The following is a 72,089-nucleotide window of genomic DNA, read 5'->3' as shown; positions in this document are numbered from 1 at the left end:
GTTAATAATTGAACTTGCATTGAAGCGAGGGTACGCTTCAGTGAATTATTTATTTAAGGTAACCTACACATATAGCTCCCTCAATAAGGGACTGTCCAATCGACGTTTCCCAAACACACGATAAATGGCGTTGTTCACTTTTAACGTGAAAATTACCTATTTTTTTCATTGTTGGGGTACATAATTAGAATAGAATAGAATAGAATAGAATCATCATCATCACCAGCCCATTAACGTCCCCACTGCTGGGGCACGGGCCTTCCCTATGGATGGATAGGGAGATCGGGCCTTAAACCACCACGCGGGCCCAGTGCGGATTGGTGGTTATTAACGACTGCTAATGCAGCCGGGACCAACGGCTTAACGGCCTTCCGAAGCACGGAGGAGTTCGAGATGAAAACTTTTTTTTTGTGGTCACCCATCCTATGACCGGCCTTTGCGAAAGTTGCTTAACTTCAACAATCGCAGACCGAGCGCGTTAACCGCTGCGCCACCGAGCTCCTCGTAGGAATAGAATATAATAACTTTATTCCCAAAACAGTGCAGTACAATAGTAGAGAAGATAAAGATAAGTATACAAATCAAAAATACACTGCCAGGGAAAAGGGACTGACTCAGCATGTTGTTGCGAAGGATAGTAGAAATACCACTCTTAGCAACACTGATATTCTGCCAGTACCTAAGTTACGCTTATAAATACTTTGAACTATCGTGCCAACAAAAAGTGTCGGGATTTACTTACAATAAATAAGAAAATAAGCAAATTTAATTATGAAGAAAATATATAAATTAAGGGGTTACGAAAAATATGAAAGTATTAGTCAAAGGTAGATAGTATGCCAAGGGGTTAAAGTATACATAATAGATACGACAAATAAACAGATGTGTAAAATAAAAGCCACAGATAAACAGATAACGAGAGAGATTCATAAACAATATATGACAAGTAGATGTATATAACATAATTATGAAATAAGTATAAAGTTCAGTTACCGACGTTTTTCTGAATATTAAGAAGATATTCCTTATATTTCACCTTAAAATTTTGGAAGTAAGCTTCCGAAGGGGCGGTGGAATATCGTTCCAACATTTATTAGATCGGTAACTGAAACCTCCACGAAAAGCGGCAGTCCTATGTCGCGGCAGATGCATCACTATTGAGCAAGACCTCGCAGATTTGCGCCACAAGAGTTTTTTAAAGAGGTATTGAGGTTCTTGAAACTTAATAATATCGTGCAGTTGACAAGCAAAATATAAACTTAAACGATGATGCATATTTAGCAAATTAGAATTGTTGAGAAAAGGCGTTATATGAGTACGAGGAGGAATCGGAAAACAGAAACGTGCACAGGCATTCTGAACACGCTGAATGATTTTTTCAGATTTTCCATATAAACAAGGCCCGTATACAGTGAAACCGAAGTTCAATTTTGACAAAATCAGTGTTTCACAGAGCATAATTCTTATATCCGTGTTGACAAATGGTCTGATTTGGTACAGAACTTTTAGCCTATAAAAACAATTTCGTGCCACTTCGACCACATGACTATGAAATCTCAACTGTGAATCGAAATTTAAACCGAGATTGCGTGCCTCGGATATGTGATCAAGAGATGTACCCTTTATTGATACATTAGGCTTTGCAGCTTCTATAATACTAGTTTGTTGCTTTGTACCTATAATCATAAATTTGGACTTGGTGGCATTTAAAACCAGGCAGTTTTTTTGGCTCCAACTAAATATTCTGTCCAGATCCTGATTAAGAGATTCAATGGCTCCATCAACGTTATCACTTCCAACCGGGATGTAAACTTGTAGATCATCCGCGTAAATGTGGTATTTACTATTTTTAATACAATCTGTAATGTCAGAACTATAAATAATAAAGAGTAACGGGCCCAAAATAGATCCCTGCGGAACTCCACGTTTAACGATTTGAGAGACAGACGTTAACGAGTTACCATCGGGCTTTCGTACCACAACTTTTTGATAACGTTCGTCTAAATAGCTGCTAAACCACCTGAGTGATGTGGACTCGAAACCATAGTAAGCCAGTTTCGATATCAATAACGACGTGTTAATTGAATCAAACGCCCTCGAAAAATCGAGGAGTACCAAGATCGAACTTTTTCATGAGTCCAGGTGATGCAACAGGTTATCGACTACATCAAGGAGGGCTGTCGTGGTACTACGTTTTGATCGAAACCCAGACTGAAGCTCTGGAAGAATTTTGGAAGAAATACAGTATTTATAGACTTGATCGTAGACTATTCTTTCTATAATTTTGGACAAAAATGGCAAAATACTGATAGGGCGCAAATCTTTGATATCTGTCACATTCGATTTTTTGGGTAATGGATGAACTATTGCATTTTTCCATTGATTAGGGAAAATGCCTCTCAAGATTGATTTATTGATGATAGCTGTAATTGCACCGAGCGAATGTGGTAAAGTTAAAATAAACATATCTTTGGAGATGCCATCTTGTCCAGTAGCGTTAGACTTAATTTTAAAAATCGCTTTAGCCACCACATTTTCATGCACTGGACTAAGGTTAAAAGTGGAATTACTGTGCTTATGAAACTCATAATATGTCATATTAGATATATCAGTCCTATCATTACCTGGTACGTTAAGAAAATGTCTATTAATGGCATCTGGGTTATCAAAACAAGCCGGCAGATCAGCTGTATTTTTAAAATTTGGTAAAACAGATGATTTCAAGTTTTTCCAGAGAGTTTTTCCATTTTTAACGTTCCTATTAACCAACTCATTAAAAAATGCAGATTTTTCGGCAAATGTGTTGGTGATAACTAAATGTCTTAAAGATTTATAATATTCTTTATCGTTTTCATTGCCTGTTGATTTCGCTTTGGTATGAGCTTCGTCTCGCAGTTTCCTGAGGTACCTTATATTACTAGTAAACCATGGCAACTTTTTCCCCGAGATACTCATACGCCTCTCCGGTGCAAAGACATCAAATAATTGTAGGATACAGTTATGGAATTTGCTTACCATGTCATTCACGTCCTCCAGACGAGATATGCTTGACCAATCTACCTGACTACAAGCAGACTCAAACAAAGCCATATTCATAGATTTAAGTGGACGTTGTACGTACAATCATTTGAGGTTTCAATTTCTTTCTCTTAATTTTAAATTCAGTAAAAACTGTAGCATGGGCTCTAAGTTCCGGTATATGATTAACCTTCGTATCCAAAGTAACAGCGTCAGTTAGAATTAAATCTATGAGTGTCGCGCTATGATCAGTAAAATGTGTAGCGTGTTTTACGTAGTTTTTTATTAAATGTAATGTAATGGCAGAAGCTATATTACTGTTTAGCAATGAGATCGCCTATTGTGCTTATTTTTTTATTCGTATGTTTAAGTCCTGTATATATGTCGTTGTGCAATAAAGTATTATTGATTGATTGATTGAAGCTTAATAAGTATATAAAACTAATTGTTGCTTGACATTTAGATCACATTGTGTATAGAACTATGAATAAATACTTATTATTTATTTGTAGAGGCTCGGGTCGCTCAGCGGGCAATGGAGAGAGCTATGCTTGGTATTTCCCTGCTCGATCGAATCAGAAATGAGGAGATCCGCAGGAGAACTAAAGTCACCTACATAGCTCGGAGAATTGCAAAGCTGAAGTGGCAGTGGGCAGGACACATAGCGAGGAGAACTGATGGCTGCTGGGGCGGAAAGGTTCTAGAATGGCGACCACGTGTCGGACGACGCTCAGTGGGGAGGCCCGCTACAAGGTAAACCGACGATCTGGTGAAGGTCGCGGGAAGCCGCTGGATGCGGGCAGCGCAGGACCGATCGTCGTGGAGATCCTTGGGGGAGGCCTATGCCCAGCAGTGGGCGTCGTACGGCTGATAATGATGATATAGTGGTTCGTTTGCAGGTGGTGAAAGGGCGACGTGTGACGATCGCGGAACATCCCTACGTGGTGAGCATCCGACGGAACATGGCGCACTATCTCACCGGCACGTTGCTCAAGTGGAACACTGTCCTCAGCGTGGCGCATCCAATTTTCAAGTAGGTCCTCAGGTGTCTCCCGCAATCTGATGACGTAGTTGACGATGTAGGTAGAAAAATTCGCATGGACAAGAGGATCGTCCCGGATTGACCAGAGCTGCGGGTTCAAGTGTCGTCCGACTCAGACTTTTTCGATTTAACTTTCTCTTTCTCAGGAGACACCTGGAAGAACTTGAATGCAAGATTCTTTCTCCAATCTATGACATCTCCAAGTACCTACTCAGTATATTTTTACATTGGCTGTTATTTTCGGCAACAAAAATCATAATCCATCAATGGTCTATTTATGGATTATACCTATATATTTATTCCTTATTCCCGTTTAGCTATTTTTTCTCTGTGTACATCGCTTATATACCTAAGAAGTCAATGAACGTAATATGGAGTGAATTTGAAACAAATGTCATTTTTTCTTTTTGTTGGCATTCACTTCTTGGCCGGACTAATGGGGAGCGCTGAGGGCACTCATCTAGTATAAAATTGTGGGATATAGAAATAATACGGGATATTTTAAATATCTTTACTCCTTATTTTTTTACAAAATCCTCTAACCCGACCGACATCGTACCATCGACTCGCCTTTCTTACTTTTAAAAACTGCCTTACGTCCTATCCATTAACCATCCTCCATTCATACCATAAACAATCAAATTCCTATTCTTTATCCTTCCATCAACAGCTTACAGCTATGACAATGGACCTAAGGGTGCCTAGTTGAGCGCGAACCTTGGTTCAGGGGCGCCCGGCAGGGGCAGGACGACGCCCGGTGACTTTTAAAAGAATGACTTTTTCTGTGCATCCCAGAGTGCCATTGACGGAGCTGGCTGTGGTGGCTGGCGAGAACTACAGCGACCGCGGCTCCAGACTCAACACCGTCATCTGCGTCATCTTCAACGAAAACTTCAACCCTTCCACCCTCGAGGCAGACTTGGCGCTCTTAAATTATTACAGTCCTATTCCCCTAAAGTAAGTCATTATTACAATAAGTGTGATTTGAGTAGAATAAAAAGTACTTAATACTCAATTGAAACCAGACTAGAAAAAAAAATTGTTCCTACTCAAGAGTGGGAGCACAAAAACTATCAAACGCGTTTAGCTGCTCACCTACCCGGACATGACGATAGACCGATAGTAGGAATTTGTCCTATCTAACATTATGGACCATTATATGAATGCTGACCATATGTCAGCATTACCATACCTACAGTTCATTATATTCATCTTAGGTTGAGTCTCCACTATGTGTCAGGAGGGAATATAAATAAATACTTACCTTACCTTAATGAGGAGCTCGGTGGTCGGTCTCCGATTGTTGAAGTTAAGCAACTTTCGCAAAGGCGGGTCATAGGATGGGTGACCACAAAAAAGAAAGTTTTCATCTCGAGCTCCTCCGTGCTTCGGAAGGCACGTTAAGCCGTTGGTCCCGGCTGCATTAGCAGTCGTTAATAACCACCAATCTGCACTGGGCCCGCGTGGTGGTTTAAGGCCCGATCTCCCTATCCATCCATAGGGAAGGCCCGTGCCCCAGCAGTGGGGACGTTAATGGGCTGGTGATGATGACTTACCTTAATAATAAATATAATATTTTATTAATGGTGCTGATTCCAGTACACACCATCTAATTTTATTTGAAGTTATACTACTATACTATACTTATCCACCAAAAAACAGAGGGATGATTGCATAAAATTTATGGAACACTCGTCAATTTTAGGCAGCAATTTAAAAAACCCTCCCAAAATATTATATACCCGACAGAATTAATCTGACAGCACACGTCAAACGGGGCATATCAGCGAGATACCTATTTAATTCGCACTGATTTTATTCATTCCCTCATTCATTTTTAACAGTTGTCAATCATCCGTAACATCTATCATCCATCCCTTTCCTTTTCGGCGGATAAGAAAATGACGATTAAGTATTTAATAATTTAAAGTAAAATTTGGACGTGTCTGCTGGAAGCGAGGCCAATATACCTTGCCATGTTTCCCTACAAAGATACAATCATGCCGAAACTATGAGCTCTTAACTTAGACTAAATGTCTTATCAGATTCATCATCATCATCATCAGCCCATTAACGTCCCCACTGCTGGGGCACGGGCCTTCCCTATGGATGGATAGAGTGATCGGGCCATAAACCACCACGCGGGCCCAGTGCGGATTGGTGGTTATTAACGACTGCTCATGCAGCCGGGACCAACGGCTTAACGTGCCTTCCGAAGCACGGAGGAGCTCGAGATGAAATCTTTTTTTTTTGTGGTCAACCATCCTTTGACCGGCCTTTGCGAAAGTTGCTTAACTTCAACAATCGCAGACCGAGCGCGTTTACCGCTGCGCCACCGAACTCCTCATTATAAGTATACCTAAATAATTATTGGTTTATCCAGGAGCGTGAAACCTATTGAAATAATCAAAATGAATGTCGGACATGGCAACGCCTTTGTGACAGGTTGGGGGCGTTGCGACGTTACAGTAAGACTACTTGTTACTTACATTTTACCCATTGTTTTCATATGGCCTCACCATTGATGTACAATATGTTACTATAGTAGCCGTAATATCATATTCACAAAGGTAAGCGCCGATGCAACCCACGGAGTAGAAGAAATAGGTTGGAAGGGCCAAGTGAATGCCATAGAAGTATGAGCAACTATGCACTCCACTCGTCCGCAAATTTTACGACCCACGGAGCTCCACGATAGTATATTAAAAGATCATCTTGTGCATTATAACCTGCAGGGCAAATAATCAAATATCATGCATGGAAATCCTTCTTTATCACGGGAAAGCTAACCTTAGTATGATCTGTTATTTATAAAAAAAATAGCTTTGTATGCAGTATCTTAAGAAAAGTAATTATGAAATGTCAGCCTATCACATACCTACAATATACATTGCCGGTAAAGTGGCTATAGAATTTGGTAAGCAGTAGAGCCACAGAGTAGAGCTAACGTGGTTATATGTTTGCAGGTGTAGTAGTAAAATTGTGTTTCAACCGGCACCAGCGGTTCTCATACAAAAAGCTCCGTTAGGGCCTTTCTAACCTCTTTCTTTTATTCTGTGATGTGGCCTAAAGAGGACATCAGTGACTTTTTATATCTTCTTTGGCATGCGGGTTCTTTCCCTAGCGATGCTTGAATTAGGTTCTGAATTCATTTATTTTTCACGCATAAGAGTATTGGTAGAAGAATTAAGTTTAATGTAATATTCTGAAGGAAACACATGAACAGGAAACCAAGTGAATACCCAGCCCTGCTAATTGTCTTATCAAACAACACCAGTTTATTTTTATCTAAACGTTCCAACTATTAGCTTTAAATTAAATAACATACTTATAAAAGAATCCATAACCTCAGCTTACCGTAGTGGGAAATGACATACTTACATAAGTTTAAGTAAGAGAGGAATCTATAAAAGATGTAACGACGCAAATAGAAATTGAAAAATACTTAATTTTGAAATACCGTTGACAACTTCGTGGTAATAGGTCCAATTAACTAGCTTACTTTCTACTAACAAGTCAAAGTTAGAAAGTCGCAAATTGTGACATCATTTATGTAGAAATAAATCTTTTGCATTTCCTCTGCTCCTCGCGCGTAATATGGAAGGTCCAAGTATTTCTCGCTGAGTGAATTTCAGCTCATTATTTGTTAACAAGTTCTATCGGTGTAAATAGCAATTTCCTCGTCCTCTCAACCTGAAGATACAACTTCATGTGATTCCGTTAACTGATAGCACTGGGAAAGCAAAAGTAAGCAGAGAGTCTGATTTATACTTAGTGCCTGGCAAACTCTTGTTAATACCTAATTGGTATTGATTACGCCAAACATTTTCTACAATGTTGTTTACTACTGCTTAAATAAAAATAAGTACTTCAGTATTTTCATTTGAATAGGTAGGTACGTAAAGTGTTGACGTAAAATATTAGATTAGATGTGTCTAGATTCTATAATGCTGACACTTCACCTATAAAATATTGTCGAGAATTAGCAATCTACTAACAATCTTTTCATAGTGTTGGTAGAAAATAATGAGCGCTAAAGGTTTTCTACTGAAAATTTCGACAGTAAGCCTCGAAACCCACGCATAGAGAAGCATGCCGATAGGAGGGAAAAATTAGATAGGGTACCAAATCAGATATTCTCTACTATAGGTAAGTATTATACTTCTCCAGTTCGGTTGATTCTCACGAGAGAATTATTTACTCCGATATTATTCGTAAAATCAGTAACACTTCGAAGAGCTTAATTACATTATTGCATTTATTTGTAAAGTTTACCTGATTATTATATATATAACGTTATGTATTTTAAGTTTCGTTAAATGTTTTATACCTAGGGTAAAGAGTTCTGTCTACCTCGGTCGTCTACTTACCACCGTGACGAGATCCACGACATCATGCTTAAAACGATTCAGATCAAGCTAGAAATGTCACAATATTGTGACGCTTACATTCGTGTGAGTACTAAAAGCCTTTCATATCTAAGTACATTGTATAAGCAGTTTAGCTTCTGTAGGTTAGTTCCAGTTAGTCCGGCCGAAGTTTAAGCCGATTAATCGGCTATCGCCGGCTTGGTCGAGGCTGAAACAGATTCAAACCTAAGAAATGCAGTTCATAATTGGTTACAAACTACAATTAATAATATGATTTTAATATTTCGAAATTTATGGTTATTATATTGACTTTTAAATATAGAAAAAATATGTTTATCATCTCATGTGTAAGAGTTCGTTCAATTTCGGCGATTTCTTCATCTAAAACTTGAGCTTCGGTCGGATACTACATCTTAATAACAAAGCACATTAATCTTTAACTTATTCATACTCGTAACAGCGGACTTTAAATTGTATTTGACAGCTCCAAGAATAGTACCGTCCTTTAAGGTAGAGCTGTCAAATTGGGATAAAATTAACTTTTGTGTTTCCTAGAATCGGCCGGGCAGGGCAGCTTCTTTTATTAGTTCAGAGAAGTAGTAATTAAAACCACTGAACGGTCAACCATCCATCACCAGTCTTGGGGTTGGTTACCTTTGTTGATGAAGTTGTATCAACCTCGTTTTATGTCTTATCTTTCTGCCTTTTGTGTACCAATTTTAACATGTTTGGTCAGACGCGTTACGCGCTAAAAGACCTAAGTATTTATGACTGTCCGTCCGTCATACTCGCTACCTGCAAGAGCAAACAAGTGACAAACTCTACTGAGTTTAGATTTTTTTTAAGTAAGTTTCTACCTCATAGAAAATATAAGTTTAAAAACTAAAACCCGACTACGGAAATACCACGCTCTAAAAAGTATGAAACAAGAAAATAAGTACATTTCTCTGAAATTCGTCCGAATTCAGGGTTTTAGGTTTTAAACCTCTCTTTTTATTTAAGATTTATATTTATTTGTTATGATAACATGATACCAATCTATTTCCTTTATTATTTTATTAGTTGTGTACTTAGTACTTAATTTCTAGATAGATATCGGATATTGACGACGCTGATGTTTATTACAATGGCCCCGATTCCTGTAGACACATCCTAATTTTATTTTAAGTTATACCTGTCATTTACTTATCCGCCGAAAAGGAAAGGGACGGGTGATTGACAACTGTTAATTTTAAAATGAATGAATAACCCGGGCGAATAAAATCGGCATCTCGCTCATATGGAACCCGTTTGACGCGTGCTGTCAACTTAATTCCGTCGGGTTATTGGCCAATATAAAATTTTAAGAGGGTTTTTCAAATGGCTGCCTAAAATAATGACGTGTGTTCCATAAATTTTGTGCCTGTCGATTACCTGTCCCTTTCCTTTTCGGTGGGTAAGAAAATGACAGTATAACTTAAAATAAAATTAGATGGTGTGTACGGGAATCAGCACCGTTATCGAATTAACCATTATATTGTGTTTATTCAGCACGGGATGACCATGATGCCCGGTATGTTGTGCGTCGGCACGGCAAGGATGGAGAATTTAGGCGAGCCGTGCATGGCGGTGCCCGGGGCTCCGCTCGTCTACGACGGCGAGCTGATCGGCGTCCAGTCCTGGGGCTTTGGCTGCGGCTACCCCACCGACCTGCCCATCATCTACACCGACGTTCACTACTTCAGCCAGTTAGTTTGTCACTAGTATACATTTGCAATAAAAATCGTTGCACCATATCACCTTAGGGATGACGACCTCAGTGGCCCAGTGGTTCAGCTTTGGGCTCACGATCCGGAGGTCCCGGGTTCGATTCGGGGACATATCACAAAAATTACTTTGTGGTCCCTAGTTTGGTTAGGACATTACTGGCTGATCACCAGATTGTTCGAAAGTAAGATGATCCGTGCTTCGGAAGGCACGTTAAGCCGTTAGTCCCGGTTACTACTTACTGATGTGTAGTCGTTACACTCATGTCAGGGGCCTTTGGCGACTCAATAGTAAGCCTGACACCAGTGTTGACGAGGTTGGTACTCCACCTCACAACTCACACGATAGAAGAAGAGACCTTAGGGATATGGGGTGGGACAGATACTAGTGATTAACGTACTTCCTCAGCATTAGCTAACCTGCCATGATGATTTGCAAGTATCACACGTACATATCGTAACAAAAAACCTGTTATTGACAAAAATTCACATACTTATTAGGTAGGTACTAAGCACGATCAGGTCTTGTTCAGCCAAATTTCATTGATGTTGTTTTGAAGAGCCAGGAAATATGAACGAATATGAAACGTTAGCCTCAAATATACTACCTATAGAAATATTTTCTGTTATGGTTTCATCATAAAGCAACCTCCATGCTACTTTTTAGGGAAAAATAGAGCAGTGGTTTCACTCTTGCCTTCTGCTCCGCAGTGCTCTGTCTGACGCGAGTGGGATGGCGCCCAGAGTTGTCTATTTCAAAACCGTACTAGGACTCCTGTCCTCCGCCTCTGAATAGTACTGATAGTTACTGCTGCCCTCTGACAGTTTCCAGGATACAGTCCCTGTGACTCGCCTCTTCAGTCCTGCATTGCCGTACCGATGATGGCTGTTACGGGTTTGAAAGACCTAACTACTTACTAATCGTGTTTCCAGGTGGATTACCGCTACTAGCAATGTCCTGGCAGCCATAACATCAGATGATTTTAGACTTTTGTTCGATGCGACCAAGGCTGCCATATTGTATGAGTCGTTGTACAATTCGAGGCCGATGAAGTTGACCAATGTCCAAGCTAGTGAGCTAAAGACGTGGCCTATCGACAGCTACTTTAAACACGTGAAAGGGTCCGTCTGGGACATACGTGATTTCATTGAAAATGGCAAATACCGCAGGTATAAGTTATTGGCCTACGAATCAGTTAAAGAGAAGGACGCCAAGTATTTTACGCCACCCACTACTGGTAGTACAGATATAGATATTGTATATAGAGAGGAAGATATCGACGGCATCTCTGACGCCGACTACCACATACAGGAGAAGCTCAAGCAGCACAACAAGAAGGGCCTCCACAAGCACGCACCTGGCGAGCCTCACGATGACTTCTGTACTGATTATCCAGAGCCGGTGACTATACCAATTGATTTCGATGAACTCGTTGACGAACTGAATACACATACCGCTTCTACTAAATCACAGTTTGTGGATCAAACAAAGGAACCTTTGTTATTTGCGCTGCCCATATTTATGAGTACAAACACCAATGTTGTATATAAAAATGAAAAAGATGATGTCATGTCAGTAGTTGGTTACGGTGATGAGAACAAGCCGGACAACGAACTGATTGCCAGCAACATTACTATGCAATCAACTGATTGATTTTTTTTATAAAATTATAGTAATGGCCAAGTATGTTGGCTCTATCTTTATCATCAGGTATGCCTGATGAGACGCCCTAATTGAAGAATCAGTTGCGACTACCATACTGGCCTACTAGGTGCTTCTTTACACTTCAGCTACAACGCTACATGTTTCAGTTTAGATTTTATTACCTACAGCACCAGTAGCATTGTACCCTTTAGCACGCCGCGGGAGACCAGGGACCTTAGCCAAAGTTGCAAACGATTATGACAATTGACATTAATGAAAATGTCGGGATATGCGTGCATGCTACTGGCAATGAAGTTATTGAATAAGTATTTTAATAAAAGTTTTATTTAGAAGAAAATGTTTGTTTAATTAATGTTAAGTACATAACACATTATATGCCCGTAACCTAAAATGTACCTACGTCGCCGTTCATACCATAGGTACAATATTATGTTGTGTTGGCAATCTCGCTATAATGAAACCCAAATGTGTTTTAAACATTTATTTGGTAATCATTGGTACATTGTCAATAAACTTACTTAATAACTAAACTGGAATACACCTATTGATATAAATCATGATAACGGAGAGATCACAAAAGAAACTGTAGTAAAACTATAATAATAATAAAAGGAAATCATAGTTGTTGACATACTAATTGTTTGTATAAAATGTACCTACTTGTGTTTTAAAAGTTAATGTTGACAATGCATTGACCGCCTCTTGAAGAGGAGATAGATGTTTATAAATACGATATTTCATAGTTACATTTGTTTTAGAATTCTCGATATAAGGGCAAATTATTGTTTCAATCAGCGCCTTTCAAATGTTTATACTCGTTTAAATATGTTTGCTTTACAATTTAAAAGTGTTAACCCAGTAGATGTACCTAAGCGTCTCTATTTAATGTTTGAATTTGAATTTACTCACATTAGGTATGTATTATTAAATCTCTCAGATATATTACTTCCAGTCTCTCCCGATTACCTTTTCCTATTATGTTAACCTACTTGTCCTTCGATAACACTTGGCGCGAACAGTCTTTTATATTTTGTTTTTCTAATTATAATTTTAATAAGAAATTATATCTACGTAGTGGTTTATACCACGATAAAGTTAATATTATATGTACAGAACTTACAAAATAAAATAGTTAGGTATGCCGTAAAGGCAGTTCTGTGAACTGGAATGTAGTTTTTCATTCTTTCAAATTTTACAAATTATGGAACACAGGAGTTCCGTTTAATACGCATTTACAATGCTTTACAAAATACGTTCGTTACTAATACATTTTGTTATTATGTATCCTTTGACTACTTACGCTGATGTGAAATAATTGTAATAACAAAAGAAACATACTTACCTACATAAATAATTATAATACAAAAAATAGAAAAGTAGAAGTAGTAATAATCAAGAGTGAAATTAGTAAACTGCAGTAGTACCTATTGTCACCAAAAATACATACATACTTACGACTAAACTACGATCGACTGCGTACTTGCTGTCGATCCACTAAACAATTATAAATACTATCACCTACTAGTGAATTCTTTGGTATGATTAAATCATGTTAAGGATTAATTCGCTACAGGATGGGCAATCAATGTGACGACTAATTCCATTGATACATGAATGCGGGACAGCGCGGGGAGCGCGGGTTGGGGCGGGAGGCGCAAGGTGGCGCGCAGTGGCATGTGAAGACGCGAGAAGGCGCGAGGTGGCGCGGGATGACGTGGGAGATGCAGGCTGTTGGGAAGTTCGCTGCTTAGGTGCAGTCGGCACGGCGGAACACACGCATCTCGCTGTTCTCCACGGCGATCCATTCGTTGCGGTCGGAGTCGAACCAGGTGAGACCCAGCGTGTACTTGCCGTTGATATTCACGTGCTGGCAGTGCGAGAACCACCACCCACCCTCGTAGTTGCCCGCGCAGTGCGTGTTCGAGATGTCGCGGTCGCGGTCGATGGCCGAGAACTCCATGTGATTTTGATACTCGAAAGCGTCACTGGCGTTTCCTTTGAAACCGCTCACTTCCAAAATGTAACCGTAATCAGCGCTGCCCACCGAGAAATGTTCGTACTCAGCGAACCATTTGCCACCGTAGATGTCGGTCATATCGATCCTCATGGAAGAGCAGTTGTCTGAGGTGATGCGGTGCATGGCCTCGAGGCCAAGCCAGTATTCGGAGGTGGGATCGCCAAATCCGCGAACGTACTCGTTGAACTTGCGATTAAACTCTATAGAGCCGTTGAATCGTCGTTGGAGGAGGGTGGTGCGGTTGGCGCACCAGGTGTCGAGGGGGTTGTGTCCGGGGTGAATAAGGTAGACGCCGGGCGGGCCGGGGATGGCAGAGCAGTCGTGAGGCAGTTGGCTGACCAGATCCTCGTACTCGCGCTCCACTGGCTGCAGCTCCTTCACCTCGCCCATCAGCTCCGGCAGCGGGATCGACTCCGTCAGGTTCGCGTCGCGGTTGGCCTCGCTCTACAACAACACATTGTAAATTAAACAATAATTCTTAAATAACAAAAATGGGGACGTTCATAGAAATACGAGACACAAAAAGGCTAATAAATATAGGCTAATAATAAATATAAATTACCATCGTACCTACGTTAGATTAACGACTTCCTCTTTTTATGAAAAATCGTCTAAAATTACTGCGAAGCGTCGAGTCGATAGGATACACATAGAAGTTTGCAGACAGGTTGTTCAATGTTTTAGGGAAGGATGCTGTACGTGAGAGTGTCTCTTAAGCGCCGACGATTCACTACTTACTCACAAAGTTACAAGATATGGCGCTTCGTTCGTGAAAACTCCCTAGTCATATCATATCTATGAAAATTTATAGTAAAAAGTTGCATGTAGGTATTTCAAACATAAGGTCTGTCGTAACCGAAACCGAAAAGGTCTTGTGTCCTTAACACAATGGAATTATATGAAAATGGATGGATGGTTGGTTCCGAAATTATATTCTTTGATTTTTATATTAAATTGACTGACCTTGAGGATATGATCATTAAGCCGGTAATAGTGCTGCTTGGAGCGTGACTCCAGGTCGAAGAGTGAGTCGTTGAGGCGGTGCAGGTCAACGCGGTCCATCTCGGCGCGGTCGATCGCATTGCTGACGCTCACTGCGATTGCCTTCACCGACTGACGCAAGTTCTCCTGGTCCTCTTTCAGGTACGAGGATTGAGCGTTCAGCTGCAACAAAACCCTAGAGTGAACACTTGCGGAATAGAACATCAGTAGCCATCAATAACCACCACACCACAGTGGCCACCAATACCTAATCATTCTCAGTTGTTATAGTTGTCTTACGGTATTTTGCTGTGGGGTCGAGCCGCTGATGTAGAACCTATTTTCATCATTCAAAAAAGAGCAGTTCGCGCTATTTATAAGCTGCGTTGTCGGGACTCTTTGAGGGAGCTGTTTAAAGAAATAAATATACTGACGGTCGCAAGTCAATATATATATGAAAACATTATGTATGTACGTAAAAACTTATCTCTCCTTCCGAGAAACTGTGAAAGGCATACTTACAATACAAGAAATAAACATAAAATTGCTATTCAAAATTCTAGATTAAGTAAATTAAATTCATCTTTTTTGGGATTATGTATACGTTTTTACAATAAAATACCAGATAATATTTTAAATTTGTCAGAAAATAAATTTAAAGCTCACGTGAAGCTTACTTTATGTAAAAAAGCTTATTATAAGATTAATGACTACCTAAATGATAAAAATGTCTGGTATTGAATGTGTTCCTCTAGTTATTAAATAACTTGTAATGTATATCCTCATTGGTTTTTAAAAGATGTGTTGCTGTTGCAGTTTCTTGTCATTTCTTCTCCTCAGCCATAACACCTTGCGAAATGACGTAAATTCAAAAATGTTACATTGACCTTCAACAAGTTTATCCATGATAATTACGTTGAATAAATGATTCTGATTTCTGATTTCTGATTATATTAGTAAGACATTCCAGAGAGACTACAAAAAATCGGAGGCTAAGATGCTTTTTCTTTTTGGTAAAGCTAACAAAAAAAAGTATGCATGGCATCAATTGTCCTAACTCACAAGCCAATTACGAGACGTTTTATTGGTGTACAATTCATATCAATCCCGTAAATACTTACCTAATCTTTCAAAAGCGTTAAGTATTTTGGGTAAAGTGTTTCAACCAGTGGAAACTACGGTTACGTTTACCGGTAGATACGGTATGCACTGAATACATAATAATATGCACAAAATAAAGTTTCCAAAATTTTAATTTGCTGAAACCAGAGGCGAAAACCTACAGACAAAATATACCAGCCCTAATTTAATTAGGTACTTACTTAATTACTTTTTCGAAGGAAGCCATTTTTATGTTTTATTTATTAGGGGTTTATTTTGCAATATTGTTTTCACATATTAAGTAGTGTAGTTTATAATTATTTACATAAACATACATAAACATATACATCCCACTGCTGGGCACAGGCGTCCCCTCAATCAACCAGAGGGGGTATATTATTTACATCGACTATATTATTAAGTTTGCTTGACAGCTAAGTCGCTTTACCAGAGTCAGTTCTGTTGGAAGTAAAATCGATTAAAGTTATTGGAATCTGTTAACTCCACTCGTACCTGTGCAAATGCACTGCTAGCCGACATCATCGTGGTACCTAACATAAATACGATGTATTAACTTTACTCATTTTAAATAAATAATAAACTCACCTGCGCAAAACTGATGTCTAACTTGGATATCTCCTTCCTGAATTCAGGGATAGTCTTGTCAGCTTTGTTCTCAATGTTTTCAATTTCTTCGCGAAGTTCCAGGATGGAAGAGTGGACCTTATCAAAGTCGGACATCTTTTGCGTGTTGTTTTTGACTTCTTTGCGGATTACGCTCGCTTCTAGTTCTATAAGATCGACTTTGGCGGAGAGAAGGTTCCAATTGGGTTGTTGGTAGGAGTCGAGGCGGTGTTGGAGGTCTGTGAGTTGCGCTTGTAGATTCTGCTGTTGTTCCTCGAGCCGGGCGTGAGAGTGCGTCAGGTGGGACAGTTGCGAGTGCATCATGCGGTTATGACGTAGTTTGTGCATCTGCGGGTGCTCGTTTGGCCGGTGCTCCTCGATCTCATTGGATCTCTCCGGGCTCCACTCCTCGCCTTCTCGTTTCGTCTTTACCTGTTTGACAAAAAGTACTATAATTAAAAAATCTGTCAATTAAATGAAATTACGATTAGGTATTACGAACGTATGGTGTCTATGTTCGTAACAAAAAAGTGTTAAAATTAATAATGTAAGATGAAATGACGACTAAGTTTGTAATATCCCTTCTTTAAATTAAAGTTTTCATTTAAAACGCGCGCATTTTTCGGATACTCTGCGCTTTGATCTCCAAATGAATATGTAAAATGTAAGCTGCTGAGATCGTGTTAAAAGTACAGCATCTGAAAATACCTACATTGAATATCTGTATGTGAATAAGGAAATCCTTTTAGGTATCATCAACTATTCAGTGCTGTAACCGAAGTAGCTCGAAGCAGATTTTGCATGTTATTTTCCCGCGACGGGCTATTTAGCTGCTTTATACGGCGTGTTTTTAAAGAGCACAACACAAAGGTTTGCACAGGAAGCGACTGGCGGTCGACAGGCATTCTGTGCTTGAATAATACAGCCACTGGAGCCAGACCAACGACACAGGTCACCACTCATGCCATACTTCATCCAGAATACTCGTTTACTTCAAAGGAAACCGAATTCAAAACGCGTTGGCATTGTTTACCTGCATGACGACAGGTGCACACATTTGCCATTCGAAACAAAAGTACTTACTTAATTTGCAAGTTCGTTTAATTGTAGACAAATCAAAAACGTTTAAAAAGTTTTGTTCCTTCCGTAAATACAGGGCATGAAGTAAATTGCGGTTTCTTTTTACACAAAAAATAGGCGGTAATCACCGGGTAGTGTAAGTACATATGCCATGTAGGTGCGTTAGTAACAATGGTGAAGACAGAAACGGATGCTAATGAAGATCGTGACGGCGGCTGTGATTACGAGGGTCGTCAGGGAATATTCAGCGATGAGACGGCACAGGTCGCCGCGGTGCAAGCCGCAACAAGGGAATAATCAGGGACTCTCTGCGCCCACCTGTTTCGCATGCAACGTCTACTCCTTTGACATGTTCACCTGTGATTGTTTACACGTGTACAGTCGTGAGCAATATAATGTATCCACTTTAGGACTCTGTCGCACTAACATATTTAACATTTAGTGAGACAGTGCAATTTGTCAAAAAAAACATGTGACATGGTATCAAAATGTATGCATATTGATGGTCGTGACCGTACCCACAGGACAATAAGGTTTGTTTATCTTTGCGTACTGCTAAATAAAGCCAAACTTACAGCTGGCTAACCATACATTCATAAATATGTTAAAAAACAAGCTTGTGGTCATGTTTATAGTTTAAACATCATTATCAAGTTAAACCGAATTTCATTTTGAAATGATCAAAATTGCGGAATACGATTTTACTCGGACATTTTGTTTTAATTGCCAATATTAATTGGGTTGCCGCGAGCCAAGCAATCGTTTTGCTTTTATAAGCCATCTGCAAATCGGCCTGTTGAATACGGGTTTACGACCAGCTGCCTCGATCGATCTATATTCACTCATCCGTGTATAAAGTATGTTTAATATCACGATACGTAAACTTTTAGATGACTGTAGTGGTTCGAAAACTGCCTACAAGATAATTGTATTAAGCAAAAATAAATCGTACAATATTTGACATAAATTCGTAATCCAGTTTGCTTCAACGTTTCTCATAATAGTTTGTTACATACCCAGGCTAAAGAATTAAATAAAATAATAAAAAAGAACGTTTTAAATTTAGAACTAGTGAAAATAAATAATGGCGGCAAAACGTGTTCGTACAATGACTATAAAGACCCTTCCTTGTGTGTAACATACTGCGCCACAAGTAATTGTAGGTCATTACGTCTGTGTAAATGGCCCTTCATACATGTTAATCCATCCGCGTATATTCCGAGGCAAAAAATAAAACTTGAAGACGTGTAGTATAAGAATAACAGGGGATCGTCTTGCGCTCTATCTATCTACTCAGCCTGTATCCACCCAGCAGCACACATCAGCTACAGCAGCAGCAGCAGTTGCAGCTTGTGCTCAGTAATTAATAAATAATAATAGGTAATAGAGTTCTTAAAAGCTATCACCGTTTTAAAGAACTAAAAAAAACTAAATGAGTACCAAGTGAAAAGTGCCTACACAATTAAAATAATAATCATGAGAGAAGTCTATTAATGACAGCAATAGATCAGACCCATATTAAACAGAAACATGTACGCTTAACCTGAAATTCAGTAGGTAGTTCTGATAATTATTCCGTGTACTTATTCGAGGAGATTATGAAATAATGGAAATAAACATCAAATTAATGAAGTAAAAAAAATCGGTGAAATGAATTACTGTAAATATATAAAATAAATACCAAATCTAAAGTCATTATACTTACTTAAATAAAAAATGATATATACCAATGGGTAACGTGTTCACCAAGCCAGACTTAACCATACTTTGCAATTACAGTTCGTTCTAAATAAATCGGGTAACAAGTTCCGTTAGTCGATACCCGAAAGTAGGATCAAAATAATTAATTTCACTTTTTTTATTACTTATTTTGTTGTAATTTTTTATGCTTGTGGTTTGTAGAGTTGTAACAGGCCAGGCATTGAAAATAGTGATGTACCTACCTACTAAACTCGCAGAATGAATGAAACTAATTTATGAACATGGTGCAGCGCTGGCTTCGGTCGCTATATTCGTAAGATGCTTTCGTTTAAAGTCAAGGCAGCAACAGCATTACGAATTCCAAAGTTCAAATACATAACATAACATAGCACCACGTCTGCGTCCCTGAAGGGGCAGGCAGAGGTGTATAGTATACACACCCACTCCTCGTCAGTTATACGACTTCAAATACAGCTGTGGCAATATCCGGCACTCTCACTCAATTTTCGCCGTTGATTTTATAAAACTTTATAAAACGTCGCTATGCTATGTTATGTTCTTGAACATAAGTTCCTCCAGGTAGTAACTTATGCACTGAAGTTGTTATTCGTCGAAATCGCCTCCAAAAGAACTCATGTAAGTAACATCATTGGATCCTGTTGTACCGTATGGCTATATGACACTTTGTAAATAATTTAAGATTTAACATATTTATCAGGTTGTCCTGGTAAAGATTACATGATCCTTATCAAGCTACGTACGTGTAGTTACTTAACATTGACTTAACATTTTCAATAGGTAGGTAATACCTAATATTATTGTAACTCGAAGTAGGTACAAGGTGGTACGTCCACGTAGGTATATATTGTCTTATTCACTGCATCTGTCAACAAAGCAAGTTAAAAAAATGCGTATTTAAATAAAATACTTGACGTATTGTAAAAAGTTGTTTGTCCACTTGTGAGGGCCAGGTGTACAAGGGATGCGAGGCCGCAGGGAGATACAGCCTCCGAAGCAATTTGCATCTCGGCTTGTAAGTATAAGTAATTTTGCATCGTTTACGATCAAGGAGAGTCATAAATATAGCCAGGTGTGGATTGTGCGAGGAATTTATAATATACCTCTGGTGTTGGAATTTGAAAACGCGGTAGTACCGGGAGCGAAAGCGGAGGTGGGAATTTTTCCAATATTCAAGAAATCTCGGCACGGTTTTATACAAACTTCCGTCTCCCGGCGTCCGGGACTCGGAAGTCGCCCGGACCGCCTCTCTGTGAAATGAACTTTAGGACATTTTTATTTTTACCACACCCACCAACGTCGCTTCATCGATGTCACCCATCAACATCCATTGATTAGAGCAGTAACAATGACCTATTGATGGATGCCTACTTTTCTGGTTTTTATTGTGATTTGATTTGCACCAGATGGCAGTTTCTAATTATTGCCCGGTTGCGTACGTCGGCTGTAAAATTATTATCTACTTAGCACTGCCCATACTTTTGTAAAGACCAAGAATAGAAGCACAAAATACTTAAAGGAAGTTTAGGTATGGCGAAGGTGCCATAACTTACACCAATATTGGCACCAAAGCGGAATAAAACAAGCGGAAGCCAAAGCTGATTATTACGGAATGAATATGCCACATTACGGAATGGAGACGAGAATTCCTATTCGCAGTTTCAAATTCTCATATTGGTTCCAAAGCAGGACTATTCTGGAAATACCAATGAATATGTTATTTTTGCGAGAAATTCTAAATCTAAATCATAAAACTTAGGTACATACGTGCGCTTCGAGACTAGAATTTACACGTACTTAGGTTTATTCCAACGACACTTCGGTATTTTCCAGTAAGTAATCGAGAAAAAATATTTAAAACTAAATTGCACTCAAAATATTAAATAAACAATACACATAAACAAAAAAGCATCTACGATCCACCATACCGGTTTGTAGGGAATTAATTTGAAAACTATTTTGAATATTTCTCTGTAAGCGGATTGTCGAATCGAAATACCATTGAGTTTCCTACACGGTAATGAAACAGTAAAATCGATGAGAATTTTATATTACACTAGCTGACCGCCCGCCACTTCGTCCGCGCCACGATTTCTAATTTAAAAATGACAAAGTTTCATGCAATTTTTCAACCCCTTTTTTAACCACTTGGGGGTGGAATTTCGCAAAATCCCGTCTCAGTGAGCGCCTACGAGTACGTTGTAAAATTTGAGACTTTCAGCACTTGTTGTTTCTGAGATTTCGTCATTAATCAATGAGTGGTATTTCGCTTTTGTATATATACCTTTTATATGGGAATATATATTATTATATATTTACGTTGTTCCCGAAAACTCTAGGACTTACATTACGTAATTAAATGAATATTAAATGAAGAAAAATTCACGACGAAAGGTCACTTGGGAAAGTTTGCTACATCTTTGCCGTCGCACAGAGTTTATGTCACAGAGGGTGGAGACGGGCGGATTCCCTACTTACGAACTCTTCGTAGTTATATTCTTTATTATTTATTCGAGAATATATTCCTTACTACGGGTCAGCTTGTTTTCTTGTACAACTTGTGAGTTTGCTTCGCAACTTTCATTATCAATAGGCTCGCTACAGTTGCATTTAGTACTTAAGTACTCACCTAGTTTATTTTATAATCATTTTAAAACACGTTGATAAAAATACCTTTCTTCTGCTGTAGATGAAAAACTAAAGAATTTACCCAGTAAGGCGATACATTTACCTTCTGTGTACCTTGTTCAGAGTTAAAGCGTGAGAGTTGCGGATTTTTTAATTAAAAAGTGGTTGCGTATTAATCAGTGGTGTGAAAAATTTAACGCGGGTCCATAAGCGTTGATTGTGCACATATCAGGTTTCAGGGTTAAGGCCCGAGACTGTGGGGTCTGATTTTACTTCAACACCCTGTCAGGTTTCCCACAGCCATTCAGGCCGCAATTCCCACGTCACAAGCCAGAGTTTCATTCGGTTAAATGAGCCAATTTGTTTGTAGGTCGAAGCCTCGAGCTAATTTAGCGCCTATCGATGAGGTTATCTAGCCTTTTCATCTAAAATAGCTCGATAATTGGATTTGTGAACCAACCTACAGAGTACGTTCATAAACTATTTATCGAAAGATAAAAGGTTTTACACACGTATACCCGACAATATTTTATATTTCGTGTCCCATGCTGTGTACGTTCGTCCGTGGCGGTCACAGATTATGTTAATGTTCAAATAACACACACACACACATATTTTTAAATGCAAGAGCCTTTACAAATTGACTGAGAATTTACTGTAAGTACTATATTTTACACAAGCGAAAGAGCGCGCTCCTTATAAAACGCAGAAAATGAAATTCGTTACGTCGTTGCTGTTTTAAATTATTTCACAAGTGTTTAACTAAGTTCAGTAAGACGTCTGTATATCCACTTTATACCAAGTTATTCCTAATCTGAAAAAGGAATGAAAGGAAACAAAGAGTAACACTATCATTAGGTACTGCCTGATCTGGTCCAACAAGTTCTTGTGTCCCTTAGCTTTGTACTCAGTGAAAGTAGGACATTTTTCCCCGAATGCCTACATTTAAGTCGATACCCAGGCGAAACCTGTGGCTTATTAACTTTTAATGCTTTGTTGACGATAATTTAGTTCCTGATATTGAAGCAAGGTCTTCGTTGAAACTCTCCGTTGGAACTTTAAGCAAAAAAAGGATCTCGCTTTTATGAGAAGCGCACTAAAAAGTTAATAATATAAATTCCTTACATTATGAAGTTGCACAGGCGTCATAAAATTGCGTTCCTCTACACACACATACAAACGTGCACACTTTCAACGGTTTAGTTTGGCTGGCTTCATTTAGATTAAAATGTTTAAAGCAGCAATAAACTTTAGAGTTAATCATCAGGTTCCCAGATAAGGGAATCGACTATCGAAAGATGTTCATATGTTCAAAAATATTAATGTAGGAAGTACCAGCGCCTCTCGGCTAGACGTTATAGCCACGTAACAAAATGAAGGGGTCAAACGAAGGCACAGGCACGTTTGTGCGTTAATATGTAAAGTAGCAGCCGATACACGTTCCACTCACTGTACGTGGACCCTTATCGATTAAAGAGAGCTATTGAGAATCGTAGGATATTCTATATCTGTACCCCGTACTCACTACTTACAAGCTATAGAAATAAACATTTAAATGGCGTAAAACTGCAGGAACGCTGTTGCTAAAAATAGATTTTACCCCAAAAGGAAAAACAGAAAATGTAAGAGCGTTTAAAAATGTGATGTTCCAGTAAGTTACGCCTTGATGAAAGTTATCAATGTTAAAAGCACGAACAGCAAAATCGTTTGAAGTTCAGCTAGTCAATGACATTACGTCACTCGAATGCGAGAGAAGTGCCAATTACGTGCGAATCTCTCGAAAATAGTACTTCAATTTTCCTCAATAACTTGTCTGTGAAGAGTGGGATTTTTTAGACATAGACTTTAAGCAAATAGTACACGGTAAGTCCTTCCAAATAAGATTGTGCAACCCGGCAAATTTCTTAGGTAAGTACATACGCAAACAAGAACACGTGTTGACATTTTTCTTTATTTTAGGTTCGTTGCGCGTCGCGGTACCTAGAGACGTACATGAAAGATAAAGCAGATTTTTGTTGTAATTGCCGGCTCGTTGGTTTAATATTCAAAGTATGTCGAGGAGCATATTGACCAGTAAAAAGCTCGCGGGCGCAACGGTCGCCGACGGTTACGATCAACCACCGTAAAGAGGGCTCGCACCTGTTATTATTTACCGCGACACATGCGACTTTCGACCTTAGCACCAACCCGTAAACATGCTTTCAATAGAATCAATTAATCTGTATGCATAAAAACGGAATCTACCATTAAAAGTTGCAATCAAAACCCATTCGAGTAGAGTGCTCGTCGAAGCGTGCATTAATGTTTCGTAAAAGTTATGATTTTATAAGTTACTGTCTCAAAAATAGTATATACTTATGGGAACAGCATTACTTAGAATCATAATAATTATGTTTGGGCTAATCTCTCCTTCTTTTTCCGGCCTATTCCCATTTCTATTTGGGGTCGGCTCTCCTAATTCTTCATCATCAGAGTGGTGTGGCTGATATGGATTTCTCTTTTTTCTTTTCTTTCTTGATGACGGTTATCCATGTTATAGTATAGGGTCTTCCACGAAGTCTTGCTTCCGATTTTAGTTCCAGTACTTTTCTGGTTGTGTGATTTTCTGGTCTTCTCATCACATGACCATACCAGCGAAGTCTTGTTTCTTTCAGCCATTCGGTCAAAGATGCTGTCTTTTGAAGCCAAAAAGTTTTGTCAAGAAGACCCCTACAGACCATCTCAACATTCGCATTTCAGCAACTTGCATCTTGTCGGCTTGTTGTTTTTTGAGACGCCAGCATTCCGCACCGTAAGTGAGAGCGGTTTCGTGGCCTTTGGTTTGTATTTGGATTCTAGTATCGCAGACCTCCCTGTCAGGTCCCTCCACATCTGCCAACCCACGTTGATTCTGTGCGCGATGTCGTGGTCGATAGTACCGTCGTTTGAGTGTACGAAGGTGGAAATTATGTTTGGGCTATTCTCGAGAACCACTAAATGTATTTCTCCCAAAAGAATATACTATTATTGAATAGAAGATCTACTTAGTTTAGTTTTAATACAGATAACTTTTACAATAGTTTCAATGCGCGTTACGAGTTAGATCTGTCAAAGTGGAAAGCCAGTGACAGACCAGTGACGTTCATTAGCATAGTGATGCATCAGTCGAGATGCGGCCCGTCGATTATGTTTTATCAACAGCACCCATTTCGAGGGTTGAGTTGCTAGTTCACTATAATGCAAAAAAAAAATCTGGAAGCAGAAGAATCACCGTAGTAAGATTCCTAATAGGGTAAGGATTTTTCTCGAACACTATGTCCTAGATTTAAGGAATTTGCTAAAACTGACCTCAGAGGAACGTTAGCGCGGCCAAAATTCTGCAATCAAATAACGGGGCGCGTCAATATTGTCTGATACTGCATATGACATCAAAAGCAACCCTGAGTATTCAATTTTCTACAGTTTTAAAGCTTAATAAACGCTGCGTTTATGTAGAAACATTTCCCAAAATTGTTTGTTACTTCAATGCAAATTCATGTTGAGTATTATTTACACGCGGCGTTATTTGAGATTGTGTTCATTTGTCAGTCACAGGCAAAATGTTCTATCCAAATTAATGAACTATTTTGTTGATGGGCTGATATACCCAATAACAGGTTGTTGTGGTTGTTTATCAGGTACAACAACGGGATGTAGGTATTACTGATGTCTTGTGGCTGATCACCCACCCCTACAGTAAAATGATTTAAAGCAACCAGAAAGTTCAAGACAGTGCCTAGATACCAGTACATAAACATAGGTACCTATAAATATACTTATTTAATTTTGTTTGGATTGCTGAAGGAAACGTTTCATCAAGAGTTGTGTGAGTGCCCTTGTAGTCGTGGCTCGAAGGGTCCTTCGTATCGACAGGATACACAGCGGCAAAACGTTCTACGATATTTCTGGTGTCCCATTATTTTGAGTACCCAGAGCCTCTTGTAATAATCGATGTAATATTCCATACGAATAAGCTAGGAGTAGTGCTGGGAGTAATCCGCCTCGAAAAATAACTTCAATATTAACCACAAATTAGAAATAAGTTGGGATTTTCCTTGTTTAGCAATATTTTCATAGCATGTCTTTAATCGGTATATTAAACATTAGGTCATCATCTCCCTAGCATTATTTTTTCTCACAGGATCCGCTTACCTAACCTAAGATTTTGACAGGTCCGGTTTTTTTATAGAAGCGACTGCTGACCTTCTAACCCGCGAAGGGAAAACCAGCCCAATACAGGTTAGGTCACATACCTCCGAAAATTATTTTCTCGGGAATGTGGGTTTCCTTGCGATGTTTTCCTTCACCGCTAAGCACGTGATAATTATTTATGATCCAAACATGAATTCGAAAACAAATTAGGTCAGAGCTGGATTCGAACTTACGACCTCCGACCAAAGTGAGAGGCAAGCTTTCTACCGACTGGGCTACCACAGCTTAAACATCTGGTGACACCTATTTATTGAATGCAATCAAAATGAAGTATATTAATATCGTAAACCTACCCTAGAACCGAAATAATCTATTACCTACCTATTTGGATAACACGAATGAGGTGTGTTAATTAGTTTTCACCGCCGAGCCACTGCCGTAAACGTGCAAATATCGAAAATAGCTAAAGCTTAGTAAATTGATTTACCGCAGCTGTATAGTTGAAAGCCGTACACAGCTTAGCTGCCAATGTGTTGTGTGCGCATCAAACATCAAAGGATGATCGGCCGCAACTTCGTTTTACCTTTTATTTCATTTCCACGTCGCGTCGGGGAAACGCCTCGAGTTCGTAGAGCATCGCAGAGAAATTTTATTACCTAAATAAGTATAGGAAATTCGATATTGTTTCAGCAAAAAGCTTATTTCGAAACAGACTTCTGATACCTATCCTAGCCAACCACGAAGCCTGAATAATGAATATGAAAACTTTTGAATAACGTAGAAGCGAAAACCGTGACAAGTTCATAAAAATGTTTAGTGGTTTTGCCAATGTTGAACTTTAAAAGTGACTTACAGAACTTTATACTATTTAATAGAAAAAGTCTCAACCTTTTGATCGAATTAAGCCAGATTCACTCACTTCGATATTATTACATTACAAATCTATTTAGATATTTGGAAATTTATCTACTAAAGGGGATTTGTTGGAAGCATTTGACTGCCTGTCCGTAAAGAGACTGAAAGTATGAATACAAAATATTGTGAGATAATACAATAGTACTTACTTTACAAAGTTTAACAAATTATTATGTCTTTAAAATATTAATGCTGGTTATTAAATATGAATGCATTAATGTTGGTTAGTGAATCAAGATGCATCAATAAGCAGTAACAACAATTTAAAATGCACCTATAAGCAGTAATACTTTTAATATTGTCCATCATGGGTATTGATACTACTGACGAAAAACTATGTATGATGTTTTTTTTTTAAATTATTGTAAGGCTTAATTATTATTTAAAAAGAATAACATATTTTGATAATTCGTAATTTGCAATTTTATATAAGCAATGAAGCCCACTTTATAATTTCTGCTCTTTGGGTAAATATTCGAATGTAATATAATACTTACCAATTAGTTAAAACAAATAATTCTGTTAAATTAATAATGGAATTATTGTAAAATAATTTTAATACAATAAATTTTATAACGGATTTCTAATTTGGCCAAACATGCTTTTCATTAAGATGCATTTTTGTTAGCTAATCATATTAATTTGTGTAGATTATTGCCATGGTTAGATTATACATAAAATTACATATATTAATCATCATCAGTCATCATCTCTCTTCCCTCTAGCGTTTATCCTGTTTTCACGGAGTCCGCTAACCTAACCTGAAGGTATTGGCAGGCCCGTTTGTTTACAAGCGTCTACCATTTGGCGTTCCAATGAAGGGAAAGCTAATTACAAATTAGGTCACATTGTCATATACCCTTCCTAGTACACATTTTCTCAGATGTGTTAGGCTTTTCACGATGTTTTCTATCACTGTAATGTTCGAGATATTATAATAATATCATAATTATGTACGCCTCCTATGATTAGGATAATATGATTAACAAAAAAACATTTAATCAACACACTACATATATTTCGTTGTTTATTAAATTATTTGTATTTACTGCGGTAGACTTCAAGCATCAGTCCACATGGAGCTCACAGGGCCCGGATATCTTGACATAATAGTTTAACAATGGGATTTAGATACTAAAAGGCATCGTCTTACGACCGTAAAGTGCCCATTAGCTTTTAGCCGTTGGAAAACGGAATACTTTGTTACTGATACTTATTAGAGGCTGACGGCGGTCAACATGACAACCTGACGGCTCTCGTATACCAACAAAGGCTTTATTCTTAGTTGTACTTAATACCTTTCATAACATAAAACAACACCCCAACATCTCGACTGTCTAGACTATTAATATTACAGCTATTATCCCGTTTATAAAGAAGAAGAAACTCAAGGACTATCATTTATTGATTTAGTTTTAAGTATTCATTACAGTCCTTCATAAAAGAAACTTCGTTTGAATTCCTTTATGTTTTTGAGTAAGTACTACCTACTTATTATTGTAAAAGATTTTTTATATTTATTAAAGTGTGTAGACTGGTAGTTTACGGGGCAATCAAGCGGTTAATTATTTTTATGTTATTAGCCGCTATTGTGAAGCCATCACAGAGGCAATCATGCCAACATATGTACTTATAGGTACATATTTTTTTTAAAGATTCTTAGCTCTACACTACCCCTTTTACCTTTTAATAATACAAAAGTAATGCTACATTAATGGAACGTTGGTGTATTATTCATTCAGTCTAGAAATTCTTTCTAAGCAAATAAAAATTGAAGTACAACGTTGCGACAAATTAGATTTTAATTTATTTTGCCTATTGTACTGGTACTCCGTTATTTTCGCTGTATTCTTGTATTCGTTTTCCATATTTGTTTGGTTTGTGGCCATCTTAGGTAACGACTTTACTTTCAGTATTAGTCTAGTTACTTCTTTGAGAACTAAACCAATTCGAGCTTTGCGTATAAAATCTGAGAAAACGAATAAGTATGCGGTACATTGAGCGAAATTCTGCATTAATCATCAACAAGTGAATACTGAAGGAAAATTGTCAATGCAATAACACATTTGACCGTCGGTATCATTCGATTGCCACCGGTATTGTGAGTATTATAATTTGTTTGAGTAGGTTACTCTAAGTGTAAAGGTGGGTACTGACCGGTGTTACGAGGCGTATTGTACCATTCGCAGCGAGCATGATATGTTACGCCATGTGCTTAAAATCAGTGTTGATTGCTCGCTACGAGCGCCTTGTTTCCCGGTACTGACAGCACGAACGCTCGCTGTGTAACACATTACATTACTTACGCCTCATAACACCAGTCAGTACCACCTTTCTAGTTTACAAATGTGAAATAGTACGCGAAACTACTACTTAGATATAATTTTATCGATGATTTAATTTTCCGCCTGAATGTAAATGCGAAATGAACATACCAGGAGCCTATTTCATAAAAGTTACATTTGTAAATTACAACGACCATTCGATGATTAATATGATCTTCTTCAATCGTGTGGGTTGTGAAGTGGCCCCTGACATGACTCATGTAACGACTATGTAATGCATCAGTAAGTAGTAACCGGGACCAACAGCTTAACGTGCGTTCCAAAGCACGGATCATTTTACTTTCGGACAATCAGGTGATCAACTTGTAATGTCCAAACTAGGGATCCCAAGGTGATTTTTGTGATGTGTCCCCACCGGGATTTGAACCCGGGGCATCCGGATCGTGAGCCCAACGCTCAAACCACTGGACCATAGAGGCCGTTATTATTATGATGATATTTCCGTTAAAAAAGGTGTAACCCCAACATCAATCTTATTACGTTTAATTATTAAATAACATCGTCATTATTTTGTCCTCCTCTTCTCTTATTTGTTCAGTTATATCCAGACGAGTTCATAAATAAGATTTTTTTATTTTACCCAGCTTCTGAGCAAGTTTCTTCGCTCGGTGGCTGAATAGCTCGGCAATTTCGGCATTCATGTTTCGATTCTGCTAACCGTCGTCTTCCGGTCCACATCGTCGACCATATTCTTGAGACATCTCTCACATTATTTCAATACAAGATTCATACAATCATGTCTTGCAACTTTCTCCCTCTTATAATTCTTTACTTATATATTCGCGCAGAGGGTTCCCACCCGGTATAAAGTTTAAGACAACAGGTCAGAGGATATACCACCTACACACCTAATATAAGCGACACCGTTCCCAACAGGTGAGATTGTGTCAAACGCGAACTTAAAAAATATATGACCTACCTCGTTAGCAAGCTTGAGGATGTGCCCCCGCAGTTCAGTGACCAGGTTCCTGGTCTGCTGGGCATCGTACTTGAGCTTGCTGACGTCGCCGTCCATCTTGTCCAACCGCACCTCGTGGTTACGCGCGAGCTGCGACAGGTCCGACGCCTCTGTTAACGCCTCTTTTAGCTACGAACAAACATACAATATTTCTCATTGTCATCATCAGCCCATTAACGTCCCCACTGCTGGGGCACGGGCCGTCCCTATGGATGGATAGGGAGATCGGGCCTTAAACCATCACGCGGGCCCAGTGCGGATTGATGGTTATTAACGACTGCTAATGCAGCCGGGACCAACGGCTTAACGTGCCTTCCGAAGCACGAAGGAGCTCGAGATGAAAATTTCTTTTTTTTGTGGTCAACCATCCTATGACCGGCCTTTGCGAAAGTTGCTTAACTTCAACAATCGCAGACCGAGCGCGATTACCGCTGCGCCACCGAGCTCCTCATTTCTCATTGTATTCTACACAAATTATACATACATAACATAAGCATTCTATAGGTATACGTCCTACTATTGGGCACGGGCTTCCCCTCACTAGCAATGGAGCATAGTTCACTGCAAGATTTACAGAAATTAAGAAACAACTGAAAAGCATTGTTAGCTTCAATAAGGTTGTTGCCTTATTGTTTAGGCAGCATTCTCTTCTAGGCAATCTTCGCTGGTATTTTGCCGGTAGGTACTAGAAAAGACACAGAAGAGTCATAGTAAACACAGAATGCTTTTTTTCCAACAACATTCTGTGTTTACTATGACTCTCCTGTTATTGACACATTGCGAGCTGTTCGACTGCATGATGAATGATGTATGAAATCAGAATCATTTATTCAACTTAAGTAATTATCATAGATAAACTTGTTGAAGGCCAATGTAACATTTTTGATTCTACGTCATTTCGCAAGGTATTATGGCTGAGGAGAAGAAATGACAAGAAACTGCAACAGCAACACATCTTTTAAATCAATGTAGGTATACACTACAAGTAATTTAATTACTAAACGAACACATTTAATACCAGGCATTTTTATCATTTAATCATAAAAGCTTTTTTACATAAAGTAACACATGAGCTTTAAATTTATTTTCTGATAAATGACAAATGCAGTATGCGTTTAAAACTTGATCGAAATCCTACAATTATTATATGAATGGAAAGGATTTCATCGACCCTTTTTATTTTGTGGGGGTTTTAAGGCAAAATTTTCAAATGCCATTTAACTAATCACACGTTTGAATGAACACAGAAATGCATGATTTTTTTTCGGCGCCTCCTTGATTTTGATATATTTTTAATTATTTTTGTTTTTGAGTAGGTAAATTAAATTTGTTAATGTGGCGTCCAATATGGAAATAAATGTTTTTCTTTCTTTCTTGAATAGTACGAAGGTCGTATTCAAAGTACAACAAGCTCATTTATCGTTAACATTATCTTTCCACCCACCTCGGCGCGGATGGCGTGCAGCTGTCGAACCACGGCTGTGCTGTTTAAGGTCTTTCCCATTTCCTTCATCCATTTTCGTAGTTCCAGAATCGATTTCTTGGCCCAATCCATAGTGTCGTCTTCCATCGAGTGGAAACTATCTAGGGAATGGTCCACGGCGATGTTGCTGTGGACAAAAGGAATATAAGAATGACGTTTTTTCATAGCACTTTAAAAATTCGGCGAGGCTAATCGAAGCTCGGTGAGGTGTGGGTACTTAGTTCATCTTGCGATAGATGATGAGACTATGTCATGTTTAAAAAATACATAAGCTCACGACTATATCACAATGGAGTAGTCAGATGTACATCCATCGCAAGATGAACTGCGTAACCATACCTCACTGAGCTTTGTCTGTTAGACCAACAAGAAAAATGTAGGTAGGTAGGTGTTTATAAAGTTTGTATAAAATAAATAATAGCCCACCAACGAATGTCACCCGAGCTTCAACATCAATAAGTCACGTCTAAAAAGGAAACAATAATACGCATCGATTGCAAAAATATTTAATTCAATTTATCTCTGTCAGATGTTTATTGCGTTTTACATTCATTTGTATTTGAACTCGATGCCGGTGGCGCCAGGCGAGTGAGAGTATAAATTAAGTGATTAAGTAAAGGCAACCATCTATGAGATAAGTCCGTAATATAAGACGTACTTATTATCAAAAAAGTCCTAAGACTTCCGAAATTTTGGCCAACACACATTTTTGAATTTGGAACTTTAACATTTAAGAATTAAAAACCTTTGACCCACTGTAAAATGATATTTATTTTTCTTATTATTCGTAATTTTACTCGCAAGTATTTAAAAACGTCTGATATTCCTTACGAAACATGAACTTGCCAGGTATTTCGATTTTTTTGATAAGAAGTGTGTACTAAAATGTAAGTATAACTAATATGCATATAATTGTTTTTTGTCTGTCCCTTTTGGTGTATACTGTTAGTACAATACTGAATACAATAATGTGTGTGTTAAATAAATAAATAAAAAAACTGAGAATAAGGACATAAAATCTACACACATAATCCCTTAATATAATATTACCGGTGAATGCAAAGCCATGAATAATCAGAAGACAACTTGCAGGCACTTTGAAACAAAGTTTTAAGATGGTAGGTATGTGATAAACCGACTGGTGATAGGTGAACTGGGGGGTTAAAATGGCCACATCGAAGCAATTCATCTAAGAAAGCAATGTTACAATTTGACATTTGCGCATATAAAAGTGAGTGCGCAATGCAAACAAATGTCAAATAGCAATAAGTATTGCTTTTTTAGATGAATTGCTTCGATGTGGCCATTTTAACCCCCCTGATCATCCTATTCATGTAATCTTGCTGATTTAAATGTAGCGGTCCATAATGTGAAAAATGACACAATCAGTCCATCGAATAACGCTCCATATGTGTGCGCAAATTGTGTGTCGAGGCTTAACAAACTGTCTACTGTATTGTGTGAGTGTACTACAATGCAGGTAACGACAGTTCATATCTTTTGTGATAGAGATACAAAAAGTTCCGAGTTTCGGAAGGCACGTTAAGCCGTTGGTCCCGGTTACTACATACTGATGTAAGTGAGTAATCGTTACATGAGCCATGTCAGGGGCCTTTGGCGGCTCAACAATAACCCTGACACCAGGGTTGCTGTGGTTGGTAATCCACCTACCAACCCACACGATAGAAGAAGAAGAATAAGTGGCTGATCTGATATCACTGACTCGGCGGCAAGAGCTCGATCGTTTTCTTTGCATGTTTTCATCGTCACATCACAATATGTTTGCGTTTGACAAGTGATGACAATAAAGAATCAAAAACGGTGGTAGTGATCATTCCGTCTGTTACGAGCTTCGGGACTTCTTGTGCCTATGTTCTTGTAGCTACAGGATCGGTAATAACCACTCCCTCAATCAGCGCTTATCGCTATCGACCCACTAGGGTCGATTAATTCTTTCAAATATTTTCTTCTCAGACGACGCCCTGAGCCGAGGTTCGCGTCCAACTGCTTAGTTAGCTGCTTAGGGTTGAGGTGCTTACCTCAGGCCTGTTGTCTTAAACGTTGTACCGGGAGAGCCTATTTCGCAACTCGCTAACATATAGTTCCTTCGAACTGTTCCTTTAAGTAATACCTTTTTTTTTGACATGACTTATTGTAGATTTGCCGGAGATGGCATTATCTCCGCACACCATGCCATCTCCGTGAGAGACGTCTCAGTTCGAAGGAACTATATGTTAGCGAGTTGCGAAATAGGAACGTTTGCTACTCAGCTAGCCTCCCAGGTAGGATATGTATTGCCTCGTCCGAGTACGGATCGGCCAACATACTGCATAGCCAGGATGTAATATCATGCACCAGTACACGGCCACGGCGTGTCTCCTGCCAACCCTTCCGGTTCCCTTTGTCCCTAATTACCATCATAATTACTATTCATTGAGGGGAGCCTCAATACCTCCATGCCTCCATACCCACATGACACACCTATTAAGTTTCTAGCCACTTATGAAACTGGTTAATCAAACACATTGCTCTAATCTATTTAAGCTATCTGTCCCTTATCGACGCTTCCTACAAATGTAAAGTTCAAATAGAGTTATCAGGCAATTTTCGGGCGAACTACTTGGAATCAAAGTGAGTCAATATGTACAAGCTTACCTATTTCACGTATTTAATGTTGATAGTTATCTGTCCGGGTCACTTTAAGATAAACAGAAAAGTTTATTTTTTAGTTTCGCTAATTTGTGTAGTTTGATTAAGTACTTATATTTTAAAGGATGAAGATGCAAAAGGAATAATAAAGTTTGTTAAATCAACCGCTAAAGGAAAATGTTATTTCTAGTAGAGTCAATATAATTTCCGGCATTGTGCGCAAAACTCTCTCGCAATTTCCAGTTAAAACTACTTATTGACTTAGTAACGTTTGTACATTATTATACAATAGTAGTAGTTATTCCAGTTGCCATTGTTACAAAAAACTAATTTTGAGAGGCATATAACAATAAATATAGATGAAATAATGAAAATGATTTAAAGAAACGAGAATACTTAGCGAAATTCAAATGTTTTCATCGTCTGAAACAAAAATCTACTGATTTTGTGTCTGAAACAATTGAGTTTATTTCTGTGTCTAAAATTTATTGAGTTTTTTTAGGCGCGTGGTAGGTGTCAGTGAGTGTGTATAAAACAAGGTTCTGATTGCATACTGTAGTCCATTTCCAAGCTAAAACCAAACTAAACAATCCAGCTCGGCGACAGCGTGCACAAACTGTAGGTACATTTTTTTAACGTTTTTACTGTTTTTGTTCCCTGCTGTTGCGTGGTGCGGGATAAAGAGTAGGTGTGCACTGCAGCTTGCTAACAATTAAAAGCTTCAAAAGAGATGTCTTCAAAGATGGCTTGGATCCTATTACCTGGAACCATTTGGCACTGACAGGGAGTTTAAATAGACCACCAAAGCAATTCATCTAAAAAATCAATATTGTTATTTGATAGTTTGTTCACATTGCGCACTTACTTTTATAGCCCAAAATATATCGAATTGCCATATTGTTTTTTTAGACGAATGGCTTCAATGTCACCTTTTTAAACCTCCAGATACGAATGTATGAATACCATAGAATGAATTTGTTTTGGAAATGCACAATTTACATATATTTTAGATAGATACATATTTTTGTCCACTGATTCTTTATTATATACTTCTTAAAGTGTTCATCTGTCTTAATTTTATAAGCTTTGTATATTTTGTCGAGTGTGGAGTATATTTGGTGAGTAGCCCTCATTATGTGTCTGGGAGTGTTCTGGTTTGGCCGTTATTATACACAACAATGCCAGTAAATTAATCGCTTTCATAAATAATGGGTAGAGCACAACATGCCAGAGACCATTTACAGTGAAATACCTGCAGTAATCACGCGCATGTGCCATTTATTCTCAGCTTAATTCACGATCGCAGTTGGTCCGTCGAACCATGCGAGCTGGGCGGCACGCGACCCACACAAAACAATTCATTCATAATTTACATGAACAGTACAACGTTAAAGCTATTGTAAATTGACTCAAAATTAGCCCGTGCTTGTTTTTAATTAACGCTTTTATTGAAATACTACAAAACGTGATTGTATTAAAAGTTACAAACGTTTCAATAATAAATATTGTTGAAACGTTTCTACGGCTGTTCGATTCTCATTTTATTCTACCACGAACGGGCCAGCAGGCATCTTGAAAAATCCCTTTTGAGATTGAGATCTATTTCGAAAGCTGTACATTCAAACGATCGTCAAACGGCAGATGTACGTGCCATGTGCCGACACAGGAGGCGGTACAAAAAATGTATTCGAATATCGCCTTAATATCAACGTAGCAGCAGATAACCAAAATTTTACCTGTCCTATCGAAAAAATACGGTTAGAGGAGAATAGGCTGTGTGTTATGTGGTGATGTTTGATAATGATTTGCTTGGGGGAGGGATAAAATATTGGGCCAAATGGTGAAAGAATGGACATCATTAGAAATGGCACCTGCTTCCTGTGCGGCCATTAGGGGTCCGAAATAGTTGGAGTGCACGCGGCCCGTGGCCCGCTAATTGCGGACGCCTCGAGCTATTCAGATTATATTTTATCGACGTAACAATAATTAGAAAATTCTTATTAGAAATATTTTAACATTTATTTAGCCATTAGGTATCATCAAGGTGTTACTTTTATACATTGTATCTAACATGGCTTCTGGCTATTGACAAGTTGGAATTTGAAGACGGAAGGTTTATCGAGAAAAGGATATGTTATGAATGTAAATATTAATGTAAGTAGAAATTTTATTTCGTTTTAATTTTATACACGTGTTACGTCAAGTGGTTGTTTGAAGTCACAGCATACCTAAAATCGTCCTATCCGCTCCTTTGCTAGTACCGAAACTGAAGCGTTGAGCACTTGTTTATATTATTACTGTGTGACTGAATCCGCTCTACCCTTTCAGTGTACGTAGCTTAGAAATAATATTGTTTAAGTACATATGCTTTAATTCAACTTTCTATGTTTCCAAATAGAAGGATAATAAACTTTTTACTTGTAATTGTTTAGGTATCCTCATTAAAATAATCGAAAAACAGATTGTTATTATAAGTTCCTCGTTAAACTTATTTTGTTTTTGCCGTCGTTAAGTCTTTTTAATTTGGAACGTGCATTATAAAAAAAATATCTTAAGCTTTAGATTTTAGGGCACGCGTGGAATAGGGTACACCTACTTTTTTCGTCGTGCACCGGATATGGGCTTGAGTAGTAACTTCCGGTTGGGAAATATAAATAAACATCTTATTAAAGCCAGATGTTCGCTCGTATTTGCTATTTGCGCTGTACTCCACACACCTGACGGAACCTGTTCTTGATTTATTCCCTTCGAACGGCTGTTAACTAGAATATTATCTACCATACATACATAAACTCACGCCCCTAATTCCTAATTGGGTGGGCATAGCCGTAAGTACTCAATGACAACTTGCAGCCACTGTCATACGTGATACAGTGTTACGTAGTCCTAAGAAGGATATTATGAACCTTATGGTGATAATCAGCCCATCATTAGAAATGACAGCACCACATCACAGTACACGTCGCATATGTTAGTATTATCTACAACAGTAACTAAAAAAATTAATATATTAAGTTCACCACTACATTGCTATTGCATGATGAACTAAGTGGGTACCGGCATTTCACCGTGTTAGTAACAAATATGGATTAATAATCTTATAAAAGTCTTGTAATATTAAACGTCTGCTTATTAAATTTATTTTTAGGGTCATGTATTTTTAGGTGAGACTTTGATCACTAAAATATTTATCAATTATATTTTAGGGCTGTCGAGCTGGATTTCTTTAGTGACCTTTTTTGTGTATTTTTCAATCTTCTTCTCCTTCTTCTTCTATCGTGTGGATTGAGAGGTACAGGTACAGAGAGATACCAACCTCATCAACCCTGGTGTCAGGGTTATTATTGAGCCGCCAAAGGCCCCTGACATGGCTCATGTAACGACTACTTACTTACACTAGTTTTTCAGTCAATAATAGTAATTACGATCATTATATTTATATAAAAACAGTACACCTACGTTGCATATTATTACAATGTATGGCCAGATAGGTACAATTTAATATTTATCATCAGGTTACATATGCCGTGATAGTCGTGTTCGGAGAACGCATGACATTATCATCAAATGTCGCGGGTTTGAATCCTGGCTCGAGGTCTATAAGTAGGTACCACGGAATTCCACTTTAGAGTTTGAATTGATGTATGGATTATTAGAAAATCGATATCACGTGGTTTCCATGTGCTCAGTTAATGGCAAAATGCTCACCCTCTATTATTATATGGAACTTAAACATAGCTGGCGAGGCACTGTATAGGTATACTACTGCCTACCCCTTACGGGATACAGGCGTGGCGCTATGCTATATTAGGTAAACGTGCAACTTCTTATAACTGCTTCGTTTTATCTTAAAATAACCATGAATTAATGAATAAAATCGATAAACAAAACTGAAATTACCAGCTGGAGCCTTGCATTCTGAATATGCGTGAACTCACTCATCACACGCTTCCTAATTACGTGCTCTATGACTTTAATCATAAGGTTGAGTTTAAACCAATCATTCCCAGGACAACATCCGAACGTGCGCAGGTGTTCCTCTTTGCATTACGGAATACATAAATGGACGATCGCTTTTTTTTTTAAATCGATGTAAAACCAAAAACTGGTCTTGTTTTTACTTAAGTGTAAAATAACATTATGTTCTATTGTATGTATAATATAAAAAAGTCACGCCAGCAAGTTGTCTTTAAGGTTCACAATCAATTTTTAAGACAAATAAGTATGTAAATTATATTGTGTTTATTATACACAGTACATCTCTAGGAGTGTTGAGGGCTTTCATCCGGTACAAAATTTTAAATAACAGACCTGAGGGTGCCCAGGTTGGAGCGATCCTCATGAAAGACGTCGTTCGAGAGAATTGGCCTCGATTGGACCGAGAGTATTTAGGGAAAATGTCGACCAAGCCAGCAGGGCCCTGAAGTCTTTGCAGTCGCTAACTATTTATCGGTTTCTTTTTAAGCTTTTTTAACATCATCATCGTCTCCCTAGCATTATCCCGTTTTTCACAGAGTCCGTTTACCTAACTTAAAAATTTCACCGGTTTTTTACAGATTAGAAGTTTTAGAAGCGACTGTCTGTCTGCAAAGGGAAAACCAGCCTGAAAATGCATTTCTAGGGAATGCGGATTTTCTCACGATGTTTTCCTTCACCGCTGAGCACGTGATAATCATTCGTGATTTTAAGCTTTTTAAACAGTTTACGTAAAAAAAATATATCTTTTTGATGTTACAAAATTTAGTTAGAGAATCAATCGCGCTCAGCGGCGCGCTAAAATCTCCTTCGATCTGATGGCCTGATTCTGGAGAGCCCTCAGCGAGCCCTTCATCGCGACCTCCGCACCACTCTCGCTTTACGACCTTTATATTATGACACGTCTTCCGGAGCCCCTCTGAGAACCCGCGCGTTAAAAATACATACAAAGGGCTTCTAAGATGAAAGACGTTTCATTTAGGATTGCCTGGTAACGACCAATTATATTGTCAGAACTGAAATATATCCGACATTTTGGACAAAGTACTTTTTCTGACTTGTTTCTTGTAATTCTAACGACGGAATTCAGAAGAATTAAAAATATTTGATATTATATGCTATAGTTACAAGAAGTAGTAGTAAGAAGAAATCGTTTTTTTTACTAAAATGTACCTATTGGTTTTTTTTATTCTGTCTACTATGAGGTTCAAGGATAATACTATCAACAGCGAACGTCAGAAACACCTATGTAGTATCACATATTTAGCGCTCAAAGCTTTTAAGTACAAATGTTCATTCATAGACATAGTACAGCACAAAATTCGTACAAACTTTCTGCATATACTACATAGGCGGTCATGACGTTCACTATCAACAAGGAAAATAAATTTGAGTGTCGTCTGCGAGAAAACATGGTAATAGCTATAAATATCAACCAAATAATAAAGGGTTTCGAATGAAAAGGAAATCGTGGAAGAGACATCATAATATAAATGTAGTCTTCGAGTAGGGTGCCCTTAGGATTCCGCCCCCGTGTGCATTGACTGTGAAAACTAACCGCCGCCGCCGCATAAAATGGCATGTGGCCGCTCATCTGGTAACCAGGCACTAAGGCCGCTCTTCGAACATGCCCAGAAATTGAATTAAAACTTGCTAATATTATTTATTAGGCAACTTTTTATCAACAGTCCGAAATGCATGTCGCTATTTCGTTAGATTTCTATGCGAGAGTTCTAAATAATAAACGATGTAAAAACTATAGTGATACTTATGTATCCTGAAGACAGACAACTAGTTCATTACGTTCTATTAGAAGCTCCAAGTAATTTGACTTTATCCGTAGGACATATTTTCATAATGAAGGTTCTACTAGACGACGTCCAGGATGAAGCAGTTTAAAATAATAAGTCGCCTTTGTGAGACTACCATTTTTGCATAATTTAAATAAATCCTATTAAAAGTGGTAATTATGCTAAATACTGCAAGATAAAGTCCGAGAGACAATGATGAATTGTATCTTTTAAATTTATAAAACATACCTAACCAGGAAATAAACTAACCAAGCCAAGCCAAGCTGTTGCTTGGTATTTTTTCACTGTTATACGTAAAAATATTTTTAGGTAGGTTTACATATGAATATTTCTGACATGATGTATTATAGCAGATTTGCCTTACTTATAATATATAAGGTGCAAGTGAGTAGGTAAGTAAATATAACGAGTTAAAACGCACGCGCCACTATCTCGCGGTATATAAATGGATTTTGTTATATCGTAAAAATATATGTCTAGTGAGTACGTTTCTTTTTCTCAACGTGACTTATTGTAGATTTGCTTCAGATGACATTAATTGCTTGACTAGACAAATGCAAAGTATACTGAGGGCTCTTCTAGTTACAAAGTTTAAGACAACAGGCCTGAGGATGCCCAGGTGAGTGCTTCCGTCAGGTTAGATTGTCTGCTGGCATTATGTTTGAAAGAAGAGGCTCTGAAAGAGGGAAAACAGTACCACGTCGGCGGTGTTGACATCGAGGACCTAAAGTATGTGCTTATTATTCGCGAGCTGATTGGCAACCTGAATGGCTAGAGAAGTCGTGTCGTCAGAATCATATTCAGTACGTCCGTCTTTTCTAGTACGTTTTAGCCCTGTACCTACTTTAATATATCAATGAAAAATAATTACTTCCTTTTATATATTTATGTTTCTAGATATTACTTTATTCTTTAAAATACAAAAATCCTAAAATTTTTATTGTCAAGGAAGATAGACAGGCTGAAAATAATTTCAAAAAAATAATTTTTCCATAAAAACGGGTAGGTAGGTATAAAACCAAAAAAGCTTATCATTTTAATTTCGCATAGCTTTAATCTTTGATGAGTAATATCTTTACTACATTGGCTTAAATAAAGTTGTAGGAACATATTGAAGACAAATAAAATTACGCTACGCCATTTCCGTAAAATATGAAATGCAATATGTCAGTAATATCAGATATCAATGTAATATGTCAGCGATGTGATCGCCAATTAAATCGATATACTTACCTATCACAAGTTAAAAACATTTAAAATGATAAAATTAAATTATATTGTTCGCCTTAATTACGCACACACCCAATTTTCTACAAAAGAAAAAGCACAGCACATATAGGTACCTCCGAATCAAAATTTTATTAAATAACTGAACAATAAATAAACTTAAAACATTATTAAACAACAAAAAATAAATTAAACAGTCCTAAATAAAACTTTCAAGTTTTTTTACTTACCGGACATTCCCTAGTTCGTGTTTCAGGTCGGCGATTTCGGTCTTGTGGATATCGTTCATGATTTCCATTTTTTCAGTTAGAATCTGCAGTTGTTTCTCCAGCTGTTTCAGGTTCAGGTTTTCGTTGGAGTTCTGGTTCACGGACAGTTGGTCATTTTTCTGTTTATCTTTCTTATAATGGTTATCGTCCTCTCCATTCACAATTATAGAGTTCAATATTAATATTGGTATAATTAAAGTCAGTAAAACACTCCCGAGACACTTCATTTTCACGCACGTACGTATCCGTGTATCCGTGCGAGCTTGTAGGCGCTCAGAGACCGGAGCACGAATGGCCGCGCGGCGCGGTTCTGCGCCTTATATACGCTCCTGCAGGGTACGGGAAGGCGCAGATGCTATCAACAGTTGTCCCGAAGCCCGAAGTTTACCCCCGCACCTTGTTAGACAACTACATTTTGACAGCGCCCGGGAAATTATGGTGTCAATTGTCACTTCACTGCAACTTTCTGCAGTAACACGCGATGTTTGTTAAAAGACTTGAAGCGTCCTTCGCACGACAATAGAGGGTCATCTGTTGACAAATAGCTTCTTACAATTGCAGTCAGGCTCACCTTCTAAGAATGATGATAAATGTTCATAATAATATTATGTATGTAAGTATAGATTGTGTATTTAAGAAGGTAATGACTCCTATTGCTTCATACAACTAAAGAGGCGGGAATTTATTTTTAAATCTTTTATACGTAATCAGTTCGTAACAGGGTAGACAGAGCTACGAGTAGTCAGCGATAGCCAGGCCATACTACGCTGGCTAAGTGACCCCTATCATCGCCTTTAATCACTGCCTTGCTAGCTCGCCACCTGAGGTGGGTTGTCATGGACCGAAGCAGACTTGAAGATACATTTGTAGATTGGGCAGCGTACTAGTTGGTATATATAGCATTCATCCTGTAGTAGCCGCAACACAGCAACTCATGATCTTAATTTATTAACAAAATTTAATTCGATAATGGATTTGGTGGAACTGGATTCACACAAACACCTGCCTTCGGTACTAAGCGCCCCGCGATCACAAGACTTTCTCAACGTGTAGGTAGGTACAAATAAAATACACAGTTACATTAAAGTCAAAATTAAATTGTGTGGAACGCAAGTAAAGGAAATGGCAGCTTTAGAAAATTATAATCAGAACTCTATAGAGCTGTTGCTATTAGAGATTATAAGATTCCACATTTTACTTTGGAATTGCTGAATATCAAACAACAACAACAGGTAAGTAACAAATAATCGCTTTGCAGGTTCAAGGTTACAGCGTTAGTGAAAGTTTCATGAAAATAGGCCTAATAGTTTTAAAGTTTGTTTTGGTTAATAAAAAACATTATTTTGGAAGAAAACTAATGATCTCGTTGATGTCTTTTGTATGGAGGAATCCTTTATCGGTGTCAGGAAGCCGATTGAAGCCCTTAGAGGTCATTAAATTTAATTGCTGCGGATGCGGGTGCTGCTCCTGGCAAGGATGCTCGGGTAGATGCTGGCGGGCATGGTGCTAGTACAGATGCTGGGGGGACGGAGATGGTGTGGATGCGTGTGGGGAGGATTGGGGGCGGATGGTGTGGATGCTGGGGGGCTGGTGCTAGTGTTAATACTAGGGGTATATTTTTCATATTACACTTACACGTAAAGTGTAATAATAAATGCTAAAAATACCGAAAATCTATTATTCATGTTTTTTTAATTTTTTTTATCCAAGTTACCAAAATGACACTGGTACTGGCGTACGTATTTAATAAAAAAGGAAAGAGAAGATAACAAAAATAAAAAGTATTGAATTATCAATATGAAAATGATTAGGTACCAAGCTTAAACCACTCAGGATTTCATTCTTTGATCTTCTCTTCTTCTTACCGTGTGGGTTGTGAGGTGGAATACTAGCCTCATTAACCCTGGTGACAGGGTTATGATTGAGCCGCTAAAGGCTCCTGACATGGCTCATGTAACGATTACTCACTTGCATCAGTAAATAGTAACCGCGACCAACGGGCCTTAACGTGACTTCCGAAGCACGGAACATCTTACTTTCGGACAATCAGGTGATCAGCCTGTAATTTACTAACCAAACTAGGGATCACAAAGTGTTTTTGTGTTATGTCCCCGGGGATTCGAACCCGGGGCCTCCGGATCATGAGTCCAACGCTCAACCACTAGACCACAGAGGAGGTTTCCTTCTTTAGTGAACAATATACTTACCTGGGTAAGTCCACAGTACGGTCACGAGCACTAATATGTATACACTTAGAAACCATGTCACATTAACTTTTTTGACAAATTAAACCGTAAGTCTCATTAAATGTCAAATATGATGGTGCGACAGGGTTCTATCTAAATGTGGTACATGATATTGCTCATGACTGTACACAAACAAAAAAAGCACTAAGTAAATAAAGTGAATTTCATCGATGAACATCGCACGAGGAGGTATGTGCGTCTGGAAAATTTCAAAGGGAAGTTGTGAGATGGAAAAATCGTAATTGACGAGTCACGATTTCGTATGAGCATTGGTGCGTGTTTAACGAGCACCTGCTTTTTTTCCTTTGGTTTGCGCTCCTCCTGTTAACAATATGCAACACATACAGTCACGAGCATTAATATGTATACACTTTGGTACCATGTCACATTAACTTTTTTGACAAATTGAACTGTAAGTCTCACTAAATGTCAAATATGTTAGTGCGACAGAGTCCTAAAGTGGGTACATTATATTGCTCATGACTGTACATTGGTTATTTCTCGACATCGTCAACATGAGGGTCTTTCCAGGCTACGTTCACCAAAAACAAAATAGATGGCGCTGTTCAGATGTAACGTCATAATTAACTCATTGCTAGGGGTAAGTACATACAATTATTCAAAAACTTAACCTAATGGCAGAGGCATATATGAAAATAATTGTTGCTTGATATTAGAATCATCATCATCATCAGCCGTACGACGCCCACTGCTGGGCATAGGTCTTCCCCAAGGATTTCCACGACGATCGGTCCTGCGCTGCCCGCATCCAGCGGCTTCCCGCGACCCTCACCAGATCGTCGGTCCACCTTGTAGCGGGCCTACCCACTGAGCGTCGTCCGACACGTGGTCGCCATTCTAGAACCTTTCCGCCCCATCGGCCATCGGTTCTCCTCGCTATGTGTCCTGCCCACTGCCACTTCAGCTTTGCAATTCTCCGAGCTATGTAGGTGATATTAGAATCAGATACGTATAGAATTATGTTGCTATCTACATTGCTTCTCTTTACTTTGATCACAATAATAATGTGTGGAAGATGTAATTGTGCCTGGGTAATAAAAAGGGTCATCATATATACCCAACCGGCCTCCGTGATCCAGTGGTTGAGCATTGTGCTCACGATCCGGAGGTCCCGGGTTCGAATCTCGGTGGGGCAAATCACAAAAAATCACTTTGTGACTTTGGTTTGGTTAGGACATTACAGGTTGATCACCTGATTGTCCAAAAAGTAAAAAGATCCGTGCCTCGGAAGGCACGTTAAGCCGTTGGTCCCAGTTATTACTTACTGATGTAAGTACATAGTCGTTACATGAGTCACATCAGGGGCCTATGGCAGCTCAGTAATAACCCTGATACGGGTTGGTAATTCACCTCACAATCCACACGATAGAAGAAGAATTATACCCAAAAAAGGTAAAAGATGCATTATGTCTGTTATCCATGAAATTAGGAGGTTAAACAAAGGAAAATCTGTACGACCCCATCTATTGTTTTTGAGGAACATAGTCAGGTAAGTCCCTCAATGTAACTTTTTCTGTGTTTATAAACACAGGAAAAGTTTCGAGCATATTTCTTGAATAATACACACTCGCCACGTATCCATTGACAAGGTATAATCGATAAGACAACAAATTAGCATGAAATTACAAGGGTGCAGTTTTTGTCATTCCAAGGGTTAAATTGAGTGGGAAGCCATAAAGCAACGCATTGTCTGACGATGGATTTCTTGCGACATTTGCGTAGCGCGAGATGTTTCATACCACTGCGCCCCGCGCTCTAATGCGGTGTTTAATTACGCCCATACATATATAATACATACATACATAAAGTCACGCTTATTTCCCACCGGGGTAAGCAGAGAGTATAGGATTCCATTTGCATCGATCCTGAATCCTGACACACTTCTCTTGCTTCCTCCACATTCATCAATCGCTTCATACACGCACGCCGGTTCAGAGTAGATCGTACTTAACCTTTTCTAAGGACATCTCGAATTTGATCAATGTACTCGTAAGTCCTTCTAGGTCTTCCTCTGTCAGCCCTACCATCAACTTTCGCTTTATCGCAATTCTATTATTATTATTACTCCCATATAGGTATTTAAGTTTTGTTTGTTTTTAAAAGTTCTTTATTGATAACAATAATTTAAATGTCAACTCACAAAACATAGTCAGCGGAAACAAAACATCAATTTAAAATAGAACGCTTTCAGGCTATGTAGCCTTCATCTATCGTGTGGGTTGTGAGGTGGATTACCAACCCATCAACCCTGGTGTCAGGGTTATTATTGAGCCGCCAAAGGCCCCTGACATGGCTCATGTAACGACTACTTACTTACATCGGTAAATAGTAGCCGGGAGCAACGGCTTAACCGTGCCTTTCGTAGCACGGATCATTTTACTTTCGGACAATCAGGTGATCAGCCTGAAATGTCCTAAGCAAACTAGTGATCACAGAGTGATTTTTGTGATATGTCCCCACTGGAATTCTAACCCGGGACCTCAGGATCGTGAGCCCAATTCTCAAAGCACTGGACCACGGAGGCCGTTTATGTAGCCTTTAAAAAACGTATAAAAGAAAAACATTATATATTATATGCACTTTTACGCTGTTATGTACTCTCACAGTACCTGTAGCCTATAACACACTATATAATTAACTTGTACGACGATTATTTTTGGCTTAAGTAATACTACGTATAGAAAGGCTATTGAGATAAATGTTGTTATGCATATAGACATATATGTATTTACTTTTTCGACGAACGACGACTGCGGCAGCTTAAAGTATGTAAGTGTTTATTTGAATTAGCTAACGTCTATACAATATACCTACCTACGTTAACCTAACGTACTTATATTAAAGGTGCAATATCTATTATGTAAAAACTAAAAAATATTATATTTATTCTAAAAACACCTCAACCAACCCGCACTGCACATATTATACTCGTACATACTTACCCTTTAATTGTGCATTATTTTGTGAAACCCATCTATGTACATTGTGGAGAATTAAAAAAAAAATTTTAACATATAAGCTGACGACGACACGATGATCCCAATTAGGGTAGTCAGAGGTACATCTATCGTAAGATGAACCAAGTATCCACACCTCCCCGAGCTTTCTGTTAGACCAACGTGATAGTTGGTAAGCCGATACACTTATCGGTTTCGTAGTGTATCGAACCAATAAATTTTTGTCTTCTCTATCGCTGGAACATTAATATTTTAATCGTACCGATGTGTAATAATTGGTAATTATAATGATAGGAACTCATCTTTGTTCTTTCGTCTTTTAAATACAAAATAGAAAATTAATAAGTATAATTTTCAATAGCAATATCTTCTTTTCAATGTACCAATTTATGTTTTAAAAATTCTTTTTTGGCCAGGCCGACCGAACGCATCACAACACTGTTATGTAAATTATTTTACCACCTCTTGTATTTTTATGTGTTCTCACTAATAAATTGATTTTATTAGAACTAGATTCGCCCGTACTACCTATAATGAGATTGACAGTGAACTTATTCCAATTTAATTTATATGTATAGCTAGGGACAAACGATTAAAAAAAATCGGTTATTTATAGGTAAAGTAATAAGTTCCCGAGACAACCGCAAGATATTTTTATTCAGTTCGCCCGCTCGGCTTGTAATAAATTAATGATGCTTACCTCCAATTCCTAGGTACATTAAATTTGTATCGCACATGTGTTTTTTTCTGGATCGGTAGCAGGTGTGCGCGCGCCATAAGCTGGCTAGGACAATTTTGCAAACTGGTTACGCCGCGGGATTCGAACCCAGACCTGGAGTCCAGATGGCCGGTAACTAGTTACCCTTCAAATTGCTTCAATCTTTCACGCGTTACAATTTGTACATCTACGTGTTTTGTTCTATTAGGAACAGGTATTTACAAAAGAGGATATAATACGACAATAATGAAAACATCTCTAAAGATGAGAGGCGAAAATGTATTTAGGTGTTTTTTGTTAAGGATTATCTCGATAATCAATATATTAGGTACAATATCACAACGGTTCAAAGCTCTAATTCTACGATTTACTTTGAAAATTATCCCGTTTATTGTTTGTTTTAAAGGTAGAACTCATTTTCCGAAAATGGCATGAGTATGTAAGTATTTTATTTTTTGTTTAACTTAATTTATTGACTCAGTACTATTATACTATAGGTATGTTTTAATCATAGATTTAAGCTCAAACATATTGTAAGGTTTTAATTGTTTATTTGACAAGTAGGTACCTATACTCATTGCGTCATATCATAGAATAATAATTATGATCATACAAAAGCCAGTCTTTGAAAATAGTTGTCAAGGGCTCCTAAAACCAAGAACATATCTTGGTACTGTAATATCGTGTGGAGTCCCGGAACTTGAACTATTTGAAGAAGGAATTTCTCACGGATTTTCGATAATATTTAGCGTAGCTTCCACATACCTAACACCTTTGTATGATCGCAATAAACGTCATAATGCAGGTACCTACTTACTCAGTTTTCCTTCATTTAAGTCTGTGAATGGATGAATGTAGAGTTAATTAGATGTGAGACACTCCTTTTTCATCTTAGGTGTTCAGTGGTTATAATCAAGGTCCTGAAAACCCACCAGCAAAACGTTCTGTCCCCTTGCCATGGAACAATAAAAAAAAATATGTATACACCATGAAAATTATATACTTAATATCTGGGTTCGATTCCCGATGGATATTGTCGAAATCACTTTGTGAGACTGTCCTTTGTTTAGTAAGGACTTTTCAGGCTTGAATCACCTGATTGTCAGAAAAAGTAAGATGATTCCGTGCTTCGGAGGGCACGTTAAGCCGTTGATCCCAGCTATTAGCCGTAAAAACACCTCCACTAACCCGCAGTGGATCAGCGTGGTGGAGTATACCCCCTCCGTTTGATTGAGGGGAGGCCTGTGCCCAGCACTGGGACGTTTAAAGGCAGTTTATGTTTTGTAATATCTGCTTATGTATTACTTAGAGGAACTTTTAAAAAATCATTTAAATATTAGTAATTATCAACCAAACTTAACAGTTAAACCGTGATTGTACGGTCAACCCGTTTCTAAATTGGACCAGGTTATTTTTGGGTCGCTTCTATTTTCTTTTGTAATCACGCAATGCAAAGCTTTTATGAAAAAGTAGTGAAAACCTGGTGTCACCTTTTACATGCCAGCGGGTGGTTTATTGTCACCCCGGCACTCTCACGATGAGTTTTGAATAAAGCCTCTAACCCCCGCTACTGGGGACTACGTACCACGTACCTACGTGTTAAGCACAACAATAGTAGTAAGCATTCTTTCAGCACTTTTTATTCGCACTCTACAATCCAACAGAAAGAACAATAAATAATTCTATTAATCTGACTGAAAGAAAACCATTTCCATTCATGTTGTCAAATGTATGAGTTAAATAAAATAATACTGATCCCAATTTCTTTTTCGGCGATTATACTGCCGAGTAGGTACTTTCTTTTATTATTTTCAGACTGGAGAACTCGTACTTAATATTTGATATGGGAACAGACGGTTAATTATTCATTCCTTGAAACAAAAGTAAATACCTACCTAGAAGTAAATATCCCAGATACTGTGTTAAATAATTTTATTTTCTAAACAGTGACCATATCCTGTTGCTCTTTGCTAAATATATATCTATTTAATTTTAGATAGTTATTAAACATAAAATAAAAGCTAACTTGGCATTACAATCAACCACTTTCGTCGTATTAAGCTCTGATCCGGCGCATATAAGGCGCAACAAAGTTGATTGCTTCTAATATAAAACAAGTTGCGCCCATCTTGCAGCCTCTCAATCGGGCAGATGGCCGCTGTGGCCAGGTGCGCCCGCGCAGGATTCTCATTAGATAACCCGCCAGGTATTCCACTTCAAACTTTAATAAGAAAAAACACAATTCAAGGAATTTCAAATAAGGATTTTTATTTATTTGAACTGTAAATTAATTTTCTTTAAAGATTTTGTTCTTAAATTATTGCAGTGGGTAGGTAAGTTAATTCAAATTCATATTCAAAAATATCTTTATTCCGTAGGTAACATAAATAGTTACACTTATCTTTATTCATTTAAGTATATCTTTATTTACTAGGTAACGCCGAGTTGTTGAAGATGAGAATAATTAAGGTCCTATAATTGTGTGTATTTTGCAGAATGAAGATAGGAACGTCTACAACTAAATTCAAGATATTTTTTATTTTTACCTACTTACATAGAAGTTGAGGTTGATTTTCTTGAACTTGTACTTAATTTAATTTCCAGTTTTCTTTTATAAGTTAAAACATAGAATATTATATATTATAGTATAAGTACATAGTTACTAAGTTAAAAGGAAATATCTAAAATTTGCCGCGTAATTATTATTTCATTTCAAAGAACTGTATATTTAAGTAGGTGGTATCCGTCTGCGTCCTTATTGCGAGGTAGTTTTATGCAAATGTTGATAAAGACGAAATGTGCGTTAATTTCGTATAATATAATTATATTGGGTGGCGCAGCTGGCGGTACGGGAAAAGTACAAGATTAGTGCGTGCGCGTGCGCCGGTGCCCGTGCCGGCCCGAGCCGCGCGCTCTTGGCCGCTTTCGGCCCAACACATTGTTATTAACAACAGCTGCAAGACACGCCGCTATTAAAAAAATGAGAACAACCAAACGCTCCCACTACCTGAGGCACTTTTTTGGTATCCTCGTGCCATGCCACATTTTCACAAAATTTTAATAAAACCAACCAACCTACTTCGGTTTTTTTTAATTATGAATGCTTTAGCAGAAGAAGGTACCTATACCTTCCTACGCTGGAAAATTCGACCAAAGGACGAACAGACATTCATATAAGAACATAATTATACTCGTATCACAAGTCGTGTAGGTGGTGAATTCGCTCCAATAATCCAACTCAACTCCAACTATTGGTTGACAATTGCAACATAAAAATATCTTAAAAAAAGTTATAAACATTTTTTTAATACTTTTTAAATTAATTTTATATTCATCGGTCGTCTCTTATTGTCGGACGTGTATGTAAACTTTTGTAAACTATTTAATAGATGCGAAGTAGCAAAATAATGAGCATTTTTTACTAGTCTACAAGTCGTGAAAGTAATCAAACCACACTCATTTTAACAATAAGTACGGATTTATTAACTATTTTTAAGTCGATGGACTAATTTTGATCACCGTCACCAAAACCATAAACATGACTCTTGTGTTATCTATACCGTCCCCGCATAATAAAGAATAATTCAAATTCTGAATATTATAAGTAAGTAGTTTATTTCGGAAACTAGTCCATAAATATTTATGTCCGTAACAGAAAGCTTGACCTAGTGTTAGGCGTTCCGTTGTAATACTATAGAACTCTAACTCTCCGCCCCAAAACAATTCGTACCCGGCTCGCAGCTAGATTGGCTCAATAATAACCCTGACACGCGAGGGTTGATGAGGTTGGTAATCTACCTCACAACCGACATAATCTCACACTCGTAATCTTAATGGGGCGTCAAAATATCAGAAGATAAATTTTAGACAGTGTTGATATTCAAATTCAAAAATATCTTTATTCATTAGGTAACATAGTTACATTTTGAATCGTCAATTGTTACATAACGAAAGTCTCATCCGGCTAAAACTACTGCAGCTTCTCACAACCTGTATAGCCGGGGAAAAGAAGCTGCAAGGAAAACCTCGGCACAGGGCCCTAGACGTTCTTTAAAAAAAACATAAAATATTGTTATAAGTACAATTGAGTAATTTAGCTGCCTAATATCAGTTCTCAGACAGTTAACCCCATGCATTCATATCTTCTAAATAATCACTATCTTTATAATAATGCTACCAATATTCGATGGGTGTGATGAACCGTGTGATGATATTAGATGTTCAGCCTAGCGCTCGGTATTACAATCCATCAAGTTAAAAAGGACAACGTCCTCAGTCGATTTTTATAAGATGCCCGGGAAGATAAGCAAGTGAATGCGTTCAATGATTTTAATTTCTCCCCTGTCCAGCAACAGATTATCTCTTATACTCCATTAGGAGTCGATATGAAAAACATACTTACTGTAGACTCTGCATGTACTTCGTTGTAAGCATACATGTATGTGATCCACTGCCTAATCCGTAGACCGTAGCCCAAGCAATAGCGGGAGTTGTCAGTCATTGGATGGGTGACCGTTTAGTAGTTTTCCATTTTCATGTTCCCCGTGCCTCGGAAGTCACGCAATTGTAAGCCAAGTTGAAGGTTTTCAACCGGCTTTCTTACTCTGGAAAATGGGTGAAATACAAGCCAGTGGAGCAGTATGGTTCATATCCCCTTCAGTTGATTGAGGGGCTGATATTGCTGAGAATAGACGGGTTTTTATGTTACGTGGTTCTTAAGTTTAAATAAACACGGAAAAGCTGGTCATAATAGGGGTTCGATCGATTGACGCGAGCGCCGCCATGCGCGGATGTAGAGTAGACACATATGCGCTGCGCTGCGCATCTGTCTGTCTCGTGCGGAACAATGTGTCCAATGACTAAAATCCCACTTATACAGGCAGTTTAAGGTACTTACCTCACTAAAAATGTCATTAGAAGAAAGACTAAATCAAGAATAATATCTACTGTAAACCGCAGCAAGTATGTAAACTGGCTCGTTTGTCGCACTGTGGAAGCTTAAACCAGTAAAAAAACATAGCTGTAGGTGTATTTTATTAATATGATAACTTAGAGTTCGATTGTCATTTTGCTTGGTTGATACTTTGTAACTTATATGATAAAGTATGTACATAGGTATACCTACTTAGGTGCAGGTTATACGTAATTTACAACACGTACCTGATTATACTTTTATGTTATAACTAGGTTTAGTACATGTACCGTCATGATAGATTTCCTAATTAAAGTGAGTATTTTAAAATAATATTAATTTATAATCGATGAGCACAACCTGTATGTAGCGTGGATATCGGCCGAGATAGCGGGGACACCTGCGCGCGCGCACCTGCCTGCCTCTGATTCGCCAAAAACGAACACTCTGACACATCACCTGCCGTATCGATCTCTTGTACTACATCCTTTTATAGGTAACTAAAGAAACAGTCTGTTCACTTCGATGGTGTACACTGCAATATAATATCTATTCGAATACATAAATAACGGTGTTGATTCTAGTGGTCAAAACATAATTTTATTTTAGTCTGATAGTTCTAAAAAATATGTTGTCCTTCACTTACGACGAGTGCAAAACAGAGATATACACACACTATCTGTACATTTTCATCTTATAAAATACCTGACTCAAATAAAGTCTGGCGGCTAGAATACTCTGGGTTAACTACTAGCTACAAATACGTCAACCCGCCGTCGAAAAGCGCGGTAGAGTACGCTTCATACTAGTGATGTCACAAAACTTCTTTTTTTTTTGGCGTGACTTATTGTACATTTGTCGCAGATGGCATTAACTACTTGGCCAGACAAATGGGGAGCGCTGAAGGCTCTCACCCGGTATATTCCGTAACCGAAACAAATATTTTCAGAAATCATATAAGAGTAGTCTAAATGAGATAGTCTAGAGTAGGTACCAATCAAGATAAGTCAAATAATCCTAACTCTGAGGCCTTGCGCCATTTAATGACGAGTTCCTATGACGCAAACATCGTGTACCAAAAGAAAAAAAACGCATTCTGGAGCTACGGTGGTGCAGACTGACAAAGCGATGATAGTCAAGGAATACTGTGGAGGCTGATATTCGCACACGGAGATGGCGGTGGATTGGTCATGTCGTGCGCGTGGAAAACGCAAAACGGGGCGGCCCAAAGAGACCTGGCGACACTCGGTTGACCGAGTTGAAAACTCTTGGCATGTCATGGGAGCAAGCTACAGAGGCTGCAAAAGATCGCGAGGAGTGGAAATCTGTTATTCGATCCCTACATAATTGCAAGAAGAAGAAAGTGAAGAAAGCGACAGGTGGTGGCAATCGACGATGCGGACAATAAGTACACAATTTTGTTGTAACATTCATTTTATTTTCACTAAGGACGGTGGTTTATAATCACAATTCATTTCGTTCACGATCTTTTCGTTCATTTTTCTTAATAATAGCTTTTGTACTTGCATTCTGCAAAATATGACTTGATCGTTCATTTTACACTTTCCTTTACTCTATGAAACAGCGCGAGATAAAAAATAAAAAAAAATTGGTTTAATTAATTAGTAAGTATTGCACATTGAAATCGGTTGCAGGCACAAGAGGCTCTGTAAACGAGTACCTTTATTAGTCTTGACTATTGACCTACCAAATCCAACAACATATTTTGCTAAATCGTGCGCTGATCTATTTCATTACTGTGCAGTACTTAGATCACACTATACAATATTCGGGTTGAAAATCACCCCAATTGTACGACAATTTATAGCATTTTTTATACAAAGTAAATAATTCTTGTCAGATGTTCCATCAAGCTACAACTGTATAAAAGTGCGCATAAAGGGCTACTAGAATATAGTACGTTAACCCTGTACAGTAATTTTATTATCTATCATATCATTATAAGACTATATCAAAATACTTACAAACGATTGTACTAAAGGACGGACTTGTTATCATATCACACTATATTCTGTGCTTACTCTAAAACACGTACACAGTTCAATGTGTTGATTAGTGAATTACTTAGATGCAAAGAAAAAATCAAACATTTATCTGTTAAAATATATTGAACCTTGTGGTATGGCGCTTACCAAAACAAAATCAAAAATTGAATTTATTTGAATAATGACCACCTGATAACTATATATTTTTTCTTCGCAAATAGAAACACTCGTTATAACTAGGTAAACAAATCGATTATAATAAAGTACAACATCTATTACGATGTTTGTAAGAGATCTTTGTAGAAATAATAATTATTAACTACTTTAATGTACAGGTGGAATATCGCTTATATTACTGACTTGCTTTAAAAATAAACTTACATATCTTGTATTTCATTACAATATACATAAAATGATAAAAGACAACTTTTGTCTTGAATAAGGGAGCCACATACAAATACAATACAAAAACTATGTCGCCTTCAACTGGAACCACAAGTTACTGTTTGTATTCTCGAAGAAGGGCGACATTTACTTTAAAAAAAATGTTTTACATGTGACTTGGAATGGAATGGATTAGTACCTAATTGCAGCGAATTGAAATAGTGGATGAGATTTTGAGGTGTGACGCTTTACGAACAAGTGCCGTGTTCTCATCTCCGATTGTCCGGAAATTACACGCCATTTCTTACAAGCTGATTTCCGTCTGCAATATTTCCGCGATTTTGCAGCTTTTCAAACCGTAGAAAATTTTAAAAACTTTTCTCTTGGTACGTAGTGCTACTCTTAAATATTTTACGTTTCTTTTCAAACAAACAGTAAGTTTTAATACATTTTGGTGATTGTTTCTTTGCCGAATACACTTCGGCGCCAAGGGAAACAACTAACATTACCTGCTTACTACTTTATACTGATTCAGAATATCCCATCCACCGGCCAGTTTCTCTTTTGGACTATTTTGTTATAACAAAGTTCAAAAGCAAATTTAGTTATATGGACGTTTTAGTTAGGTATTGGTGCTAATTCCAGGTATATGTATGTATGTTGGTAATTCTTTTTATTCAATTAAGTATCATTCAACTTACGGAACGCAAGTTCTTGGTTACTGACGTAATTATATTTTCAGTCTTACGTACTCGAATAAACTCTAAAAAATAATAATCTTTATTGAACATACTTAGTATTACAATTTTACATTAATAAAAATACAGACAACTATAATAATATGACCAATTACTCTATGAACCCACCAATCACTCTCTAGTTATGCGGCGGTCCCTGCACTAAAAATGTTATTAGAAAAGTTAAACTTATTTCTTCCTTTTTATTAAACAGATTTTTATTGAATCTATACAGGGTGTTAGTGACATCGTAACGATTACTGAGAGAGATGATTCAGATCATGATTCTGAGCTAATATCAAGTGGTTCTCATAAACTCCTTCCCATGGATTCACTACAGGGAGTGGAGTGTTTTGCTTCCACAGTAAAAGTATTTAAATGTAAATTTTCAAAATTGTACTGCTCTATGCGCAGTTAGACCAAACCTTTCAGAGTAAGATAATTAGTATTCCTGCTTCCTACGTAATACTGCAATAGCTTTATTGCGAATAAATTTCATATGAGCTGAGTTGCGAATGAGTTAAAATTGTTTCTGTACTTCTTATTGAGAGATCTAGTTTTAGCAGTTTACCAAACTACAGTACAGTTTTGAAATGTCGAAAGTTTAATATGGAAATATATGCCAGTCACTAACGAATGTACTTAATTGACCGATCCTTCTCTCTGATGTTTTATAAGTTAATTTTAACAGCAGAAGGTCTTAATGCAATGCAAATGTTTTCCCTATATCGGCGGTCGATACTGGTTGCGTATTTAGAAATGCTAGTTCAATAGATCCCATACGGTGGCAAACTGGAGTAGGATTTAGGATATCGGTTATAGACGCAAGCCAATCGTTCGTAACGCTCATGTTAGTTAGTCTAGTAGTTTATAAACCGATATTAAAGCCATAGGGTGTTGCGTAATTCCCTTAGCTCAGTCGATGTCTGTATGCCTGATAGACGTTTTTGTAGGCTGTTTTTGTAATATGATACTGTTGTTGTTGTAACATAATGTGACACTGCCCACATCTTCTCTTTGTGACGGTAAGATGCAACACAACAAAAGGATTGTGGTAAAAGGGTTGCATCACCGTCTGTTGTAGATATCGTCCATACTATAATGTTTTAAATGTAAAAGTAACTCCTGTTAAGTTTATTTTCAAACGACCCCCGTGGTCTAGTGGATGAGCGTTAGGTTTACGATCCGGAGATTCCGGGTTCGAATCCCGGTGGGGACATACCACAATAATTACTTTGTGATTCCTAGTCTAGTTAGGACATTACAGGCTGATCACCTGATGGAGGAAGGCACGTTAAGTCGTTGGTCCCGGTTACTACTTACTGATGTAAATAAGTAGTCGTCAGGGTTTGGCGGCTCAATAATGACCAGGGTTGATAAGGTTGGTAATCCACATCACAACCCATACGATAGAAGAAGTTTATTTTCATGCTAGCGCCAGACCGATTTAGATGCGAATGCGAATTCTGCAAGTGCTCCACAGTTTTAATTTATATTAAATATAATATAAAAAATAAATAATAATAATAATTTTGAAATCGGTTTACTTTCATTATTTTAAAATAATTTTGACACGACTGCAGGTGAAATTAGAAGCCAGATTTCTCAAAAACCACCCAAAATCTAAAAAGAGCACGATTGAGGGACTTTAATTTTATCTGGCAAATTTAGAAAACCGCTTAAAATATGTTTAGGATAAATAACAACATAAATTAATATTTGCTGGACTTGGTTCCGTGTCACTTTCTAATATCTGTGCGTGACGCCTAAACGTAAATTAACTTTTAGTTTAGGCACGTCACTTTAAACTTGTGACATAAACGTCAAATAAAATGTGCTGCCAGAATAGCTATACGGTTTTTAGATTACTTTCATTTTATTTACATTACTTTTTATTATTACGTTTTTACATTTAAACTTCAATCTAAACTAAAATAAATTTATTTTTGCCTGCTGGTTGCTGGAATTAACACCAATATTGGAAGATACTATGGCAATTATTGTTCAGGTGCGAATGATTTCGCTTTCAGGACACTTAGATTGACGTTCGGTATTAGGGGTATTCGGTACGGTTCGAGTTTGTAAGTAACTTACAATCATATTCTCGACTCTCCCTCCACTCGACACGGCCTCAACTGAGCATTTCGGTATTTTAAGTTGACAATGGCCCCGATTCCTGCAGACACCTCCTAATTTTACTTTAAGTTATACCTGTCATTTTCCTATCCGCCGAAAAGGAAAGGGACGGATGATTGACAGCTCCCAATTTTAGGAAGAATGAGTAAATGAATGAATAACCTGGGCGAATCAAAAAGGTATCTCGCTGGTATGCAAACCGTTTGACGTGTGCTGTCAACATAATTCTGGCAGGTTATTGGCCAATGTAAAATTTTTAGACGGTTGTTTTAGATTTGTGCTTAAAATTGACGTGTATTCCATACATTTCATGCTTGTTGATTACCCGCCTTTCATTTTCGGCGGATAAGATTTTACATAAAAATTACATATAACTTAAAATAGAATTAAACGATGTTTAAAGGAATTAGCACCATTGACGTGGAGCATAGTATATCATATAAATTAATGACGTCATGACTTACTGGATTAAACTAGTAAGGTTGAGGCGCCGTATAAGAATACCGATTTTGAGTTGAGTTCGAGAAAGACCTTAAGGTCACCTCAACTGAGGTCCGAGTCGGGGGAGGACCGAGTGAGAACGGTATAAGAAAACCAGGTATGCTCAAAACTGACGGCTAACATTTCAAGGTTGGCCCAGCTGACGTCATCCCACCCTGCAATGCCATTTCGTAAAACAAAATTACACACGACTTTGAACTTTTAGTAAAGGATTTACTTACAATTGTTATGATTTTTATATACGTAATTAAATACATTAATCAGTAATTCACTTAACTTTCAATAATAAAATTTACGTCTTTGGAATGTTGGAGATAGTAATTTAATGGTAACACTTACGTCATCAATGGGCTAGCAATGGCGGCTTGTCATAGGATTGAGCATACCCGGTTTTCTAATATCATGCGAGTGAACATCTTAGAATATACGAGCATTAATATACAGGGTGTAACGGAACGGGAGTATCAACCCGAAGTGTGCCTACTCTGTCACTATCTACAAATCACATGCGAGAGTATTGGCCGCCTAAATTCATATTTGCATTAGTTATGAGCAATTGAATTCCAGGTCTTCATGTAATAAATTCAAATTTGCACAACACTACGTAGCAATCAGCTGTTCAAGGTATTTAACTTTTGAGTGAACAGCTACCACCTCTTTTATTTATGCCTGGCCTAGTAAAGGGTAAACGTGCCAGTGATGGCCATATTAATCAATATTTTTTAAATTGTTTTGTTTCATCCTTGTGAGGCCAAGATTTCCAGACACAATAGTTAAAAAAACAATGGGCTTTGGTCCCGGTTACTGCTTACTGATGTAATAAGTAGTCGTTACATGAGCCATGTCAGGGGCATTTGGCGGCTCAATAATAACCCTCGCACCAGGATTGACGAGGTTGGTTATCCACCTCACAACCAATAGGATGGAACAAGATGTGAACATACACAAATCACGGCTTTATCCCTAATGGACCAGACAGAGCTACAAGTAATTACACATATATAATATCACACTTACTGCGCTACTGAGGTGGGCAGAGTCACTTTGTTGTACAAGTTTTGTCCAAAAATGTAGTCGATTACCTACATTAATAGTTGATAAAGAAATGTACTTTACAATGCATCTCGTCTCCTTGTGTAGTATGCTTTATTTTATGATTACGTAATATCAGGCTCCCTTAACACCGTCATCCAGGTCAAATGGGCATCACGCTAGCGGCGAATGCGTTCATGGCTAGCTAGGTACGGGCCAGTTTCATTAGAATACTTTCAGAGTTTTGCAGGCCCTAAACAACTACTACTACTACTCATACAGTTACCACCAATCACTGACTAAGGTGTGCAAGTACTAACACCTCACTTTACAATGGATCAAAGGACACAGCGATTCAAGAGGTAACGACGCGGCGGACGAGTTGGCCAGAAGGGGAACGGGAGGTAACAGCCATCGGTCCGGAACCGATATTGCCGATCTCATTCGGACAGGTCCGCTCGCTGCTACGAACGAGAGCAGCCAACAAACACACCTTTTTTTGACGTGACTTATCGAAGATTTGCCGCAAATGACATTAACTACTTGGCCGGACAAATGGGGAGCGCTGAAGGCTCTCACCCGGTACAACGTTTAAGACAACAGGCCTGAGGGTGCCCAGTTGGGCGCGAACCTCGGCTCAGGGCGTCGTCTGAGAGGAAAAATATTTGAAAGAATTAAACGACCCTAGTAAGTCGATAGCGATAAGCGCTGATTGAGGGAAGTCGTCGACCACGCCGGCGGTGTCGGTATCGGGGTCCTGAAATGTTTGTTGTCGCGAGCTGATTGGCTGATTCTATGGCTAGAGTAATCGGGTCGTCGGGATCGTATTACATACTTCGGACGCCGATGCTATTCAGTACCGTTCCTAAGCGGGATGTATTCGGAAGCCGCAACTACCAGGGGATTTGGTTGGTGCGGAGCAGGATCGAAAAAACTAATTTGAGCCATTGGGCAATGGTTGGCAGACTTAGGTCAATGTGCAGATTTTCATTGCGAAGGAACCACGAACGATTTTGTATTTCCTGTAGACGGTGGATTTGAGAGAGACTCGCGTGAGCGAAAACTACCCCTGCATAGGTCATGATCGGACGGATGCAAGTCGTGTAGATTCCTAAGGGATAATTTACTACGCTTGTTAAGGAGACAATGAACACGGCCCATTACAAACGTGGCGCGATCGCGCACACGTTTGATATGGGCCTTGAAAGTAAGACGTCTATCTAAGACTACGCCGAGATATTTGACTTGCTCCTCCCAAGGGATCGGCTTGCCAGACATCTTGATGACTTAAGTTGACAGCGTGACCGTGACGTATTATAATAGCCCTTTGAAAAGTACACCGCTGCACTTTTCTCCGGGTTTACCTTGATTCTCCATTTGCGAAACTACTTGCCCAAGGCATTGGCGCGTTGGAGAATTCCGGTCATCATAACTCGACCACGGCACGAAGAATAGATGGCTGTATCATCCGCAAATAAAGCTAGTTCGGTATTAGGGTATTTGGGAATGAACAAACACACCAGACTATGAAGCACCGTAAATAAATGCAGGCAGGCTAAGATGGCACTACCCAACATCAATAGTTGTCTCTCCAAAAGAATTCTAAATGTGAAGAGGTCTCCACTAATACAGGTAACAGCTGCAGGTAGCAGGTGTAGCTGTGTGGTCACGGTGATATCAACAAACATCTGTTTACACTAGGTGTCACCGACAAGCCCCTGTGCAGAACCTGCATGGACGAGACAGCGGCCCATGTGCTACTGGAGTGTGAAGGAGCCGCCAACTACCGGGTCCGGCACCTTGGCCAGACGGGGTGCCTCCCTGAGGCGGCCGGCAACGTCAGAGGCTTGTTAGAATTCCTTGGGGATTTACAACATAGTAAAAGCAAAATAAATATCTCAAGTACCGTTGTGACTGCCTACCCCTTAGTGATACGGGCGTGATATTATGTTAGTATGTTCTGATTACTTATGGCTCTGCCCACCCCATTAGGGATACGAGCAGCTGCAAGTGATTGTGTATCTTATTAACGAGACATTAATGTTACGTTTACAACATAGTAAAGACAAAATTAATTTCTCAAGTAAAGTACCTACCTAACATTACTTTTACTATGACATGGTAAAAGTAATCTTAAAATAAGTACTTTCGTACAATACAATAATACTTTATTGCGTACAAGGAATTAAAAACACATAACAGTATTTTTTAAATCTTTTTCTATCGTGTGGGTTGTGAGGTGGATTACCAACCTCATCAACCCTGGTGTCAGGGTAACTATTGAGCCGCCAGAGGCCCCTGACATGACTCATGTAATGACTACTTTCTTACATGAGTAAGTAGTCACCGGGACCAACCGTGCCTTCCGAAGCACGGAATTGCAAATTGCATTGGGACAGTTAATGGGATTTATACCCTGTACCAGGATGCCAGGGCTCGCGAATAGAAAAAGGCACGCTAGTGTTTCAAACTATCGATAGTTCAGTATCGATTATCGATCATAATCATTTTCAACTACGATTTTGATTGGTAGAAATAAAAAAATAACTTTTCAAAAAATCTAAATCCATGGACTTTTGAGTTATTGAAATTCAGTTTAGACAATCAGCCCACTCAAAATAACCATACTATCGGAGTGTAGCAATACTACTGACTGAGGGCAAAATTATCGATAGTTTGTTATTAATCCGCAACGATACTATCGATTGTATTGCACTTAGGTAATAAAATCGAAAATGTTCCCACTTTCCGAGTTATCAATAGTCTTGCTATCGATCGACTCTCGGTCGGGATAGATTATCGATTGTCATTTTTTGATCGGCAAGCCCTAGTGCACCCGAAATTCAAAATGGCGGTGCTGTTAAGGGAAAGTTATCATTAACCATGATAAAAAATATTATTTTTTTTGTATTTTTTTTTTCCTAAATTGTAGTCGTGTATTGTCCAACAGTGAACAATAACATCACGCCTTTTTCCCATTGGAGTAGGCAGAGACTGTGGAATTTCACTTACCACTACACGCTCGTATCGCTACATGCCCGTACCAAACATACATACATAATATCACGCCTTTAACTCTTATGGGGCAGACAGAGCCACAAGTAATCATAACATAGGTACATAAATAATTATCATGCTCGTACCGCTAATGGGATGTTCTTGTGACTCTGCCCACCCCATTAGGGATACGGGCAGAGTGATAGTATGTCTTATTATTGACAGATTAATTTCGCCTTCTGCTATTGCGCGGGATATTTGCGAAGAAACGTGGCAATTCTGTGTTAGTGCCAGAGTGTGAGCGCGGGTGATCCTTATTAGATAAACGACATTTTTACTTTTCTAGGTTCAAAGTAAAATACGTACCTACTTTCATAAAATACAATACATTCATTCATTCAAACAATACCATAAAAATATTTTATTGCGCACAAAGAAATAACATACCCTTAAGTACCAGGATACTAGCATTCGAAAGAGATAGAAACATGCACACGAAAGTAAACTGTCAAATTATTTGTCAGTGCTTGTTTACTATCTGTGGAGTGAAGTTCGAAATTTGGATTTGTTGTGATAACTGTGATCAGTGATAGTTCGAGGTGTCTTTGAGTAATGTAGGTTATTATGAAATGATGATGTGTGTGGGTGCCGGCGATGGCAACTTAAGTGAAGCACGGAACTTGTATCAGCGATTCATAGAAGGTAGACCAGCTGATGAAGCCAGGCAACTGCCTTCACTGCATTGCTTCAGGAAAATGGTCAATCGCCTACTGCATTTAACGGGCTCTTTCCACGCGTCATCCGAGACTGGCCGCTCGGCGACCCGTGATCCGGAGTTTGAAGAAGCCGTACTAGCCGTGCAGCCAACCCAAGGACTACCACGCGAACCTTACCACATGCAACGTACGCCCGAGCTAATTCCTACTGATTATTTACCTCGTGTGGCATTCTGAGAATGGTACCGAGTTCAAGTGGAAAGCTCACCAGACTTTGCTTCGAAAGTGTTGTGGACAGATGAAGCGGCAGGTCTGTGCATCGAACGGGGATGACGACATTGCGAACCTTTCTTGTAAAACGTAAGTCTAATTATTAATTACCTACCTACTTACCCACACTTTCACACTTTTTTTTCCTATTTACTATTAAATTAAATACCTTACCTAAACAAGTAGGTAATTTTAACTTATTTTACACGTCATAAAATAATGTGAGAATAGTTGTCAAAGCAAAATGACTCCAATTATTAGATGCTTTAGTGTCATTCTTGTTTGTTACAGTCGCCGATGTGCCGCCGACTCGGATTGTTCCAATCGGCCGCCGACTCCTTTTGACGTTGCCGCCAAAGCTGCCGCCCGCTCGAATTTCGTACCTATCGCGGCCGTGCGAGCGCCACGAGTACCAGGCGACCAGGACGCGCTAGGAGATTTGTGTAGTGCCAATATTTGAGTGGATTAAGAACAGTGACCTCAATAGTGCTGTGCCGCGTTTTTTACATGCTGGAAATATTAAAATATTTTTTTAACTGAAATTGAAAAAAATATCAAAAGTGTTTTTTTTTAATTGAAATTTTGCAGATAAGATCTACATAAGGTATAGTTTTGTCCCCTTTCGGCTTGATACCCCCCTTCCGTTACAACCTGTATATACACTTTGGTACCATGTCACATTAACTTTTTTGACAAATTGAATTTTAAGTCTCACTAAATAACAAATAATTGTTAGTGCGACAGAGTCCTAAAGAGGGTACATTATATTGCTCATGACTGTACGTATCTTAGCGCCAAGTAGAGAGTGAACTTGTAGGAGAGGCGGGGGTGGAGGAGTCCCGTAGTGGGGAGTCTTCGGCGTCGTCCTCGGGCGTCTCCGCCGGGTGTCGGCAGAACGGACAGTGGCCTTTCGTCACTAGCTGTATCTCGTAGTCTTCCATGTAGAATAACTGAAGAGGAAACTTTACCTTATTATTTGGCCTACCGACCTGAATCCTGGATGACCGATAATTTTACCGAAAGCATTTAAGCAGTTACGTGGAGGAGCTCGGTGGCGCAGCGGTAAACGCGTTCGGTCTGCAATTATTGAAGTTAAGCAACTTTCGCAAAGGCCGGTCATAGGATGGGTGACCACAAAAGTTTTCATCTCGAGCTCCTCCGTGCTTCGGAAGGCACGTTGAGCCGTTGGTCTCGGCTGCATTAGCAGTCGTTAATAACCACCAATCCGCACTGGGCCCGCGTGGTAGTTTAATCTTTCGAACGCCGGAACGCGGATCTCGACCAGACACAATGTAAAATCTATTGTGTCTGGTATCTCGGCATATGAGAGGTTAAGGCCCGATCTCCTTATCCATCCATAGGGAAGGCCCGTGCCCCAGCAGTGGGGACGTTAATTTGTCTGGAATAATAATACTACACGTATTGCGGAAAATATTCAGTCAAATAAAATAAAAAATAATCGGTTAGTTAGAGGATAGTGAACACAGTGTTCGGAACTGAATTTCGAAATACGAACGTGTGAAGAATTATGGCGTGTTAGTTGAAATAGTTGAAAAGGATTCCCTCTTGTCCTGTGTGGCATATGTATATCATGGCATCTATACTTAGTACAGATATCGTGGCTGACTTTACAAACTGACGTTAAAAATATTTTTTGTCTTATTGACAATAACAAAAGGTGCAAATCAGATTTGGTAAAAATTTCAGATACACCAGTTAGCGACGTCAGCGACGATATGTAATATAGTCAGATAAATAACATAGCATCACGCTTGTATCCCCAAAGGGGTAGGCGAAGGTGTACACCCACTCCTCGCCAGCTATATGGAAATACCATGTAAGGGGCAAGCCTACTACCACCAAGCGGGCACAAATCCTGGAAAGCACATAATATCTATTAACTATACATTTATTTACTCATAAAGTCGAACTCAGTAGTTTAGAGCCCAAGCCGGAATTCGAACTCGTGACACTACGATGTAATTCAAGCTCCGTACAAGGCTATAAAGGTATTTTCAAAAGTGTTAAATGATGCAGACAGGGTAAAATGTTTGGACACCTTGTAACATGTATTAGGGATGAATATAGAAGGTTAACAGCGTAGAGGAAGGCCATGACGAAGTTACGTAAAAAAGGACGACGTTCGACGTTCCTTGAGGACGATCCCGTCATACAAGGAGGTCAAGGAACTTGTAAAAGATCGACAAATCAGGAAAGAGCTCCACCGCCAAGAGCCTAGCTCTTAAATTTTGAATGAATGAAATGCTCACATTATGGCAGTGCGGGCAGGCGGCGGCGGGTAGTTCCGGCAACATGTTGCGGTATAGTCGCGGCGGGGAGCGGTGCGCGATGACCACGCTGGCTGGTGACAGCGCCAGCAGCGCACCTCGGCTGCATACCACCACGCCGCTTTCGTCCTCCTGCATAGGGACAACTAGTATACTTAAAACACATAATAACGGGTTCTTACCGCGTTTAAATCAGGGATATGAGACTCCTGATATTTCGACACTGTTGTAAGTGCCATGATCACGGGATTACTAATGAGATTGGATTGGCGTGGAGTAGTGGGGCACTTGCAACAGTGTCGAAATATCGGGAGTCTCATATCCCTGATTTAAAAGCGGTAAGAACCCGTTATTATGTGTTTTAATTTAACCGCGTAAACCTAAAACAATGTATAACCAGTATACTGTTGAGAATGGAACGCCGATTCGGTTTCCGGACGGTACAATTAAGGAAACAAACTTTTCTAAAACAAAGTTTGTCTCGTTTCTTTCTGAAAGGTTTTATAGTCGTCAATAAAAACCTTTTTGGTCTGACTCAGCAGAAATAACTACCCATGCTGCCATCTCTGCGTTACAATAAATACTAGCGGAACTTCACGGCTTGCTTGAGGAACGCTTTCCATTTGTACTTACTAGTTACACAACTTACTTACAGATGGCGTGCTAATAAAAATAAAGCCCGCCTGTTTTTGAACAAATTGTTTAGTGCAAATCGTGCAAATGGATTAGAATGGGTAATTTATTTATTTATATTTAGCAGTTTCAGTACTTCTTGCAGAAGTTATGCTAGTTGTGATCCACAGATCATTGTAAAGATAATGAGATAATGAGACACCGATGAGGAAATATGTATATTCTTACCACAGACATCGTTCAACATTATTATTATTATTATAGTAGGGGAGCCCAGAGGGCCAAATGCGTTTTTACTCGAGCACTTTGAAGACCTATTGGATCGCAAAGATTATATGCTAAAGAAAAAAAAAGTTTATGTGATGTATACCTGTTTAGTGGTGGGGGAAGCGTGTATAAATTTTCAAAAATGTAAAAAAAAAAGCAGTTACAAAAAAAACTTCAAGCGCGTCAGTGTTCAATAACGTGAACGGTCTACGAACTCCTGTTTACAGAAAAATATTAGTCTGACGAATCGCTGGTGACACGTAGCTGTACTACCACGTAGAAATTAAGGAAAAAATGTTTTTTCTCGGATTCGTCAGAAACTCATAAGAGAGGTTAAATTCACTATAAAAAGTATACTATTATAAAGACTGACGATTTGGACGTGACCAAAAGTTTATATAGATATTTGTAAATGCAAAAAAAAAATCGTGACATCGAAATACTCGGGCGCGTCAGAATATTATACAGGTGGTTCAGCTCGACATTCTAGAGGGTGTGAATACTTAATCTGATGATTTTGTGAAGGAATTATTTAATCTGACAATTCAAAATACTGAATAAAATTGGTCCTAACACCGCTCCCTGCGGTAGACCGCTGAGGACTTTTCTGAGAACAGAGTATGATTCTCCGATGCGCACAGAGAAGGTGCGATTTGACAGGAAGCCTTCGATCCACTTCAAGAGATTGCCTCTGATTCCAAAGTGCTCTAATTTAGCAATCAATCGTTTGAGGAACTCGATCAAAAGCTTTTTCATAGTCCAAGTGAATAATATCTGTAGGTATTCGTGCCTTCCAATTTCTTGTCCATGTGTCCAAGCAACAGAGTAAGTTGGTAACTGTTGACCTCCTTGGCACAAAACTATGTTGCTCCTCGAAGATGACATTCTCTCGGCCCAAAAACATCCTATATATCCTATAATATGTAGGTATCTTTGCACGGATTTATTAAAATCGAACATTCCGTTCAAAAGATATTACGAATTTTAAGAGTTCATACGACACTACGACAGAAAATAACTTGGGCATAAGTAGGCATACATTATATTTAAATGGTCTTTGTTGGACATCCTTAACTTTAATACAAATACACTTCTCATCAAAAAAATCGAAACACTTCCGTTTTCATTGTTTCTGTCCGAATTTAACACAAAAAAGAATTCATACGATGAAAAAAAATACATAAATGTATAGCTGGCAGTTTGGCCATTACAGTAATAAGCGAAAATTCTAAATTCAAAATTAGAATTTCATTTGTTTATCTTATAAACGAAATGAATCACTGTTTTGAGACAAATGTGTGTTTAGGGTTGGAGTACATTTAGCGTTTAAAAACTAAAAATTGGCGCCTATCCTTAAACTTTTTGTTTTTTATTTCAATACTGTGACTTTGGGACGTCTGAAAAAAGGTTTTTTTTTCTAAAACGTATGGATACTTCGCCCACAGAAGCCGCCCAAGTTGTGGCATTGCTGGATTCTGGCCTTAGTCAGCGTGTTGTGGCTGCAAGACTGCATCTAAGCCTGTCATCTGTTCATAGAGTCTATAAACGTTATCGGGAGACTGGTTTGTTCACGCGCCGTTCAGGATCTGGCAGGAATCGGGTCACTTCTGAGCGAGATGATCGATTTATTGTAACAACTTCTTTAAGAAATCGACGCCTTAACGCTTTTCAACTGCAGCAGCGGCTTCGTGTTGTACGAAGGGTGGCTGTAAGTGACTCTACAATTAGAAGAAGGTTGAAGGATCGTGGACTGGTACCGCATAAGCCAGCAAATGGGCCGAAATTAACTGCAGACCATCGAAGAGCGCGCCTTAACTTTGCACGTCAGCACCTAAATTGGTCATACCTACAGTGGAGCAAAGTTCTCTTTTCTGATGAGTGTAAAATTATGCTGTATGGTAACGACGGAAGGAACAAGGTCTACAGAAGAGACGGAGAACGCTATGCACAATGCTGCATTGAAGAAAAGGTCAGCTATGGTGGCGGTTCGTGGACGGTTTGGGGAGGAATCAGCGCCGACGGTAAGACAGAGCTTGCTTTCGTGTCTGGGCCACGTCTGCCTGCACTAAACTGTCATCGGTACGTCGAAGAGTGTCTCGAGCCTCATGTGATGCCCTATGCACATTTTATTGGCAACGGCTTCATATTCATGCACGACAATGCGAGGGCTCACACCGCGGGCGTCGTACGAGATTATCTTAACGAAGTCGATATCTCTATTATGGAATGGCCAGCAAGAAGCCCGGACATGAATCCCATTGAACATCTGTGGGATGAATTAAAGAGACGAATTCGAGCAAGAGATCCTGCCCCAGAAACACTTAGCCAGCTGCAAGATGCAATCCAAGAGGAATGGGACAATATACCACAGCATGTGATCGTGACTCTCATCCGATCGATGAAGAACCGTATGGAAGCAGTAATTAGAGCTCGGGGAGGGAATACAAGTTATTAAATAAACGTTTTTTAGCTTTTTTTTTCATTTACGTGTGTTGTTTTATCCATTTCCTTTATACTCCATACGGAATAAAATGACTCATTTAACAAAATACGAAACCTATGAAAAATTCATTTAAATTTAGAACATTAACATTAAGATTTGATAAGCTCATATTACTCACTATTAAACGACATTTAACATTTATTCCTAAATGTACACATTTTTCTGATAATCCTGACAAAACGTAAACTTGCAAGGTGTTTCGATTTTTTTTGATGAGAAGTGTATATGCGATAAAAAATATTTTCCCTTGAAATGGGAATTTTTAGGGTTTTTTCCCTCAGAATTGGGAAATTTTCCAAAACGCGGGAATTTTCCGGGTAAAAACCCAACACTACGGCAGACAATAGTGTGGGGCAGTGCGAGAGAGTAAGACGTGGAGAAAGAGTGAGAAGGGAAGAGAGGCATCGAGCGGGAAATATATAATTCTTAATAATTGTACATACTACACTCTTTTAATAATTTTACATTCTTAGGCTTATGAAAATCGGCAGATGATGGTATTTCTATCAATTTTAGACTATTTCCTTTAAAATGAAAAAAAAATATATTTGCGCTTGAGTATTTCAAGGTAACGGTTTTTTTTTGCAGCTTAGTGATTCCGTCAAATTTTTAAGTCACGCTCAAACCGTCAGATTATGAAAGGGGTATTGTTTTCTGTATGTAATTAACTTATTTTGTTTAAATCTGATGTGCTCAAGTTTTTTAGAGGATCGATTTTTTTTTACTAATCTGATCGACTGCCCTAGCCCTGCGTCACTATATTGAGGGACCATACTTGGTAAAAGTACTTAACATAGCACAAAGATTCTCTTCTAATACTAAACTGCTGAGCTCGAGTCACATACGAAATCCCCGCTTGGGCTCCCCTACTATTATATTGGTTGTCACCAATCTCTGTAAAAAAAAGTGTCCGCACGGCATCTTGTCATAAGCTACGGCGTGTAACGACACTGAACAACTGAGATTGCACTTTATTTGAACTGCCATAACATATTAATTTGAGAGAACGAACTTATACTATCTACATAACCTGATGCACACTTATTTACAACACGGTGCGGACGCTTTTTTAGAAAAACTTCTTAGCGAATGTGAATGTGTCCTTTTGTTTATTGTGTGTCAGTGTTTGTTGCTTATAAATTGGTGAGATGGGTCATCCAATTCACACGAATTAAGAAAATGAGCTCACCTCGTCGACTTTGTCCAGGAAGGGGTCGAGCGAGTCGAGGTCGTGGTCTATCCGCAGCACCTCTGCGCCGGCGCTCTCCTCCCGCACCGACTGCGGCAGTGGAGTGCGCTCCACCAACTCCAACGCCTCCTCCATCGAAATCCCCTCCGCGGGCTCGAACTCCACTAACGGTAGCACTTCTGTCAATTATAAACTTTTAAGTAGTTCCTTGTGGTGGTTTATTATGTGATTCTATTTTTAACCTCGTAAGGCCCGGATTTCCAAACACAATCACAATTAAAGGCATCTGAGCCTTACGACCCTATGTTGGACTGTGAGTGAATTAAATCCAGAAATCGTCCAGCACCTTGACATTTCCGGGAATGTCAAAACCGACAAAGTTATTGTGTCCAATACACCGTATTGGATGATGCCCATCCCCAATATCGTTCGGGATATACAGTTCGTCATACTTGAAGGACTATCATAAAGAGCAATGAGGTGATCAGTGATCACCCGTAACCATATGGTTCATCATCTTTAGGAATTTCTAGCACTACTACTTCTGACTACTGATGACTTGTATCTCTTCCTACTCTATTAGGGATTAAGGGCGTGTATGTATGTGGTGTGTTACCGTGGGTAGCGAGCGAATGCGCAAGCGCATGTCCGCAGTGCGGGCAGCGCGCGGCGCAGAGCGGCGGCGCGTGGCGGCGGCAGCGCCAGCACAGCACCGCCACGTCATCGTCTCGCGCCTCGATCCCGCCGCCGCCGCCACCCGCGCGGGTCTTCACCATCAGCAGCTCCACGCTCTCCTAAATAAACCACAATATAATATGCACTGTTATAATCTTCCAAAACTAAAATCCAAAACTTATTTTTACAACCGTTTAATAATCTATTACACGAAACACAGTTGTCTATCTACCATTACAATAGGTTCGCAACCTGTGACGTCGGTGAAATAAAACTCAATGCATACTTAATGGCTTAACGTACCTTCCGAAGCATATTACTTTCGGACAATCAGTGGATCAGACTGTAATGTCCTAACCAAACTAGGGATCACAAAGTGATTTTTGTGACACGTCCCCACCGGGATTTGAACCCGGGACCTCCGGATCGTGACCCCAACGCTCAAACCACGGGACTACGGAGGCCGTTAACATAGTGGTGAACTTATATTTATTTGCAACGCATTGCAGAGTGTGCATCGGGTGTAAAGTTCACAAGACGAACACGGGACTCTACACGGTGAAGTGGGATGCTTGTATCCCAAGAAAATATCTAAATAATTCACTCTAGTTGTATATTGAATCATAAATAGAGAATAATAATTTTCAATCAGCCAATATAATGTTAGCGAAACTAACCTGAAACTTCTGGGGAATCTGAAAACCGAGAATCTTGTCCAACATTTGCCTCGCCAACGAGTTAGCGTTCAACGCTTTTGCTTGTTTAGCCAAACACAGGTAGAGACAACTGTACGTTAGGATGTAAGGGTAATATTGTAGTGATTGTAAACTGTTACAATAATTAAATGCACTGGCATTAAATATGAGGACTCCCCGCTGCTGCGGCGCTGGATGCAGCTGCACGCTGCTGTGCCCAGAGACGCGCGAGTGTATTAGCTTTAAGTTGTATAAGTTATTACAAGTTGTTTGTTACTAACATATATGGATAAAGTCCGAAATAAATAATTTGAATTTGAATTAAGTTAAGGACTCTAAAGCTGCGCGACCACATGAGCGGAATCAGCCCCAACGAAGCGACCGGAGCGATGATTGCTATGAGTTGCAACATC

At 38.7% G+C, this 72,089-nt stretch overlaps 2 protein-coding genes across 3 annotated transcripts in view; both read right to left on the bottom strand.

Annotated features, from left to right (window-relative positions):
* Window positions 1-12,410: 12,410 nt before the first annotated feature.
* Window positions 12,411-42,061, bottom strand: LOC126380510 (protein scabrous). Its single transcript, XM_050029967.1, has 6 exons — window positions 41,755-42,061; window positions 31,824-31,989; window positions 30,341-30,508; window positions 16,547-16,996; window positions 14,822-15,022; window positions 12,411-14,302 (listed from the first exon to the last, which is right to left on the bottom strand). Exons 1-6 carry the CDS (start codon window positions 42,018-42,020, stop codon window positions 13,589-13,591), a joined length of 1,965 nt encoding a protein of 654 aa, XP_049885924.1. The 5' UTR covers window positions 42,021-42,061; the 3' UTR covers window positions 12,411-13,588.
* A 21,131-nt stretch (window positions 42,062-63,192) lies between these two features.
* The window catches only part of LOC126380502 (intraflagellar transport protein 122 homolog), a 23,412-nt gene continuing 14,515 nt past the window's right edge, over window positions 63,193-72,089 (bottom strand). For both annotated transcript variants that reach the window (XM_050029947.1, XM_050029946.1), the window contains 5 exons: window positions 71,659-71,767; window positions 70,923-71,100; window positions 70,307-70,485; window positions 65,697-65,846; window positions 63,193-64,376 (listed from right to left, as the gene is read on the bottom strand). In XM_050029947.1, coding sequence (XP_049885904.1) covers window positions 64,215-64,376; window positions 65,697-65,846; window positions 70,307-70,485; window positions 70,923-71,100; window positions 71,659-71,767 — 778 coding nt within the window. In that variant the 3' untranslated portion in view covers window positions 63,193-64,214. The remainder of the gene's footprint in view (window positions 64,377-65,696; window positions 65,847-70,306; window positions 70,486-70,922; window positions 71,101-71,658; window positions 71,768-72,089) is intronic.

Source organism: Pectinophora gossypiella, chromosome Z (assembly GCF_024362695.1).
Source record: "Pectinophora gossypiella chromosome Z, ilPecGoss1.1, whole genome shotgun sequence".
In the NCBI taxonomy this organism is placed as follows: domain Eukaryota; kingdom Metazoa; phylum Arthropoda; class Insecta; order Lepidoptera; family Gelechiidae; genus Pectinophora; species Pectinophora gossypiella.
Note: the sequence above shows the minus strand (reverse complement) of the source record. Positions and strands in the feature narration are given on the sequence as shown.

Excerpts from the sequence above, each read along its gene's own strand:
- LOC126380510 (XM_050029967.1), bottom strand. The coding sequence starts at position 42,020 with ATGAAGTGTCTCGGGAGTGTTTTACTGACTTTAATTATACCAATATTA. Across the intron at positions 31,990-41,754 it reads CACGAACTAGGGAATGTCCG|CAACATCGCCGTGGACCATT; the intron begins GTAAGTAAAAAA and ends TTTTGTCCACAG. Across the intron at positions 15,023-16,546 it reads TAGACATCAGTTTTGCGCAG|CTGAACGCTCAATCCTCGTA; the intron begins GTGAGTTTATTA and ends GTTTTGTTGCAG.